General features: G+C 35.7%; 6 protein-coding genes and 1 non-coding gene across 8 annotated transcripts; 4 read left to right on the forward strand and 3 right to left on the reverse strand.

Moving 5' to 3' along the window:
- Positions 1-1,750: 1,750 nt before the first annotated feature.
- On the forward strand, positions 1,751-1,823 carry TRNAR-UCU. The gene has a single exon. It is a non-coding gene; the product is annotated as a tRNA-Arg (tRNA).
- An 18,897-nt stretch (positions 1,824-20,720) lies between these two features.
- Positions 20,721-21,353, forward strand: LOC116112434 (protein RALF-like 34). Its single transcript, XM_031398579.1, has one exon. The coding sequence runs from the start codon at positions 20,894-20,896 to the stop codon at positions 21,293-21,295; it is 402 nt and encodes a 133-aa protein (XP_031254439.1). The 5' UTR covers positions 20,721-20,893; the 3' UTR covers positions 21,296-21,353.
- A 9,617-nt stretch (positions 21,354-30,970) lies between these two features.
- Positions 30,971-34,103, forward strand: LOC116112425 (receptor-like protein kinase THESEUS 1). The gene is made up of 2 exons (XM_031398567.1): positions 30,971-31,148; positions 31,317-34,103. Exon 2 carries the CDS (start codon positions 31,351-31,353, stop codon positions 33,886-33,888), a length of 2,538 nt encoding a protein of 845 aa, XP_031254427.1. The 5' UTR covers positions 30,971-31,148; positions 31,317-31,350; the 3' UTR covers positions 33,889-34,103.
- A 571-nt stretch (positions 34,104-34,674) lies between these two features.
- LOC116112430 lies at positions 34,675-36,204 on the reverse strand. Its single transcript, XM_031398573.1, has 2 exons — positions 35,735-36,204; positions 34,675-35,638 (listed from the first exon to the last, which is right to left on the reverse strand). Exons 1-2 carry the CDS (start codon positions 35,964-35,966, stop codon positions 34,848-34,850), a joined length of 1,023 nt encoding a protein of 340 aa, XP_031254433.1. The 5' UTR covers positions 35,967-36,204; the 3' UTR covers positions 34,675-34,847.
- A 2,030-nt stretch (positions 36,205-38,234) lies between these two features.
- On the reverse strand, positions 38,235-40,422 carry LOC116112459 (disease resistance protein RPM1-like). The gene is made up of 2 exons (XM_031398594.1): positions 38,508-40,422; positions 38,235-38,392 (listed from the first exon to the last, which is right to left on the reverse strand). Exons 1-2 carry the CDS (start codon positions 40,420-40,422, stop codon positions 38,235-38,237), a joined length of 2,073 nt encoding a protein of 690 aa, XP_031254454.1.
- A 7,421-nt stretch (positions 40,423-47,843) lies between these two features.
- Positions 47,844-49,533, forward strand: LOC116112401 (phytohormone-binding protein-like). Of its 2 annotated transcripts, none has more exons than XM_031398534.1 (2): positions 47,844-48,147; positions 49,211-49,533. In XM_031398534.1, the coding sequence occupies exons 1-2, from the start codon at positions 47,868-47,870 to the stop codon at positions 49,390-49,392; spliced, it is 462 nt and encodes a 153-aa protein (XP_031254394.1). In that variant the 5' UTR covers positions 47,844-47,867; the 3' UTR covers positions 49,393-49,533. The 2 variants fall into 2 exon arrangements, with proteins under 2 accessions (XP_031254394.1, XP_031254393.1); XM_031398533.1 differs by lacking the exon at positions 49,211-49,533 and adding an exon at positions 48,300-48,721 and having other exon boundaries at positions 47,858-48,147.
- Positions 49,534-50,287: 754 nt separating this feature from the next.
- On the reverse strand, positions 50,288-51,602 carry LOC116112403. The gene is made up of 2 exons (XM_031398536.1): positions 51,354-51,602; positions 50,288-51,275 (listed from the first exon to the last, which is right to left on the reverse strand). The coding sequence occupies exons 1-2, from the start codon at positions 51,583-51,585 to the stop codon at positions 50,482-50,484; spliced, it is 1,026 nt and encodes a 341-aa protein (XP_031254396.1). The 5' UTR covers positions 51,586-51,602; the 3' UTR covers positions 50,288-50,481.
- Between the last annotated feature and the right edge of the window lie 10,052 nt (positions 51,603-61,654).

Raw genomic sequence — 61,654 nt, forward strand, 5'->3', positions numbered from 1 at the left:
GATTGGGGGCCTACTGGACTGTATTATCCTGGCTTCTGTTATATCCTGATGCTTGGTTTCTTTGCTCCCTTTGGCACACTTTTCAATGTGGATTAGGTAATACAGTAAACCTGACCTTCGTCCAACTTCAATAAGTGCACAGTAAAAGCTGTATTTAATTTTCTACTTCTTGAATAGAATGGAAGCAAAACGTTGTTCATAATTGGTAACTGTCTTTCCCATGCTTAACTTCTTTTCAGTTTGCATCAAATTGTATAACAACTTGGGAAGATAAAACTGAAGCTGAAATGAAGTTCTGCTCCTACTTCAAAAGCCATTTTCGAAAAAGTTCTTGTGTAACAAAATGAGCATAAAAGAACATGTTCCCTTCTAAAGAGATCCATCTAGACTTAATCTGTATCCGCAAGGGAGAGGATTGCCTAAAGTTGAAAGGTTACTTTATTCTCAAGGTTTCACTGATCCTAACTACTGAGAATGCACGCGGAGATATCTGATATTACCCTTACTGAACTGTGGTTTTATGCTTGAACAATATTTAATGAAGAGAGTTTTCCCTTACGTCTGTTTCACATAACCATAATAAACTGAGGACTGTTTCAATATATATTTAAGAAACCAAAATAAGCTGATAATTACATTGCTGATCAGAAGTGGTCCCTTTTTCTTTCTGGATTTCTCTTTATTTAAGCATGATATTCTTCACCCCAATCTATTGGATCATTTAATATTTACTTAAAATTGGATAAGCCAAAAGCGCTGTCTAGAATTGTATCTTTTGATATGTTTAGCTCTAATTTTCTTAAAGCTACTGTACAAAGAACCCAAACCGACCTATCCAAATTCTATTGACTTCTTATTTGAAAAATGATAGCAACAGTTCATAGATATATGAATGCGCGTACTTGGTCGACCCTTCCAATTTAAAACGAGCTTGCTTCAGTGCAATGTATTAGATTAGATAGATGAACATAGATATATGGGTTGAGTTAAACTCATTAAATTGAGATGGGAGTAAGCTAATATGGGACGGTTGTTGTGTTCACAGGGAATGGGAGGAATATGAGACAATAAAAAAAATGGACCACAGACAGATGAGATAATAATGGTCACACTGAGGCATGATTGAATTTTATCAAACCAGTTGTCATGAATGATTTTCTTATGGATGGATTCGATGCTGCTGATAACCATCAATGCCAAGATAATAATGTAATCAAAACCGAGATAAAGTCCACTACGTGTGGGAATCCAGGAACTAAGAAGGCTCAGGGAAAAAGGTCTGCTGCTATTCGTTTATTCAAATGGAACTCATGTATCCCATATAGCAGTTGCTTTAGTCGCATGATCTGTAGTATATATTTGTGAAAAGCTGCTTCTGTATGTATTAAAGTTCCCAAGTACTCAGTTTGTTCAGAAAGAATTTATTCTCTTCTTTAATTCCTTCTTTTGATTCTAAATTAAAAATAGATTTGCCCTCTATAAAATTTGAATAATATACTAACTAATATACTAACCTTTATTAAAATCATATATAGTATCTATACTATGCACATAATACCTATACTATGCTTTAAGTTAGTACACCAGTTTGTAGAATCTATTAGTGCCTATAACATTACCCATAAAATTTTGTAAGTTGGTTCACCATTAATGAATTCTGACCTCTATATTAATGATTCAATGCGGAGCAAATTTCTCAATGATATGAAATATAAATAACATATAATAATTCCAAATAGCCAAACAACAAGCACCCATGGCCTAATGGATAAGGCGTCTGACTTCTAATCAGGCGATTGTGGGTTCGAGTCCCACTGGGTGTGTGTGCTTAAGGAATCTTTTTAATTTCTTCTTCTTTGGTTTTTTACAGTTAGGGCCAACTAAAATCCTAAGAGAGGCCCTTCAGCTAAAATAGCATCGCTCCACTTCTCAATCTATGATAGGCAAGTTTTATGGGCTTTGAAAGTAGAATCCAATGAAAATGGGTGGGCCTCTTCCTACTTTGCAAGTGAGTAGGCTTATTTAAGGCCACTAAATAGTAATAAATATATATTAAGACTGGTTTTTTTTGCCCCATGATTGAACTGAAAATACCATACCTTTTAATAATTTTTACAATTACAAATTTAACCCTGTATGAAATTGTAAACTTACCTTCGATTTTTATTATTTGCATATGCTTTTTGATACTCCACTTTTATATGAGAAACCCTAATTCTTATATACTTAATCAAATAATACTATGACAAAATTGAAATACTTTTTATAACTAAAAAATAGTAATGGAGGAATAATAACAATGGGGCTAAATAGCATACGAGAAGGCAATGACATGCTTCCTCTTTTAAAAGAAAAAATGGCTAGAAGGAGGGATACTTATAGAAGTAATGGGTTTCATAAATAAAAAAAATTAATTTTAAAACTTTTAAATGTGGTATTTTAAGAAAAGGGGTTTATTCAGTTAAAAAAAAAAATGGAGACCAAGAAACTACATTTAAGTGGCTGAGTGATTCGATAAGGACTATTTAATGTATTACTCAAAAGATCATGAGTTTGAATCCCTATTCAGTTGCTACTAGGAATAGTCATGGGAGCTCTTATCCGACCGATAGTTCTAAGATCTCGGAGGGATCAATTGAAATACGTATAAAGTGGCCCAGACAACCTCAGTCATAAAAAAAAAATGGAGACCAAGAGAATCACTCATTTATAAAATGAGTTGAATTAGAATTATTGTTACTTTAGAAGAAAAAAAAAAAATTCAATGGACTTAAATAATACCAATCTTTGCATGCGGCTTACTATTGTCCATTTATGACAAATTGTCAACTTAAAAGGAGTTGTAATGTCGTTGTAACAAGAGTAAACGACTTTTTCCCACCCAAGGTTTGCCTTAATAACATTTTCCACCCAAAAAGTTTTAAAATATCACTTTCTCACCCAAAGGTAATACTCTATTACTATCCAAAGCTGATTCTAGCCGATCAGGCGGCGAAAATTCTCTCCATCACCACTATTTGAACCTCTGGTCTCCATTCTACAAAACTCTTCTCATTCTGATATCTGATTTCTTGTTAATTGTCGGTCACTGCAAAGCTAAGGTTTCATGTTCTTAACTTATTTCTAACTGATTCATCAGTCACCACCATTTGATCCATCGGTCTCCACTTTACAAAACCCCTCTTACCATAGTTCTGATAACTTGTTGAACGCTGGTTAAGAAAGTGAATTGGATTTTGGATGTTAATGGAATATAAACTTTATGTGGGAAAGTGGTATTTAGGAAAGAGAGCTTTTCACATTTCTATAAGTTCATGCGAAGAACTACTCCTTTGGTCTCTGGTTGCTCTCCTCACCTTGTATGGATGCTAGTTTCACGAAGAAACACTCAAGAGTAGTGATCTTTCTTTCTCTAGTCACTTGTCTTTCTTCGACTGGAGATTTTTTTAACTTACTAGTTGGGGGAATGACTGACAGATTAAAATCATTTTCTAAGGTGAATGTTAAATCAAATAGAAATATAACCAATTAAAAAGGGTAGTTTTGGATATGATTTGCAAAACTTAATTTAATTCATAGATCTTACTTAAATTGGGGTTCAAAAAGAGATTTTGTGGGGCATAAGCCTTAAATAACACCACTCTTTTTTCTTTCTTTTTTTCCTTAATGGATAACACTATTTTGCATTGGGAAACATTTTGGCCCCCATTAAGTTTAGAGTAATACTATTCATTTTAAATTTTTGTCCCAAATTTCACAACTCAGACGATGCATCGTTATATAGTCTCTATAATTGTCAAGTACGTAGCCAAAAATAAAATATAGGGTCAAAGTTGAAAGAACAATCACGATTTTAAATTAAAATAAGTACAAGTTTTGTATTTATAGAATTCTTATTAACTAATACATTTATAATTATCCTTGATGTGATATTTTGAAAACATTGTATAATTACTTCATTATGAATTCCAAGAACTCATATTCTCAAAAAAAAAAAAAAAAAAAATACAAAATCGACCAATACATGTTATTGGTCTCAAGGCCAGCTCTAAAATAACTTTAAAAAAAATTATCTTCTCACTTCCTCTAACTTTAATATATCATCACAAACAAAAAAGTGGATATAAGTTGTGGTCTCAACAGAAATTTCATCTTCCTAAATCATAATCTATAATTTAATCTTAAACTTTCAAAATAAAAGATACAAATATAGAATGTATTAGTATTACCTAACAAATTTAAGAAAAAAATGGGCTTGTCGGCTTGATAGGTGAGAGAAAATTGTATTTGTGTGGATAAAGAATTAGATATTTAGGAAAAGAAATTGAAACCTATGTTGTTGAAAGAGTTATAAGGAATAGAGAAATAACAGGTTTGGCAAGGAGAGAAAGAGGGGTTTAATTTTGATGGTCTAAAACGAAAAATGAGAGTTTAACTTATTTGATAGATATAATTTTTTTATAATTTACTTTTTATTTATAGGTAAATTTGTAAAACTTGTCAAAAAAAAATTAGAACTTAAGGAGGGTCGACCCGTGGATAAAGAATTAGATATTTAGGAAAAAAATTGAAACCTAAGTTATTGAAACAATTGTGGGCAATAGAGAAAGAATGGGTCTAACAAGTAAAGAAAGAGGGGTTTAATTTTGACAGCCCAAAAAGAAAAATGATAGTTTAACCTATTCGGTGGATCGAAGTTTTGTTTGTAATTTACTTTTCATTTATAGGGGTAAATTTATAAAACTAGTTAAAAAAAAAAGAGGGTCAACTGAAACAACCCAACCCAGACCATTGTCAGATATATTTTGGGAAGAGTAAAATATTATTATTAATTTTATCGATAGTCCCCATATTTTGTTTTACATGTAAAAGTGTAATCTTATTTTATATTTAATTAAAAAGTAATTTCGTATTTTAAAATCAGGTTATTTATCTTTCATCCTTATGGTTTGACGTACTTACCTCCAGTACAATAGAATATAAACATTTTAGTCCAATAAAGTGAGATTTTTTTAATAAAAAGGTCTATAATACCTCTTGTCTTATCCACATGTTCCACATGTTATTAAAAATAAATAAGATGTGAATTAAGGGTGTTTAGTTCCGGGTAGCTAGCATTTTTTTGAAGGAATTTAAACTGATAGTTTCTTGAAATTTGGAACCAAAACTAGAACTAATGGTTTCGATTCCTAGGTATTCAGAACAGAAACTTATAACAACAGTTCTGATTTTAGGTATTCTGTAAAATTATGTACCACCAAAAGTTTTTAAAATAGCAAAAAACCCTTAAAAATTTACAAATACTCCCCTAACATTTGTTAACAAAAATAAAATTACAAATTACAAACTCCATTAGTTTGTAAAGGTAGATTCTCAAAAGTCAAATCAACTTACTTTAAATGTTATGAAGTATAAATGTAAATGTATTCACATTACTTTTTCTACAAAAGTTTTTATTAACCCCCCTTACTCTTTAATTTTATTTTATATTAGTCTTGCTTCTCTGTTCTAGTTCCAAAAATTTGGAACCAAAACTTACCTGTTGACGATCGGTTCTGGGTAGGAATCGAAACTAAACCCCGGGTACCCACCAATTTCGGTTCCAATTGGTTCTTTTGAACACTTCTAATGTGAATAACACAAAAACTCATCGAAGAAAAAAAATTGAGTTAACAATATAAAACATCCAAATTTTTTATTTTTTATTATATTATATTTTAATAATTTATAAAAATATGTGAATAAGATAACAAGGGTATTATAAACCTTTTATTGAAGAGTCTCACTTAACCTATTAAACTGTTTATTCTCATAGTATTGGAGATAAGTGTAATATATTTCAAAACTTGAGGACGGAATACTCTTTTAAAATCATGTATATATCATTAATCAATAACACTACGGACACCGAAATATTTACACCGAATTTTTGTACCGGCCGACGTGGAACGCGTTCTCCCATTTCTTTATAATTTTTTTCTAGTGAACGGCCGTCCATCAAATTTGGACGGTCGTTCACTCACATGGACGCCCGTCCATGTTATATGGACGAGCGTCCATATGCAAGGGACGGCCGTTCATATAATATGGACGCCCGTCCCTATTAAAATAAAATAAAAAAATTTGTAAAAGTTTAGGGACGGCCGTTCATCCATTATGGACGGCCGTCCATTAATTTTGGACGGGCGTCCACAAATAATGGACGCTCGTCCTTCACCCAAATATGAAAAAAAAAAAATTTCCATTATGGACGGGCCAAAAGTAATTCGTAAAAAAAAAATTAATTTAATTAATTTTAAACACTGGACGGCCGTCCCTAACTTGTGGACGGGCGTCCATACTGAATGGACGCAGGACGGCCATCCAACCATTATGGACGGGCGTCCATAAGTAATGGACCCTTATGGACGGGCGTCCATACTTAATGGACGGGCGTCCATTACTTATGGACGCCCGTCCATAATGTTATTAAAATTAAAAAAAAAAAAAAATTCGCGTTTTAGGTTAAAACATTTGGGGAAGTTTAAAATTTTTTAAAACCCAGGCAACCATTACCATCTTCTTCGTCTTCCATCTGTGTTACTGCATCTTCTTCGTCTTCACGGTGTTTTTCTTCTGGACTCCTGTTCTGCGCTTGTTCTTCGTCTTGGTAATTAAACAGTTTCCTTTTTCAAGTTTTTTTTTTGGATTTTTTTTTTTTTATTTGGTAGGATAAAGTGTTGAATGGAGTTGAGTTGATGAGATAAAATCCAGTCAATTTGGTGGGACTGGTTTGTGTGATTGATGAATAGAAGTGTTCTGCCATTGATAAAGATAAATGTAGTTTATTTTACATGCTGGTTTGTGTGAACTATCGTGAAAGAAAAATTGATTTTAGGCTACGTATAAATTGATTTTAGGCACAATTTATACAAATTTGATTCGAAAACAAGGATAGAATACACAATATGGAAACAAGCCATAGACTTCCAGTATCCGTGCTTGAAGTGTTGATTTCTCATTTCCTTGCTATGAATATAATCAGTAAGATAAGGTGTAGGCACACTTCATTATTGCCCACTTACATATGGCACGTACTATACAAGGTGTACCGGCATTCAAACAATGCACTTACCTCCATCAATTAATTCCAAATATCAAAAAATTATAAATACAATGAAATGCCACAAACAACATCACACAAAAGGGGAATTGCAAGCTGGCAGGATCTTTAGTAAATAAAACAACTTCTGGAAAAAAAAAACTTACCTTTTCTGTTCAATAGCAGCTAAATCTATGTCAAACTGCTCTCATTTGATGCCAAGAGAGATTAGCACTCGTCAGCTTTGAAATGCTTTTTTGCTTTTTGATTAGTCCATCCATAAATTCTGTAGGTCGATTTGTGTATAGGGATACCTTTGTTTGTTTCCTCAAAAATGTGCATTGCATCCCCTTGTATTTCCCTGACTACACCGTCATGATCTGCCGGAGTAAGCAAGGAACTTGAATCAAGTCCCTCAGAAGTCTCAGCCGTCACACCACTCAGCCCCTGTACCCGTTGAATTGGTAGATCCTTCAATTTTCCTTCTTCAACCCTTTCCAAGTCACTCTACCCATCTAAACCCTTTATAAATCTTACCTGTAAATCACTTACTACTGGAAATGAAATCAACCCTTTCGCTCGGCTGCTTCAAATCAACCCTTTTTATTTATGGCAAGAAAAAATAAATATTGGCACGGTTTTACTATATGGCTTAGAAGTACACTATTTCTAGGAGAGAAGTCTTTAAACAGTAAAATCGAATTTAATCTTCAAGTTTGAAACTGCATGCATGTTGAATATGAATTTCTGGCCGCCTGACAAATGAACAAGTTCCTGTAAGAAGAATCGTTACTTCTAAATTTTTGGACTTGTTGAATGATTCTGATACCTTTCTTTGTTAAAGTTATATACTTTTTTATCTGAATACCAAGAAGAAGAAGAAGATAAATGTAATGAGTAGAAGTTGCAAATAAGTAGAAGCCTTCAAATATTCGATTCTCTTTTCAGCTTCAATCCATTATACCAGAGAAGGGATATTAAATTAATTTAATTTGTGTTATACCCCTTGATGACTAATTTTTCTTCTTAGCTTCAATAATTCTGGCTGCCTACTAATATAATGGAATAAAAAAAGCAAAGAGATATGAAAGAATATCTACATATAAAAAATCATCTACACCTATCTAACTGTTTGATATTATAATTGCTCTATTGTTTTATTTTAGCAAGTGGAAATGTTGGTAGCCACTTTTGAGCTGTGTGTTTGACATCACTTACGGTACTATTCAAATTAACAAAAAAATCCGCAGCCAAATTGTAAATGAGTGATATACTGTATTCAATCCTTATCTATTTGCACACAGAATAAGTCGGAGCTAATAAAAAGAATAATTCGGAAGCAAACTGTGTTGTGATTGTTATGATAATTTAAGATTTATCCAGTTGTATTTTCAGATAATCCTGTTCAAAGAACCAAGAAAATTATTTTTAGAATGCTGTACATAATTTATGACTGTTATTTGAACAATACTTTTCATTTCAGTAGTAAGCTTTCTGGCATCATCCACAGGATTTTATTTGAACAACAGGCTTAATTTGGGATGTGTCTTTGGCAGATTATGATGACGATTTTTTTTATGTTACAGGTTTTAGAAGAAGCAGAAAATGGGGAGGGCAAAAAATACAACCCTTCCTCAGGAAGGCACATCCTCATCTGCACTTCAATTCGAGACTGGCGACATAAAAAACAATAGGAGGTGTCGAAAAGAGATATTTGCCTGGAAGAAGTTTGGATTTAGGACTTCTAACAAGTTTAGGTTAGGTGATGAAATCAATGGTGGATTATCATTGAAATGGGACCGTTTAGTCAGTATGATATTATGGATATAGGCATTTGATATATGAGTTTTTTGGTAGTTTGGAAGTTCTAGAGAAGACAGTGATGAGTTTCAGGCGTTATCAAGTTCTTTAAATTAAAGAATCAGAACTTTGTAGTGACAACGCAAGATTTAGCAACCTGGATAGGATTTGATTGTGAAGGTTTGGAAAACGTACCTAGAAACTAGGATTCCAAACAAGCTTGGATGATGTTCCGGAATAGGGACTTACCATCCACATAGGTGTAAATCTACAAAGTTACAGAATCCTTATGAGAGATTTCACAGATACTTGACTTTCACCTTTAATGGTAGGAAAGAGACAAATGGAAATGTGACGGTAGGATTTATTGTTCATGGAAGCAGCAGTAGCAAGGAGGCAAGTTAATTAGCAAAGTTATTGATTAAGAAGTTGGGTGAGATCCCTGAAAGAAAGGAGAAATATAGGGGGATGCTGGTTACGTTAATATGTGAGAAGTTGGATATTGAGATCACCCTAATGATGCAACAAATAAGATTACATTTTCTACAAATGTGTTTGGAGATGTGACATTGAATATAATGGGTTTGATTAAAAAGAATGTGGAGGACCATGGTATCTTATTAGGGGTTAATGAGGGAGAGCAACGGTTCAAGAAGGTGTCAGTATTCCAGAAGGGGTCAGATTCCAGAAGGGGTTCTGAAGGACAGCTATGTGCGCAAAAGAAGAAGAACGGGTACTGAACCTGGACATCTAAGAATGTAGAAGTATGGCTATCGTACTTTACAGGAAATAGAAAGCCGATTTGAGCGGATGGAAAAGTTCAAGAAGAGCGTTTTTTATGTAGTGAGAGGCAAATGCAAGAACTGCAAAGTGATTTCAACACGTTTGCATCAAGAATTGAAGAAACAGTTGACATCATTGGAGACCGCAGACAGATATTTTCAACATGATGAAGAACTTCTCAACAGCTCCTCATCCTCTAGTCAACCTCCACCCTGCACCATGATGAAGAATTTTTCCCTTTTGTTTATAAATAGATTGATTTGAGCGGATGTTGTTAATAAAGATTGTAGTTTGTTTATAAATAAAGTTGTCTTTGTTTATAAATAGATTTGTCTTTTGTTTAACATATGTTACAACTCTTTTCAATGTATACGTATGTAATACTAGACATACCCAAAGACATAAAAATTACATCTGAAAAGAAATGCATATCCAAAATGCATATACTAACGTATTATCATGAATTCACTATCCTACACAATCAATGACGAAAATACAAAAAAAAAAAACAACTGTATAAGCATACAACTCAATTGCATTCGGTAGAAATTAACAAAGCATGAAAAATTTCTACCAAACATATTCTATATGCTTCAACTTGGCAAAAATATCAAACATCCTCAACGAGACATGTTCATCATTTACAAACTCCTGTCCAGTATAGAAACTACTTTGTCCTGCGATTTGGAACCGGACCAGTGGACATCTGTCATTGTTTAACCACCACAATTTAGCACACGGTATAGAAAACTTAAGGCAATTACAATTATACAAGATATAAACACATATTGTGTAGTAACAACATCATTTGACAACACTTGAGTTTCTGCATCGGCCACGGAAGTACATGAAAGAAACTGTTCCTGTTGTCGCTGTGCGCATGATCCTTTTCCTAAAAAGTATCATAACAATTAATAATCAAGTTAATATTATTTAAACTTCAAATAAGTAAATAATGTTTCAAAAAAATTACTGAAATAATATAAGTCATACCAATCTTTGTTTCTGTAATTTTTCTTTTTAACCCGACGTACAATTTCTTCAATCTTTGACTGCTTTCTTCTATAATGGAGGACGACCTTGCTACGAGCTGCTGGGGACTAATGTAGGGTTCCCCTCTTTAGGAGGACTGTCCCCATCTGACTAGTCAAATCGATTCTAGAAGAGATGTTCACGTTGTACCAAGCCCTCCCTCACTTTCTTTTGCTCCAACTGTTTCCTCATGTCAATCATAAACTCTGTCATCATATTATAATCTTACTCATTGTTTGATGCCAGATCGCTATTGCAACATTAATTAGACAATTATCGAAACGTTGTCCTTCAATGTTGGTGCTCTACCTATTATAACTGACCTTAATTTTCGTATAACATCTGTTCACATTCTTCTCCAACGCCGTAAAATGTATTTTCTGGAACGTGTGAAACCCTTTTATGAATCAACACCATAATGGCATGTCGCTAAAATCCCCTGAAATAAAAAAAATGACAAGTACAACGAATATCACACGAACTTTTATCAAAGTATACTATGAGGAAACACGGCGACTATATCTCCAAACCAAACATCTTCCCAAACTTGAAACTCTCGCATGAATCACATTTTTTCAGAAAAGATAAATCACAATAAATCTTCCGGCAATCCATCTTGAAGCTCTTTAAACTTTGCAGTTGTGTATGCACTTTGAAATGTTCTCAATGGGGTAATTAGTTATGCATGGTATCCAAGATTTAAAAGATCTAAAATCAGCCTCCTTTCTTTTTCACTTAGCTCACAATGCATTATCATATTGTTCCACAAATTGTTTCAAAGTGGTTTTGGAATTGACATACCCATCAAAAAATGCATGCATACTTTCAATACGTTGGGTAGTAGACATACCTGCCCAGAAAGTATCTTTAAGAAATGCAAGCACCCATCGTACTCTTTCTTTGTACAATCACATAACTATGCCTTATCGTGAAGGTTGTGCACATAACAAATTGGTTCCACCGCTCTTCGAACTCTTCACGCGTAAAGGAATCATACACAATTTTGCAACTTAAACTTGTAGTTTTATATCCTTATCCCCCTTAACTTTTCAGGCAGTTTCTTCATTTAATGCCACAAACACCACCTATGTCTTGTACCAGGGAAACACATTAATTGCATTTTGCATGGCTTATCTGATCAGTGATTATTCCATTAGGAGCGACATCCAGCATTCAAGCCAAGAACGAAATAGCCATAAATGTCTCAGTGTCCTCATGAAAATAACCCATAACTAACAAGTAATGTCCATGATGATCAACCCCCACAAAAGCAACAAATGGCATGTCATACTTGTTCGCAGATACGTTGTGTCAAAGGTGATAACATCACGAATTCTTTATATGCACCCCTACATCAGCATCAACCCATAAACATTCTGTAATCGACTCTCTCATCTACATCAATCATGTACAAGAAATTGAATTCTCCTTTTGCATTTTCCTAAAATATCAAGTACTGCAGAAGCATCCCAACTCCAAGTCATAACTTTCTCACTTTTTCAATGTAGTTCCTACAATCTTTTTTAGAAATGTCAAATTCTCTACACCTCCGCCTCAACTGAAACAGACTGAAAATTCTTACACAGTCTAATCCCAGCCACATCATTAACTTCAAGTCGCCTTTCACATAAGGTTGGATCGTTTGGTTAACCTTGAAATATCTCATTTTTGTCGGACTTGTAAGATCATGGTTTGTTCAAGTACAACTGATTTAATTTCCCATTTGCATTCACCATTCAAAGCTGCACTAATCCGACTCTTACAATATGTTTTGGCACAAAGTTATTTTTTCAAGGTATTTCTGGACTTACATCTCCCTTTCCAGAACAAGAACATGCCACTGTCACATATCTCATCTCTCCATCTTCGCCTTTCTTTGACGTACGTATCATTGCTCCAATCCTATTTTGTTACCATACCGTTTGTAATACTTCACCAGACTATCAACTGAATCAAATACCATTCCAATATGAGGCTCTACTTCTTCTTCTGACATCCATATCTTCTAATTCATCACGTTCATTTTCCTAATTTAATAGTTTTATAATACTAAATAGAATGTACTAAACAACACATCAAAAGAAATAAACAATACGATACAATAAATTTACCTCAATATCATTGAAATGAGGCAAACTGGACTCTTCCATATTCTGAGGCAAACTGGACTCTTCCATATTCTGAGCCAAACTGGACTCTTCCATATTCTGTAATTTAATGCAAATCCAATACTAGTGTTCACATTCACGTTCACGAAATCTGATTCATAACAATTAGCAACAAATTTTCTGTATCAGTGTTTTTCTATTGAACTATATTCAATCCAAAAATAATACAAAACTAAAAAATAGATAAGTTATATAAAAAAGTACGGTAAAAAACTAAATAAGTGTATAAATTATATAAAAATCGTTATTAACCTGCACAAATCTGCTCTAATCTCTCTTTGCACAAATCTCTGTAATCTCCCTTTCCTGTAAAAAATGGATCTCTCTTTCGACTGTAAAAAATGGCTATGGTTTGATGAAATGAATAGATGATAGCTTTCGTTATTCACACGGTAGCTGGAAAATGAGGAGAAAACGTTTGTTGCGGGAAGAAATGGCTGAGGAATGCAGACGCAACACTGAGACGAAGAACAGACGTCAACGATGAAGCAAAAGGGGACGACAAATTTTGGCGCTGGTTTTCTTTCGCTCGGAGAATTTTAGCGCTTGTTATTGGAGAAGCGTATTGGAGAAGCTAATGTAAACAAAAAACAATTTATTACTAAAACGCGAAAATGTTTTTTTTTTTAATTTTAATAACATTATGGAATGGACGCCCGTCCACAATGAATGGACGGTCGTCCACAAGTTAGGGACGGCCGTCCAGTGTTAAAAATTAATTAAATTAATTTTTTTTTTACGAATTACTTTTGGCCCGTCCACAATAAAAGGACGACCGTCCATAATTTATGGACGGCTGTCCATAATGGAATTTTTTTTTTTTTCATATTTGGGTGAAGGACGAGCGTCCATTATTTGTGGATGCCCGTCCAAAATTAATGGACGGCCGTCCATAATGGATGGACGGCCGTCCCTAAGCTTTTACAAATTTTTTTATTTTATTTTAATGGGGACGGGCGTCCATATTATATGGACGGTCGTCCCTCGCATATGGACGCCCGTCCATATTTGTGGACGCCCGTCCAAAATTAATGGACGGCCATCCATAATGGATAGACGGCCGTCCCTAAACTTTTACAAATTTTTTTATTTTATTTTAATAGGGACCGGCGTCCATATTATATGGACGGCCGTCCCTCGCATATGGACGCCCGTCCATATAACATGTACGGACGTCCATGTGAGTGAACGGCCGTCCAAATTTGATGGACGGCCGTTCACTAGAAAAAAATTATAAAGAAATGGGAGAACGCGTTCCACGTCGGCCGGTACAAAAATTCGGTGCAAATATTTCGGTGTCCGTAGTGTTATTGATCATCAATTAGATAGTATTCTTTAAAAGATAATATAATATAAATTAAATATAATATAATAAAGGGAATATTTATTTTAAGTTATTTTTTAAAATAGTACCGGCGGAGCGAACTTTGGCGTTGGCTCAGAAATTTTTTTAAACAATATATAGAAAAATATCAGTTTTACTTCTATATATTCAGTTTTTCTTAACGGTCTCCCCAATTTTTTAACTTTTCTTTTGCCCGTTTGGATCGGGGTAAATAAAATAACAAGGATAATTTTCGTTTATTTTATAAAATTCATGTATTTGATTTACAAGTAATAAAATATTACGAGAATCTTTTATTGCAAATAGAGGGCGTTTGGATCATATAACGGAAAAAAATCACCTTAAAATTACTGGGAATGTATAGAAAATGTGTTTAGTTGGTTCGAATAAATTGGTGAATAATATGTTTGGTTGGGAGGATAAATGGGTGGGTATGTTATATAAATTATTAAATTACCCTCCTTTTTAAATATTAATATAATAGTATTTTTTATTATTAATAGAGGTGGAAAATTAACCTGCCCGGCTCGGCCCATGGCAGGGTAGAGCAAATTGTGAGCCGAGCCTAACTCGACCCGCTTCTTTGGCCAGAATGGTTGGCCCAACCCTAACCTGATGGGTTTTTGTGCGAGTCGGGCTGGAATTTTTTTTCTTTTGTGTAATTTTTTTTAGCTAACTTTTTAAATATCAATTCAATTAAATTAATTTTTTTTTTTTTGTTACAATTTCAAATATTAATTCAATTTTAAGACAATTAAATTGTAATATAAGAAAAATTGGATTTATTCATTTATCAAAAAATAAAATAAAAAATAAAAAATTAGAACAATTATTGCTTATTAAAAACCTTACCAAGAAAAACCCGATTGAGTCAAAAACTTGATAAGGAAAAAAGAGTGCAATAATTGACAGTTAATTTACAAATTACAAAGTTACAATTTACAATTTACAAAACAACTAATTTAAGGGTTGACTACGACCTCCCTCATATGTATCATCTAAATTACAAAATTGAAATGATTTTATTAAAGTATCGTTGACAACCTCGTATTGATCCTGATGGCATGACCGTTCCCAATCTCGAAGACATGGGAGGACTTCAATCCATTTTGATGAAAGTTTAGTCCTCCTGTCATTTAAAATTCTTCCACTTGCACTAAGTGTTTGTTCAAATAAGACAGTTTAGACAGGAACAGAGAAAATATCCAGGGCAAGTCTTGATAATACCAGAAAAATACATATTCTAGTTTTCCAATATTCTAAGACATCAAAGTTGGCTCTTTGTTGTGGATTTGCTAGTAGCACGTCAGGGGTTCCTAAATATTAGTGAAGCTCACTGTAGCTAGATGGAGGACTGTATATTCATTGTTGATGCTTCTGAAGAGGAGGTTATGCTTCGAGTTTGGGTACGCTTCGGCCTATTAAGTGCACTTTAGGAGTCAAAGTCTTCATTTGTGTTTCTTGATGCCACTTCCTTGGGTATTTTGCCTCTTCGCTGGTTCTCATACCTGCTTTCATATTGCAAATATACCTTTGCAAAATGCTGTCTTATCTCTCTTAGTTGATTAAAATATCCTTCATCTCGTAAATTTTCACTTAACGTGTTTAAACCATTTTCTAAACCCGCTAATTGAATTCTAAGATCAAATATGGTAGCTAAACAAAAAAGAAAAGGAATGAGTTTCCATTTTAATTCCATTGCCTTTATTGGTCCTGTTAAAATTTCATTGTTCCTATTTTTCTTAAATAAATCTGAAATTTTTAAAATTGTATGTATTACCAACGGATTAGTATGATAATACACACTAGAAAGTTGTAAAGTGGATTGATAAAAAATTTTAAGAAAAGAATGAAATTTTTGAGCTATATGTCAATCACTGTCTACCAACCTTATTATTTGCTACAAAATAACTAATTGAATTTGCATAAGGTAAACATGAATCAAGCATTAAATAAGTGCTATTCTTTCTAACAGGCATGTCTAATATAAAAGTTTTAAGAGACATATTTAATTTTATACAAGCATCTTGAAATTCAGCATTTCTTGTATTACTAGTAGCAATACAAGCTAAAGAATCCCTAATTTTATCAATATTATTTCTAATTTTTTTCATACCACTTTTCACAATTAAATTAATAATATGTGACATGCATAACATTGGTGAAAAAACTTCAAATTGTCATAAAAAATAAAATTACTTCTAAAAAAATATATAACTCTACTATTATCACTTGTATTATTTAAAGTTAAACTTATCACTTTGTGAACAATATCATAATCTTCTAAAACTTCAACAATTTTATTATAAATTTGTTGACCACGATGATCCACATCCATTAATCTAAATCCCAATAAAGATTTATTTAATTTATATTTGTTATCAAAGTAATGACTAGTCACACAAATATAATTTTTTTTAACTCTACCACTCCAAATATCGGCAGTTAGAGCCACACTAACATGGCAATGTATTTTATTTCTTGATTCTAATTTCATTTTCCCAAACAATTTTATTAAATCATTTCTAGTTGCAGTTTTAGAATAACTTTTAAATCCTTAAAAAAATGAATTTTTAATAAATCTTTCAAAATATTTATCTTTAGCCATATTAATAGGTTGATCAACAACAATATATAAAACTAATTGCTCCCTATATACATCAGAATTATAACGCCAAGTAATACTCATATTAGTTATTTGAGTTTGATTGGTTTCTCTATTTCCATGTTGATTCATATGTTTACTAGCATATCTTTTTAAAGTACTAGTATAATTACTTGCATCAACTTTATAAATATTTCCACAATACTTGCATTTTGCTTTCTTCACTTGAACTTCATTTGCTGTGTCGTAAAACTTTTCAAAATGCATCCAAACGTTTGATGTATGTCTGTCGTCGGTTCTGACTGTAATTGATGAACCGGCTTCTGCTTGAGATGGAGTTAGACGAGGACAACTTTTAGAACCACTAGGAGCTGTACCAGCATGGGGAGGAAGTGGGGGAATATTGTGAGGTGTATCGGATTCTGAGAATAAGAAAGCGGGACTGTTTGAATCTACTGCATTTATGTTAGTAAATTCAGGGGGACTAGAATAATTTTCTTCATCATCGAAATTGATGGGATGGAAATATCTATCCATTATAGTTTTAAAAAAAAAAATGGATATAAAAGAATTAAAGAATTAAAGAAGGAGAATTGGAATTTGGAAATATGAATTGAAAATTGCAAAAACTAATAAAAATTAAAATGAGAGCAAATTGACAACAAAGAGATTGAGAGATTTCAATAGAGAGAATGAGAGAATTTGGGAAGTGAGGAAATATGAGAGTTTAGGCCCTATTTATTAAAAAAAAAAGAATGGGAAAAGAAAATGACCAAAAAGACCCCTTCAACTACTATAAAATGACGATATTTTAATGGTAAAATGGGTTTTTGCGAAAAAAAAATATATATTTAATTTTTTTTGTCCAACCTGCCAAGTGCCCACTGCAAGCACACCCGGAAAGGTTGGACGGGTTTAAAAAAAAAAAAAAAAAAAAAAAAAAAAAAAAAAAAAACTCACCAGGTTGGCCTATGAAGGCCCAGACCGCCCGACGGGGTATGCCCGTGTCGGGTTAGGGTTGACTTGCCTAACCCGGCCCATTTGTTCCATCTCTAATTATTATTTTTGATTTTTTTTTTTAACCCTGTACATTTCAAATTTTGCTAAAACACCTTAGCCATATAAAACTTTAATTTGTAGCGAAATCATCCTCTCTCACCCTAAGCCACTACCGACAGCCAGCCACCACTGCGGGCAGTCGATGGAATGGTGCACAACTGGCTGTATATGGCCGGCCATGCGCTGGTAAAGCCGAAAATGGCCATGGATCACAAATCCATAGCCAGAAAACGACTAGATTTATGACCATTTCATGGCCAAAGATCACAGCCATAGATCTGGCCATGAAAAGGCTAGATCTTTGACCGTGCCATTTCATGGCCAGATCTACGTCGTGAAACAACCATAGAAACGCCAGATCTGGCCGTTTTCGGCCATGGAACTATGATCCATGGCTGGAAAAAGCCTTACTGACGCACAACTAGTCAGATCTCGCTAGTCGTGCACCATTACGATGACTGATGCCGGTGGTTGACGATTGTGAGTCACGGTCGGCGATGGTCTTGGGTGGTTAGGGATATTTTGTTAACTTTTAAACTTTTTTGTGACTATAGTGTTTTAGCTCATTTCTCAAATGTAGGGGGGCTGGGTAATTGTTATTTGGTAGACATTTGAGGGTGTTCGAAATGGTTTTTAATTAAGGGCAAAATGGGTAGAAAAATCATATTACCCTGGTAATGAATAACACCCCCTAACAAGGTAATAAGATTACCCCCTACGTTACCAATAGTAAACACTATTTACAATAAAAGATTACGCAATAAAAGATTACCGTAATATTTTATTACTTGCAAACCAAACATAGGAATCTTGCAAAATAAACGAAGATTACCCCCATTATCTCATTTACCCCTGATCCAAATTGCCCTATAGTGTTTACTGTTGATAATGTAGGGGGTAATCTTATTACCTTGTTAGGGGGTGTTATTAAAACATTACCGGGGTAGATTTTTCTATCCATTTTCCCCTTAATTAAAAAGCATTTCGGACACAACTGCCCTCAAATGTCTACCAAATAATAATTATCTAGCCCCCATACATTTGAGAAAATAGCTAAAACACCCAAACCACAAAAAAGTTTAAAAGTTAGCAAAATACCCCCAACCACCCAAGACCACCGTCGGCCGTGACTCACTACCGCCGGCCGTGACTCACCATCGTCGACCGTCGGCGTCAGTCATTGTAATAGTGCACGACTAACGAGATCTGGCCAGTCGTGCATCGGTAAGGCCTTTTTTGGTCATAGATCTGAAACGATTAGATCTGGCGTTTCTATGGTCGTTTCAAGGCCAAATATGTGGTCGTGAAATAGCCACAGATCTAGCCGTGAAATGGCTATAAATCTGGTCGTTTTTCAGACATGGATTTGTGATTCATGGCCATTTCCGACTTTGCCAGCACAGGCTGGCCATATATGGCCAATCGTGCGGCATTCCGTCAACCACCGGCAGTGTCTTGGGGTGGGTGGGAGTGATTTTGCTATAAATTAAAGTTTTATATAGAAAATTTTAAATGTAGAGAATTAAAAGAAATGATTCAAAAAATAATAATAAAAAATATTATTATATTAGTATTTAAAAAAGAGGGTAATTTAGTCATCTATATAACATACCCGCCCATTTATCTTTCCAACTAAACATATTATTCAACAATTTATTAGAACCAACCAAACACATTTTTTAAACATTCTCAGTAATCTTTAAGGTAATCTTTATTTCCGTACCCCTATAATAAAATATTATATGATCCAAACGCCCCCTATAAAGTAGCTTTCTTATTCTGGCCCTCTAATTCATTAAAAATTACATATCGGCCCCAAGAAAAAAAATTCTGGCTCTACCCCTGGATTATATTAAATATATTTATTCACTATGGATTTTTCTTTTATTCATTGAAATATTGCAAATGATTCATGACAAAAGTTTTATCTAATTATTCATTACGAGAGGATAATAAAATGTTTGAATGCATTGATATTTATAGAAATAAAATTTTAATTAAAAAAGTCATTTGTAGGCTATATAAAAGTGAAAAAAGGAATTAATAGTAGGATATTCAATAGACCCTGAAGATTAGTTGAAGTGCACACAAATTGATCCGAACACTCCGATTATCCCAAAAAAAAAAAAAAAAAAAAAAAAAAAAAAAAAAAAAAAAAAAAAAAAAAAAAAAAAAAAAAAAAAAAAAAAAAAAAGGTGAAGAAGGGATTGTTATAATAAACTTTGGGATAAGATTATAAACTAAAACATGATTTATTGATGAAAATAATTGATCTGATCATTTAAAGGGAAAGTGTATTTAATAATGGAGACTACCGATCAATTAGGTGGGGGTTGCAAATCGCTTCCCTTTCAAAAATTTAGATTAAGGGTCTACCTTGAAAACTTTTGAAGTCTTCACATTTTTATTTATTACGATGTTTTTTATTTAAAATTTTAAATAAAAAATATATATTATTTTTAATTAATTGAAAATTTGTCTCGCTCTTACTTGAGTGATGTAGTCTAATTTAACCTCCACACAAACAAGTAATTTTAGCGTAAAACTAGCATGTGTTATTGAGCGGCCCAGTACCCGACCGGCCGCGTCTTTAATGCCATGCACAGTGTCTTATTTACTGACCACCGGCAATAATAACAGCATCAAATGTCGCCCAAATCCCCCTTTTATTTCCTTAAATTACTCTCATCTAATCAATTCACACACAAATATCATACATCTATCCAATCAACAAATTATCCAATGATCGTACGAACCATGATTCCAGAACAAAATTATCCCCAATATCCTAACACACCCGATCAAAAAAAAAAGGAGGTGATCAATAATCGAGGCACACTTTAATGGTCATTGCTGAAGTCCAGCTGTAACCCAATCACTATCAACTTCACCTCCAGCTTCATCATGTGATTATCTGTCTCGTTGTACCAATGCGGCAATGCTTCTGAAACCAAACATAGCCCACTTAAAAACCTGCCCCCTTCTATTTTTAATTGGGTTTTTACTCTGCAAGAATTTCCATGGCTTCCTCACCATCACCGGTCAAGCTTCTTATTTTCGGTTTAATGATATACATTTCTTTGAGTCCAAAGGTTCAAGCTCAGGTTGATGAGGCAAACTTGAAGCTTATGACAGAGACGATTGAATGGCCGTTATCAATGCCTCATGTGTACGAAGAGAGTTTGGATGAGAATGAAGAGGAAGATAGTTTAGAGGATGATGAGGAAGGTGAGTTTGGTCGTAGATCACTGTTCTGGCATACAATGAAGTACTACATTTCGTATGGAGCTCTAGCTGCTAATCGAATTCCATGTCCGCCTCGCTCTGGAAGGTCTTACTACACTCACAACTGTTACAAGGCTCGAGGTCCGGCGCACCCTTACACTAGAGGTTGCTCTTCCATCACTCGTTGCAGGAGATGAGAATTAAGATCGAATGTATGTTCGATTGTGTGTGTGTGTTTTATATTTAGTTTGTACTCATAAGCACATGTTTGTTTTGCTTTAAAATGTTGAAGATTTGATGAGTAATACTTGGACGAGTTCTGGGTATTAGTGTAGTTTGGAAAGTTTCATGCTGTATTAGTACGTGCTTAAACAACTTGTTCTAAACTAATACTGGTTTTTGCTGATTAATTAATGCGGTTCTTTACTTTATTTAATGTAATCCGTATGCTTTCCATTGGTCAGACAGAGCTTATTTTTGTAATGCATTTGATTTGATTGTTGCTTTTGATAATCTGATCTTTATAATATAAGCTGATTAACCCAATTCAGGTTTCTCCATCTTTCTCCGCGAGGGTGAACCAAATCTTTCATAATCTTACTTGCTAATAATGTGTATCAGTAACCAATAGCCAGTAGCCTTGTGGACGACAAAGCTTTAGGTATTTGGGTGGATTGTGGTTATCTTATCTACCACATTTGTGGGTTACTGTAGTGTATTTAATTTGTGGGTTACATTGGGTTAGTAGTGGGTTTAATTTCTTGAGACACGCACAAACTAATCCCACAACATTTGTGACTTACATTGGGCATAAGCCAGCCAGAAAATAATGTTTATCAGTTTTTGAGGGGAAACTTAATTATATGTAGATAGATAAATCAATCTGTACCATAGAATCATAATTCTAGTTCTAAATTCAATTAAATAATTAATGATTATTACAAGAAATCTGTAATTGTAGGGTTCCTCGTTAATATCCCATCTACCTTTCCGGAAATTATTTTGTTGTAGAGATATCTTTTATGAGAGTATTAATTAGTGTAGGTGTCAAGTGTCCCCAGGGCCTTTATATATGTTGTAGGAGTAAGCGAGATGTTTTTACCTGAGGTTTGGTGAAATCCTAACCAGATATCCCCAGTTACTTTTATTCTAGATTTTCACCTTTAAATTAATTCTGTTTTCTTTATTTTAACAATGGAAGGCTAAAATAGTATTTACCTTATTTTGATATTAAAAAGACAAAATAGCCCTAAAAAACCTTAAATCTCAAATTTCTCTCCACCTCCACCTTCACCTTTTCATCTTCCGCTTTCTCTCATCTTTGTCGACGTCGTTGCCGACCATTTTCTGGTCCTTTCCGATAATGAAGCCCAGATCTAGCGGTGACTATCCATCTCCCTCTTACATTTCTCCATTTTTTTCTTCTCCACTATGCGATTTTGCCTTTCCCATGAGTGCAGCACCCAACCGCCTGATTTCGACGTTGTCGAAGACCCCCATCACTTCCCCTTAACCAGCACACCAAAACCCCCCCTCTCACCCTCATCCAAGAGAACCCCTTAATCGCCGACCATCACAAATCTAGGGTTTGCGTGATTTTTCCATTTTCCCATCGATTCCGACAACAGAAATCCCTCCCGTCACCGCCATTCACTTCACCGGCCTCCCTTCTCGAAAACCCCTTCCATTCCTAACGGTTGTTTGGTCACCGGTCGTCGTCCATCACTTCCCTATCTCTTTGCGCGACAGCTAAGTTTGGGTTGAATTGGAGCCTTTGTTTTAAGTTTGATTTGCTGCGTTTTTGTTGTGTTTTTGAGTGAATTTAATTTGTTGATTGGTTGTGGGTTTTTTTTTGGTTGTTTTCCTTGCTGCTGCTGATTTTTCTTGCCATTGCCGTTGCCCACCACCTGTGTTTTAGAGTGAATTTGATTTGTTGATTGATTGTAAGGTGGGTCGATTGCGATGGTGGTTTGGAATGGGGGTGGTTTGGCATGTTGTGGTGGCGGTTTAGGATGGGTGGCTTAGAATGGACTGTGGTTTGGAATGGGTGAATAACAGTTTCGTAATAGCTTGTCATATAACTAAACCGTCACTAACAACGTTTATTTAAGGGTAGAGATTTGGAATAAATGGAACCGAGGCTAACTGCTTGGGATTTCACCAAACCTCGATGGGAATACGTTGTTTACTCTATGTTGTAGTGGCTAGATGGTTGGTAGGTTGTTGCAGGTGTTTGAATTTCGTAAAGGGTACATAGCCCTAAAGTTTTTCATTGATTTTTTAAATTAATGGCATCTGTCCTAACTCTAGGATTTGTACGTGTAGGCAATTAAAGTAGCTTGATGAGAAGTCAGATATTGAGTCGGCCATGCCGTCGTGGGCGTTGGTTAGAAATCACTACAAGTAAAAGAAAGAGCAAACGACATGTTCCCACCCAAAGATTGGCGAAATAACATGTTTCCACCCTGGTTTCATTTATTTCGATATCCAACCCTTAAAGTAACAGAAAATCGTGTTATCTAACGGTTAACGGTTAAAATGGTAATTCCAAAACCCCTATGATTTCCAACCCATTGCGCCGTTCAACAGGCTCCTCACCGGTTTTGACCACCAAATTCGACAAGACTTAGCTCCCTATCACCAATTGCCGCCCGACGCCTCCCTCTGCCGCCGCAAGTCAGTCACTTCTTCTCCCATTGACTTTTAGACAATTGTTTTGGTTATCTTCAGGTTTGTTCTGGGGTTTTTTCAAATGGGTGTTTGGTGTTTTTTTCGTTAGACAAGTGTTTTGTTTGATTTTAATTCATTAATCATGATTTGTAAGCTTGTAGTTTTTTAATGGTCTTCATGTTGTTTTGAAGAATCTGAAGTCCAGATTTGCTTTTGTGTTGAAGGATGTGAACGTGAGTTTAGTTTTTTGTTAGACTTCCTCCGAACAGTTGGCGTGCCAACTTTCGAAGTTGCAGAAAAGTTGTAGATGGGGAGCACCGGCAACAGGTAATCAATCACACAGATGCACACACAACAAAATTACTTCCACAATCAAAATCCAATCCAAACAGCCATCAAAAACTCGAAAATCGCAAACCCCAAGTCTTCCAAATGGCGAAATCCTAAATGGTGGGGGCGATGACCAGCGGGCAATTGGTGTCAGGGAGGATAGGGCTTTTGGAGGTGGGAGGTCGGTGAGATGATTGGTGATCGTGGGAAAAGGGCAAAGATCGTGCAACTAGGTGGTGGTGGCAGTGACAGTGGCTGGTATGAAGAAGAAGATGATGAAAGGATAATTTAGTAATAACACCATCAGCAACCGTGTCAATACTTAACTCTCACTAACGCGTTATTTTGAGGGTGGGAATTTGGAATAAATGAAACCAGGGTGTACAGTTTTAGCTAATCTTTGAATGGGAGCAGCGTTTACTCTAAAAGAAATGCAGGTGACATTTCACGCGTATCATTAATTCATAAGTACTACTTCTAGTAGGAATGCTTAAGAAAGTTTGGGAGTATCTACCGAATCGATTAACGGCTTCAAGTACAAACGGTGGCATCATCAGATTCATCAAAAATCTCTTTCTATACATCGCTCAAATTTCTGTTATTAAATAGCTAATGAAGACCTCACTTCTGGATTATTACCTTAGTATTGTGTAGCCTTGAAAGCGTTCAATCCTTATTCATCCGTAAATGGTAATGGGGACACTGCATTAGCCTGCCTACCAAAAGCTAAATCTGGTAACTGGCTTTTATAGAGCAAGAATTCCTCGTTGGTCAGTGAAACAGAAGGAATCTCATCGCCTTATCTGGGCTAATTTTAGTTTCTCATTCTATGCAATTCGCAACTACATGACCTGGGTACAAAGAAAGATGCAATACATTTGTTTAATTAATGAAGGAGAAGGCATTTGGGTAATCATTGGCTAAGAATAGAATGGTCTAGACCCAAAAGGGGTCTGCTAGGGTTGAATTAAGAAGAAGCCCAACTGAAGAAATCCAGCCCAATTCAGAAAGAGCCTATATGGCTGACATGGTAAAGATAGCTAACAAAAAGCATGGATATGATATGATATGTAACTAACATTTCTAATATTTTGAATATAGAAGGGATAGCTGACATGTGATTTGTACATTTCTCCATTGGTATTAATAAAAAGGAATAGGAAGGCCTTTTGAAAGGTGAAAAAAGTACTTCATTGGTACAGAGAATACAGCCCCTAACGCTAAGGCCTTTCCCCACCATTTACAGTGCCCTTCATGAAACACGGTTTGCTCCCCAACAAGATTAATTCCATGTTCTTCATGGAAATTAATATCTGATTCTTGTTTGCGTCGCAACCGCTATCATCATATCTCATTACACAAACAGATTTTATCTTTTACACTTTTACCATCACTCTTCCTCCAAACTTTCTCATAATTGTCCACTGCTTGGCTTCTCTAATATGATAGATTTATTATGTTTTTTCAAAAAAAAAAAAAATTCTTATTATATGATTTTACACTTATTTGAATAGGTAGTTTGGGTTTATTCAATCCCAAGAGGTTGAGCTAGTGATCACAAAGGTTTACTCTCTTCATTGATTTTTCTCGGTTTAAACCACTTTGGGGTCTACCAAATTTATGACTTACCTTACTAATTGGGTTTGTATGCTATTCAATGAGCTCCGATGATTAGTTAAGGTGCACGCAAACTAGCTCAGACGCTCCAATTACCCAAAAAAAAAAAAAAAAGTTCCGATTATTCTTTAGAACGACTAGATGTAGGGGTGGGTTGGGCTTAATTTGTGATAAATATTGATTTAGATGACAACTTGGGTGGGCTTCAGTCCAATAGGATGGGCTGACTCAATCCGTGCGCAAACTTGTGGCTTACCACCTTGGGGCCTACCAAATTTGTGATTTACCTGACTCATTGACTTTGTATGATGTTCAATGAGCTTCGATAATTAGTTAAGATGCGTGCAAACTTGCTCGGACACCCAATTACCAAAAAAAAAAAAGTTCCGGTTATTCTTTAGAACGACTAGATGTACGGGTTGGATTGGGCTTAATTTGTGATACAAATTGATTTAGGTGACAACTTGGGCGGGCTTCAGTCCAATAGGATGGGCTCACTCAATCCGGGCGTTTGGACACAGCTTGCGATTCTTAAAGTAGAATGAATTGCTTTAATCCGATAATAATTCATTGGTGAAGCAATTGCTTTAATTAGTAGTGGTTAAGTATTGTTAATCGTCTGTAACGGATGGTCGATCTTTTTAGTACAAATTTTGTCCCAGTCTTAACTAACTGTGTTAGTTGGAAAGTAGAATGCCGAACATTGACAATTTCTCCTGTAACTAACTTCTAACAAACATATATGTAACTAATTTGCATAAATAGTGCATTTTAACTATAGGTCACACTTGCAATTGCCTTCAATTGTAACAAAAAACTGTCTGAATATAAATTGTGAAAGAGATGAAATCTGTATGAACCAAAATCAAATTTTCGTTATTTGGATTTGTAAGATGTTTAACGGACTCTGATGATTAATTAAGGTGCATGTAAGTTGGTGCAGACACCCTAATTACAAAAATAAAATAAAATAAAATATTCTATGAAAATCATAATTCATAATTTTTTTAAAAATTTTCCAATTGAAATAGCTTTCGTAAAAATTTTCCAATTGAAATAGCTTTCGTGTTAAATAAGAGATTAAAGTTAGGAGGTAATAATAATAGAGAGTTCATTATAAATCATGGTTGATATTAGATTTGAAATAATATTTTGTAAAATAATCAAACAAATGGTGAGTTGACAAAAAATGATGTGAAATGTGAAAGTGGAATTGCTAGTGTCACAAAATAATACATCAGCGCTTACGCCCATAAACGCCTAATCGTAAACTCGTGGACACTATCAAAATTGACGGTGAGTCAGAAAACATTGATATGCATCCAGAATGGGAAAAACAGTAAACAAAAAACCATTTGACCCAAATTTCATCCATACCCAATTTTGCTTCCTGGAAACTCTCTTGTATTTTTGGTCAACTCCCATTAACATTATATTTACTTGAGCGAGCGTTGAAACTTGACAAAATTCGTATTGTCAACATTTCTGAACCTTCTAAACGTGCCCAAAAGTGAAATTACCTTGTTCTTTCGCTACTCTGAACGGTCTTTTGGAGTTTATCTTTGGGTTGAAGTTTAGCCATAAACAGCTGCCCTACAACAATTTAGATAGTCATTTTGATTCTTTCTTCAATATATAAAAAAATCTCACCGAACAAGCACCGATGCCCCATGATGGTTGGATCAAATCTATTAGATGAACCCGAATCGGCCTCTGGCCCCATTTCTGCAATCTTATCAAATCTTAACCAAAACCCCCCACCTTATAAAATTGCAAGAGAAAACAACCAAGCAAGCCTTGCTAAGCAACATTAAATATTTAACGGAAGAATGGTTCACAAAGGGTCAAATCAAACATGGCTGGCTAGTGGGTCAAGCACTTGATGAATTAGAATTTGAAGCGCTCACATGAGCCATAGCCCCGTGTGTTGGGACCCATAAACAAATGGCTGCGTGCAAATATAGTTGCAAATTGACCGTTGATGCACCAGTGGCCGCATTTGGTGCATTGCATGGTGTGTTTTGTTTTTGACTTTGGTGGCCGCTACTTGCTATTTGCTAATCAGTTGGATTTGAATTCCTATATTTAATAAACATGATATGGACCTGGACGGTCAAGTTCACATTTTACATGAATTGACTAATAATATTCACAAGCCGAACCGAAACGTCCGCTTCTCCAAAGGGTGTTATTGATAAGAACCGACAAAATCCCAACTTTTCACCTTTCTTTTCCTTGGGAATTTGACGCTATGACGGCAAATCACCAGATTTTTTGGGTGCAACTTACACCTAAATGTAAATAAATCTTTATCGAAAATTCTAACCATAATAACGTAGTCATTAAGAGTTAGTAGATTAACTATGGTAACTTTATAGTAAAAGAGTAAAAAATTTTTTTTTATAAATTCTTGAGTTTGAGTTTTCTCAAATATTAATAAAGGTGGTTATTGGAGTTTTTACCTAACGATAATTTAGGAATTCTGGAGGATTAGTTGAAATATGCGTAAATTGACCCAAACACCTTCCATGATTAAAAAAAAAAAAAANATGCTTAAAAGCGATTCCTACGTCTGCTGTGGTTGTTTATATGAGTGTTATTTTCTAATTGTTACACAAGTTTACAAAGGTCGCGATTTGCAATTACAAGTGTTTGTGCACAAAATGTTAAGATAGTCTCTTTTAGGGGCAGATCTAGAAATTTCTGTTAGGGTCTGCCAAAATAAAAACTAATTACACATTAATATTTTGTTCATTAACATTTCTGTTAAAGTGGGCCAAAATCCAGAAATTGCAAATAGTTATGTTTTTTTAGAAAAATTTGAACTAGCGTAGCATCCACCCCTGGTCTCTTTCTAATAGTGTGTTTGTTATTTGTTTTGTATAATTTGTGTGTATCTAACATCTATTTTTTGAGGGGGAACTACCTTTTTATACCCGTTTTGCTCAAGATAAAGAGTGGTTTTTGCAAGTGGTCTAATGTCGTGTTGATTCTTCCTGCATTCCCATTCCAAGTATATTCTTAATTAAATAGGGCTTGGACAGATGTGCGAACCAAATTCACTCATGATTATTCTTGAGGTTGTTTGGGTTTTGACAATTAATATTCTTATTATCTTTGGGTGCGTGTTGAATTTTGATTGATACAGAAATATGCTAAATCCTGATTGACGGAGATGACATCAGCGAATGTAGGCCCTTATTTATAATAATAACAAACTTTGACATAACAAAAAGCTCAGGAAATCAGAAGAAAGGTCTTTTTTTATTTTTCAATTTTCAGACTTTAACAAGTTTTTATGAGGGGAAATATTAATTTATGGTGGCAAATATATGGTGAAATTCTTTTAAAAAAAAAAGAAAAAAGAAAAGAAATTAAAAGTAAAGATCACACGTATGTTCCACTAGCAACAGCTTTAGATGAGTTGAGTCATTCGTAGGCAGACAAGTTAATTAGTTGACTGATGTTGCTCACGACACCGCCGCTCGGCTGTATCCACGGACCCAAACGTGATTAGCGGTGTCTTCTAATCTTTTGACAAAATTAAATAATAAATTAATACACGTAACCAACCTAACACATGCAAATCCCTCACCCACTCTTTCTCAAAATTGCTCATCACCATACAATAATAACAAGAAAATTCCAAATTTTTAATATGATAATTGACAAATGGCACGAATAATTGGCCCTTGTGAAAAATCATGTCTCGCTTTTCCCTCATTGAGTGACCGATTAATATGAATAGGATCCCTCCAGCTTAATCTCCATCATATATATGAATTAACAATTAATAGAACTGGAAACTGATGGGGACGTCTGTGTTCGTGGCCATGTGCGGCGGTTCTTTAAAAAAATGGTTTAAATTACTCACTGTCTCTCACACATATTGACGTCAGTTATAACGGTCTTTTCTTTTACTGTCTAGATTCTTTCTCGAGGTTCCTTTTTATCCATAATTATGTCACTATTTTTTTTTTTTTTTTTTGATAAAGATCTGTTAACGTCGTTATGATTACGTACTTTCCATTTGATGCTATGCTTTACAATTATTATTCTAAATGGTCTTTTTATTTTTAAATAAATATTTCTTTCAAAAACAAAAAATATTTTTTAAAAAAAGTTTTCACTTTAAACATGTTAATGTTTGGTATATTACTTAAAAAATAATTTAAAAGTTAAAATCTATATCTTTAATTACTTATTCGAAACTTTAATTAAAGGAAGGTACTTTATGTTTATGATCTTTACAGTTTCTAATTCATATGCATATCTAATATTTTGACGACATAATTTTTAAATTAAATAAATGTACGGTGTCTGTTTACGCAAATGCATGTAACATTATAAGTATTTGGGTGAAATTCAAACACTCATCTCGATTAATTTAACTGTTTTAAGGAAAAACTCATCTATAAATGAATAGTATTTTTAGTTTGAATTATTTAAATGTAGATTTTGAAGTAATTTAATTAAAATTACTAGGAAGATGGTTCTTAGTTCTTACCATAATAAAATGTATTTAAAATTATTTTGCTTTTAATGAAACTAAATAAAGAGACAGGATTTAAAATATCAGATTTTCATAAAACTATCAACGTCAACGTCAAAAACGACATCCTGAAACGCCACAAACGACAAACACAGTCACGCGATCCGACCACCGTCCCAATCGGTCGTTATGAGCTGTAACACCGTTTACTTCACACCGTCAACTCTGCTTCTTCTCAATGAAAAAGCCGCGTAAAAGCGGGTCCCAATTCATAGTTGGTCCAGATTTCCCAGCTCACTTCTCTAGCATTTATTCATGCATTTATATTTCAATATTTATTTTTACTATTTTCATAAATACATTAATATTTCTGAACCACAGACACAGCTATAATATTACTATAATTGGGATTACTTTATAAATTATCATGTTAATGGTATAATTATGGATGTTAAGTAGAATTTAAAGCAACATGAGGTTCAGAATTCAGAATAAGGATGATAATATAAATAAAAACTGACAACAATGTAACGCTTGGTTGCAGAACTTTCATGGCATCTTCGTGTTAAAATATTCCAATGTATGCAATATCAGAATCGACCCTACAGGCCTACAACAAAATCCTTAAATTAACAGCTGGGATTGGATTTAATGGGAAGTCATGTTTATCCCTGTATGGCTGTATCTACGTATATGTTTATTGTGAGTGCGACTTTGAATGAAATTGTTCTAGTGGGGTCCTCTCATTTCCTCTCTGTAGTGACAGCCTAATCAACAGCCTGGAAAGGGTTGTTATTGTATGTAGTTACACTAAAAAAGCTTTTCTTCTTCAACTTTGATTGCGGCAGTCTTGTTTCTTCAACTGGGTTTTTCCCTGTCTATCTTACCCAGTTCAGCTTCTACTTCGTTCTAACCATTTTAGCTCTCTTCCTGTTCCTGAGGTGAGTGTATTCTTAAAGCTTTCATCCTTATTCTTAAAGAAGTTGTAGTGCTTTTTGTTTTTTTTTTTCACATTGTTTCTGAAAGTTTTTAGAGAGGTTAGTTGGATTGGCATTGGTTGGATAGATCTGGAGATTTGAAGATATAGTTTGTGAATTTGTGCTTTTCAGATCTCATTATATTAGAAGCTAGGCTGTATTGCCAATGGTGAAGATGAAATCGGGGAAGTGGGTGCCTATAGTTCTAGCTATTTTTCTCTTTGAGTTGGTATGTCGAAGTTCATATGCCTCATACAGTCCAGCTGATAACTACCTAATTTCTTGTGGTTCTTCACAAAATGTTACCTATCTAGGTAGAACTTTTCTTCCTGATTCTGCACAATCTTCTCGTGTGTTGAAAAGTGCCAATTCTGTTGTTGCTAGCTCCAATTCTAGTGTTCCATCTCCTGTATACCAATCTGCTAGAATCTTTTCAGCCACATCTTCTTACAAGTTTGAAATTGAGCAAAAAGGTCGGCATTGGGTCCGGCTTTATTTCTGTCCTCTTTCAAACTCCGGAAACAACCTGAATTCTGCTTCATTCACTGTAGCCACTGACCAATTTGTGCTCTTGAGCAATTTCACTTTCAAGAACTATAATGGTTCTTCTATGTTCAAGGAGTATGCAATCAATGTGACTTCTGATACCTTTACGCTTTACTTCGTTCCCTCAAACAATTCAGTTGCCTTTGTTAATGCAATTGAAGTTGTCTCCATCCCAGATGCACTCTTCCCTGACCAGGCATTGGCTCTACATCCATCTGCCCCTTTTAGTGGTCTTTCTGATCTTGGCTTTGAAACCATTTATCGGTTAAACATGGGGGGTCCGTGGATCTCTGCTCAAAATGATACCCTTGGAAGAACTTGGGAGAATGACGAGAAATACCTTCATGTAGACGGCTCTGCTGTGAGAGTTTCTGTTAGTCCTTCCTCCATTCAATACCCAGCTTCTGTCACAAGTGAAACAGCTCCGAATTGGGTTTATGCCACTGCTGTAGCCATGGGGGATGCAAATGTTGCTGGTACGAACTACAACATAACCTGGGTCTTCCCTGTTGATCCAAACTTCAGGTACTTTGTTCGGGTACATTTCTGTGATATCGTGAGTGAGTCTCTGAACAATCTAGTGTTTAATTTATACATCAACGATTATATTGCTATGGGAAGTGTTGACCTCTCAAGCTTGACCAGTGGCCTGAAGGTACCCTACTACAAAGACTTTGTCTCCAACTCATCCACAGATTCCCATACTTTGAATGTTAGTGTTGGTCCAGATATTGCAGCAGATATTACTAACGCAACTATGAACGGGTTGGAGATTATGAAGATCAGTAATGAAGCTAAAAGTTTGGATGGGCTCTCTTCTGTTGAGGGTCTCCTTCCTAAGAAACCCTCTAATAACAACAAACTTCGAATTATAATTGGCTCGGTTGGTGGAGCTGTAGCTGCATTGGTGCTAGTTGTTGTCTGTTATTGTTGCTTAGTAGCCCGCAAATCAAAGACTCCTCACCAGGGGCATCCATGGTTGCCTTTGCCCTTGTATGGAAACTCTCTGACCTTGACGAAGATGTCCACAACTTCCCAAAAGAGTGGGACAGCGAGCTGCATTTCCTTAGCTTCCTCCAATCTTGGCCGCTTCTTCACGATCCAAGAAATCCTAGATGCAACCAATAAATTTGATGAGAGCCTGCTTCTTGGGGTTGGAGGTTTTGGCAGGGTATACAAGGGAACACTGGAAGAGGGGACTAAAGTTGCTGTCAAAAGAGGAAATCCTAGATCCGAACAAGGTCTCGCTGAATTCCGAACTGAAATTGAAATGTTATCTAAGCTCCGCCATCGCCACCTTGTCTCTCTTATTGGTTACTGTGATGAGCGTTCAGAAATGATTCTTGTTTATGAATATATGGCCAATGGCCCCCTAAGGAGCCACCTGTATGGAACAGATCTACCACCTCTATCATGGAAGCAACGACTTGAAATATGCATTGGGGCTGCTAGAGGACTTCATTATCTTCACACTGGTGCAGCTCAAAGCATTATTCACCGAGATGTGAAGACTACGAACATTCTCTTGGATGAGAATTTTGTAGCGAAAGTTGCTGATTTTGGCCTCTCAAAAACAGGTCCTTCTCTTGATCAGACCCATGTCAGCACTGCTGTTAAGGGTAGTTTTGGTTATCTTGATCCTGAATACTTCAGAAGGCAGCAGCTTACGGAGAAATCAGATGTGTATTCATTTGGAGTAGTTTTGATGGAAGTTCTTTGCACTAGACCAGCTTTAAATCCTGTTTTGCCAAGGGAGCAGGTTAATATAGCAGAATGGGCAATGACCTGGCAAAAGAAGGGTATGTTGGATCAAATCATGGATCCTAACCTCGTGGGCAAGGTGAATCTAGCTTCTCTTAAGAAGTTTGGGGAGACAGCTGAGAAGTGCCTAGCCGAACACGGGGTTGACAGGCCATCAATGGGAGATGTCTTGTGGAACCTTGAATATGCTTTCCAGCTCGAGGAGACCTCTTCTGCTCTCATGGAACCTGAAGATAACAGCACAAATCATATCCCTGGTATTCAGTTGACACCACTTGAGCCATTTGACAACAGTGTAAGTATGATTGATGGGGGGAACTCTCGCGCTGATGATGATGGCGAAGATGTTGCCACAAGTGCTGTATTTTCACAGCTTGTAAATCCTCGTGGAAGATGAGAAGACGACTCCCATGCAGCAGTGATCTCGGCCACCCTTCCTAATGAAAATTTGAGTCATGGCCTTGAGCATTTTTTGAAATATCCCAAGTGAACAATTGAAGGTTAATTATCACATTTACTCTGTTCTTTTACCTCAATTTTTTGCCCATACAATATTCAGTTTGTATTATAGTTGAATGATGGGTGCCAATTAATCCATCAGATATTGCATGTAAGGTGTTTTCTGTTTGTCTTGATTTAAAATTTAGCTGGATTTCAGTTGTCCATATTTTTTCTTTACACAATTACCAGATGATGAAAAATGTATTGCCTTATTTATCTTTTTATTCACTGAAGTAGTACAGAATATAAAGCATTCCTTACTATCTTGTGATTTCATTGACTTGTGTAGATATATTGTCTTTATATTTTTCTTTGATTAGCACAAAGAGTAGACATTTTAGCCAGCCTTTCTGACAATAGTCCCTCTACATTTTAAGTTCTGCAATGCAAAAATTTGTAAGTATTCGCGCTGGGCAAATACTGAAAGAACCAGCTTAACATTTTTGTGTACATCACTACATCCATCTACATCAAGAGGATTGCCAAAGAGAAATTCTTGGCTTCAGAAATCAGAATGTTACAGATACTAAAAACTAACACTTTTTGTCAATTATATTACAGTGTTTTGACCAAGCTCTTTTGAGAAGTTTTTAAGTACAAAAGTATATAAAAATACATGAGATTTTGATTAGAAAGATGTTTCTATCATGTGTCGGATTTGGAAGCAGTAATATAAGTCTTACGTTTAAGCAATGAAAATTTCAATTACAGATATAAAAGTTAACGAAAGTTGAACAACAAAATACTATTATTCATAACAGAGCAAAGTCCATTTCGTTTCTATTGGCCAATCTTCAAATATTTTTTAGGAACAGTAGATTGAATTGTTCTGTAAGCATTTTACAGTTCTCATTCTCATTTCCTGCAAACTATTCCATTTCCACTGGTGGCACTACCAGTACAATCCAGTGTGCTGTAATCCATCAGCAATGCATTCTTTTGGTCAAAAGCTCCAGCTGGGTTGAAGAGGCAAGAATTACAATTTGAAGAGAGAAGTGATGAAGTTCTGTACTTGTCTTCACCTCCCGCAACCGGCATTGCCACTCCTGGCTTTGCAGGATTCTGGAAATCTGGCCGGTAAGTCCTGCCAAGTACTCCTTCAACTTTTGAGGATAGGCCACTGAATCTGAATTGTATCTCCAAGTGAGCAAAACAATTATCAGAAGGTATCTGGTAGTTATGAATTCTATCATCTTCCTTTGTCACAGGTACCACATTAACTGAAATTTCAGCAACTTCCGGGAGAGTGATCAAGACGCTGTTCTTGTTTGAAGTTCTCTCAACTCTCAGGTTGCCTTCTTGAGATTCCCAAGAAGAGAGATGGCCTTCAAGTATGACAAATTCTTTTCCATTGTAAGTGAATATCAGATGGTCAACGTCATCATTCCATGTGGCTGCTTGAGTAGCCTCGAGAGAGAAGGTGTGGGAATCAAAGAGGAAACCAAGGGCTTGAATCCAAGTATAGTCCCTACTTCTGCCTGCTGGCCTGAGGCCAGTGAAACGAGCATTGATTTGAAGGTTAAAATCGGATACTAAGCTGAAATGCTCATCTCTCTTTCCATGGAAATAGAACACAATTCCGTCTCCACCAATGAAGCGGGGGTCCAAGCAGGCTGCTCCAGGGCTATTGCAGTTTGGTTTACGATCTGCAATTACCAAAGCATTAAGTGGTTAGTTTTAAAGCTCATTACATCAATAATTATTTGCGAAGAACATAATAGTTGGAATACTAATGATCTTACTTCTGCACTCAGCCTTGCATATGGGAGAATTACAATTGATATAGCAAACTTTCGCCTTAGGATCACTTGGTGTTGTCGTTGGGCATTCGTATGGGCAAGTAATCTTCTTAAGAAAGCACGGGCTTTTTCTCGTGCTACAGGTCAAACTCTGTGGTGCTGCATTGATTCCTACCGCAACGGAAACTGCAATTAAAAGAATGATCAAGAAACTATTGCTGCTTGAGACCTTCATGCTTGAAGATATCAAAGACCAACCAATTAGATGTTAAAACTCAACTGCACAAGTACTAACTTTCTTAATTGCTCATTTTATAAAAGTCAACAAGTGGGATTATTTATTCTTAAAGAATCTGGAAATTTGTTGGTTACTTAAATTCTTTTGCCAGATAGTTAATCTTGGTCAATGCTTTGGAGCTTGTAGTTCTGATTCGAAATTGGCAAGTTGACATGTTGCCTTTAGGCCCATAAGAAGGCAGATTGTTTATCTCCGCGAAGAGTCTTGCTTATAGCTACTTAGATTCAACGCGTATAACAAGACTTTACAACGTTCAACGTTTTCTGGGGCTACAATATGCGAGACTGGTTTCTTTTATTGAGAAAGTGAAGGCAATAAGCCATCTACAAGCACATGTAGGGGCATAATATTCAGTGCCACAAAAAATGCTTAGTCCATGTGATAAAAACACGGTTTCCAGCTCTGCAAAACTTATGCACATATTGTGTTGTTTCCTGTTGCACCCTAATATCACGGTTCTTTGTTGTGAATATAATCATTCTTCAACTTGTTCTGCAGTTTCAATATCCGTTCATTATTATTTGCAAAGAAACAACCAGCCATTTTCTAAATTGCTGTTCTGTCTCAGCATTTTGATTATAAAGATTGTAAGTTTCTGCAACATGGTTTACTCATTAGAGAAATAATGGTGATACAATTATTCATCTGCATATATGAATATAAGACATTGTTCATTACTCCACTCTAACAAATCTCATATTTTACAACAAATATTTTAAATCGAAGCTGTGAAAACAGGATCTTCATACAATATATATTGAGATAAAGACATTGTTTATATAAATTTTTGTCAGTACTTATTTGCAAGGTTGAACCCAGTTTGAATTAAATCTTATTGTTTAGTGTATTAAGACGATCAATCATGAACCTTAGGATGTTATTTCATTATTGGGTTGTCAAATAATCACATATGTACTCTTGAAGATGAAGCGGCCCCATAAGTATGAGAGTTGAAGAAAAAAGATAATGGAGAAATGGAAGAAACTAATTGAGAAAGATTTGAGACAAAGGTAGTGAAGGTTGATTGAATAAGTGAAATATCATAAGAGAATTGCAAGATGCATTCTAGGGAAATACATAGGTTTACTGCAACTACATCTAAATATTAGAGTCCTTCCTCGGTTGTTAATAAGGATAATCACTGGAGTTCTTAATTAATCGATAGTTTCAAAATCTCGAACGATTAGTTGAAGTACACGTAAGCTTTCCGAACATCACAAGTCACTTTTCAGTCTCATCATCAACAACACTTTAATTGAATGGGGATCAATCATTCAAAGATATTAAACATAGTAATAAACACTCAGTCATGAAAATAGTACATGGAATTATTCAAATAACATAAATCGTATCTTCATAACATAGGCTACATCGTAGTCCTAGTAAAATAATTTAGTTCATGCTATAGAAGTTAACAAACATAATAGAATCAGAAAACATTCTGAAAAGCAAACAAGAAACGAAATTCTTCTCTCTCTTTGTGTTGCTTGACTTGCTCTCCCAAGTAGCCGCTTCCAAGAGTGAATTTCCGAACCCTCAATTCTTCTTAGCTTTTCGTAGTTTCCAAATTGAGATCATTCTAAGTTTTAGAGCTCAAGTTATGTTACTTACGCTCAAAACTGACATTTAAACCTACAAAGCATAGTTATCTTATTAAATACCATAGTCAAACCAAAATGAACGAAAAGTAACGTAAATCTTATTAAAAGTCAATGTAAAAACGTGATTAAAAATAGGATTATCAAGTAGAAGAAATTACCAAGCCATCAAAGATAACTGCTTCTGCATTAGCCTTTATTAAGTGCCTAGACAGTTATCTGTTGAATGGTGCTTCCTAGATTTTCTTTAAATGTAAATGCTACTCATAAGTCTAAAAGCCTCGATCCTCCTGCTTTGTACACCGGCACATCACATGTATAGATGCATATATAGTGTTGCTTTCATGTTGCTTATTACAGTTCCTGTATTGAAGAATATAATCATTCTTTAACTTGTTCTGTGACTTCCATACTAGTTGTTTTATTTTTATTTTTTGTGCAACGAACGAAACGAAACGGCTAATGATCTTACAAGTTGTATTATATCTTAACATTTTTAATTATTTAGTAATCTGTCAAATGACGAACCTAATTAAACAGAAACCAATAAAGGATGAATTTTACTTCCTAAAAAATATCAAACAGTTAATGACCCATACTACCTCATTTACCCGTTCCTGACTGTGTGATCCTTTTCCACAGTTATTAATTCGGCATAGCCAATCTTCTTACGTATGGCACAGATGAGGTCAATAGGATCGAATTGATCTCCAATTGCCACCAATCTGTCTTTTTCTTCCCCTTCAAGTGCCACCAATGTTACACCTATTTAACAAACGTAAGAAACTCGATATTAATTTAGGAAAGTGAAAATATTGTTCCCTTTAGTGCCCAGTATCTCGTATGCAGAACAAAGTTATATATAAATATTACTATTTACCATCAACTGCTGCGGCAATCTCCATGGCTTCGTATCTGCGATTGTCGGAATGAAGCGCCACCTTGAGGACTATCTTCAGTAAATACTTTCCCATCACAGTTGAGCTCAACTTGTAGATAGATTTGAAACCCTCAAGGTTTCCCAGATGCTCAATTCCGGTTATATTATCCTTCAACAATGGGGATGGGCCAATCTCCAAATGTCTGAGATCAGGTATTGCACCTTTGTCTATTGTCACCAATTCCAGTCCTCTAAAGATGAGGAGACTCAACTGTTGGAGTTTCGGGAACCAACCATCTTTGAAATGCAGGTGCTTATCATGGTATGTATCTTTGAGCCTAAGCTCAAATAAATTAGGCAGGGAGTGAAGGATGCTGATGGGATCTTCACTTAATCCCGATAAATCTAAATCTATTCTGTTTACATCTTCAAGCTCACGAATCCAGATTGGCATTTTCTTCACAGTCCCTGTTAAGCAGAGGCGTTTAAGATATCGAGGAGGAGAAGACATGCATTCTATGTCAATAACCTCTTTTCTACTTGTTGAATCTACAATCAGAGATTCAAGATGTTCCATTTTTGCGATGAAATCACATAGATACTTCCCACTTCCATTTGTTAAAGTAATGCCAAATTTCCTCAATTTCCTCAGCATCATGAGCTCTTTTAGTACTTCTGTGTCTGCTCGCACAAAATATAGCTTCTGCAGATCCGTTAAAGTCCCAAAACCCTTCTGTATTGTAATTCCTCTTCCAGTTCCGATAACATCACCGATAATGTGCAAGTTGTATACCCTTAGATACCGCAATTTTTTCAGGTTTTTTATCTCAGCTGGAAGGTTTTTCACGCGAGACATCTTCAAATCCAAAGTCTCTAAGTTGACAAGCTTACCTATGGACTTGGGAAGTATTTCTACTCCTGTATTTCTCCGATTTAAGTAATGTAAATGGAAAAGTTTTCCTACTGCTTGAGGAAGATAACTTAGAGAAGAATTTTGAAAATCGAGTACCTTTAAAAGCTTGAAATCCCCAACAAATGTACTCATGAAACTATCAGGCAGATTATCAAAAATTAAAACAGCACGGATCTTTGAGCCCTTTATAATCTCTGTAACGTGATCAATACTTTTGTGTATTGAAATGCGCTGCGTTGTACTACTGTGGAGACTTGAATTCTCTTCTCGCTCTTCTTTCAGGACTCGACAAAAATCCAATCCTTTCGTCTTTTGGAGGATGATCTCATACATTAGACCATGGACTTTGTAGCTTCTGATTCTTCCAGAAATATCCCTGTTCACAAACTGAACCAAGCTTCTGTCAATGAGCTCAATCAAATATTTTTCTGCAACTTCCTCAAGTGTTTGGTTGTCGTCGTATTCGACAAGACCCTCGGCTATCCATAGGCGCATTAGTCTTCCACATGAAATTGAGTAGTTATATGGAAACAAGCTGAAGTACAAAACACATGATTTGATGTGGAGAGGAAGATCATAATAACTATTAGATAAAATATTAGTACAACTGATTTTTAGATAGGGATCGTTTCCTAATTTTGAGCTCAGGCTATCTAAAAACTTTCTCCATTCATACTCAGTCTTGTCTTTGTTTGACAGAAGACCACCTACAACAACAATTGCTAGTGGTAGTTTTCCACATTTTTCAACTATCCTTTTAGATAGTTTCTCCAACCTTGGAGGACAGCACGCATCAACGCCAAATGTGTTTTTACAAAAAAGTTCCATTGCCTCTTGCAAAGATAGAGCTTCAAGCTCGTGGATTATTGAGAATGGTATTACCTTAGCAATCATCATCTTCAGCGTCGTGATCATTATCCGGCTCCCTACGTTGTGATCAGGTAGAGCTTGCTGTACATACTGCCAAAATCGAATTGGCCACACGTCATCAAACACAACCATCTAACGCTTGTTCTCCAAGTGTTTGTCCAACGTGCTGATCAGCTCATCTTCTTGCATTTCTTTAATCTCTCTTTTTGTTGGACAATGAAATTTCTGTACGATTGACCTCAGCAGATTTATCTTGCTGGATTCTTTCCCAACGGTGATCCAGACCCGGTAATATTCGAAGTGCTTTACCACGGTGCGGTCGTCATAAATTCTTCCAGCTAGAGTGGTCTTGCCTAGTCCTTCGCCCACCACCGCAATCACCGAGCGTTGCAGTTTTCCTTTCACCAAGAGATCAGTCAGTTTTTTTCTTGTAGAAACAAAGCCCACAACATGATGGTCTTTGATGAATCGGTAACAAACTCGGTAGTCATGTTGACCATAAGTGGTTCCACTGTTTGATCCTTGACCCATGGACCTCCACTGCTGATAGCTTTCTGCTCTTTGTTTTATTTGAGCAAGTGATGATTTGATATTCTGGATCTCCTTGACGAATTCACGCCGCAACTTTTGTTTCTTGAGGGAAAGATTGATTTTATAAATTGTAGACAATAAAATCTACGGTCATGAATACAGGGTCGAATCTAGTAGTACGGCCACTGGCAGCCTAATGGACCTATGAGGGAAGTAGCAAAGGTCATGGAGCTTGTGACGGAATGATGCTATGGTTTTAGAGCAGAATGCTAGGGCTTCAGGAGATCCCCCATGAGAGGGTTTGCCTCTGTTTATATAGTGAACCTTGAGTGTTCCCATCCTGAAAGGATCCTGAGTCTTGTCTTTGGAGGAGTTCTCTTCCTGGAAGAGATATGATTCCTTGCCTTTATCGGATTAGACTCACCAATTTCGACAAGAATCTAGGTCTTACTAGAAGAGGATTCTCTGTTTATTGGACTATTGTGAGCTGATGGGCCGGAGCCCAGCCAAGCTTAATTTGCAGGGTAGCCCAACTCGTGGAGAGAGCAGTTCGCAAATTAGATTTAAGCATGGGCCTAACTAATTGGGCTAAGGTCTTGGGCCGTAACATGTTTATTTTGTTATTGGGCCTTGTCAGGCCCAATACAATTTTTGGCCCATACACGAATGACAGCAATAGGGCCACTGCCACGCTGAAATTGTGCCACAGTGAAAGAGAACTCATAAATGGCATTTTCAATGTGAAAACCTACTTCCCTCACTTGTTTTACCCTAATTAAGTGACCTTCATTGCTTTCTCCTCCTTTTTCTTCAATTGCTGCTCTTGCGTCCACATCTTTGAGGGAAGCTTTGATGCTTTCCAATTCCCCTTCCATGTCTTCAGCTTCTTGTTTTGCACTTCCGAGCAACTTGATCTCTTGTGTTAGCAAGGAACCCAAGGTTTTTATAACGAAGTGCACTACAGCCTTTGCCATATCTCACTTTTTCTTACTCACTTCAATGACTCAAACCAGATGTATATGATCACTATATGTAGATTTTAAGTTTTTGAAATATGTAGTTCTCCTTTGTTTACTTGCCTCTCTTTACCGATTGAGGAGAATGGCTGTGGCATAGACCGAGGATTGTTGGGATCTAGGTATTGACCGATTGAGGAGAAGGGATATGGCATGAAGAAGCTGACGACTAGGTGCGATTTTGAGGGCGGAGGATTTTGGGGCAGTAGGGGTGGGGAAGAAAGGTATAAGGGTTTGAATTTAGGGTTGCTATTTTTTTTCTAAGTTTATATATAAGGGATAAAATGATATAATTACCACCATTCTGACCTTATCTTAATGGTAGGTGAAAAATGTCGTTTTAAAACAATTTCCGTTTCGGCCAAACCTTAGGTGGGTGGGGGAAATTGTCATTCTCCCTTTTTCCGGAGATACAACCACTACGATACTGCACCTTCTGCTTTCTTTCCTCGTCTTCTTGACGTTTTGAGAAAAGTTGGAATACAAAGAGCCAAGGATAACACGTGTGAAACTCATTAAAACTTTTATTTAATGTTATAACAGGAACCAAGGATTACCCCGAACTTTTGCTTAGTAATCAAATTCATAGCAATTACAGTAAAACCTCTCTATAGTCATAATGTTGGGATCAAACTAATTTATTACTATAAGGAGGTTATAACTTAATAGATGTGTAGTTACAAAAAAACTATTTTGATTTCTTATTTTATAATTCATGTTTTAGTAATATATATGTATTAGAACTTCAATTAATTGTTTTAGTAGTATTAAGATTTCTTATTTACTTTTAATATTACTTGTTTCTTATTTTATAATTTATGTTTTGGTAGTATTAGGATTTCAATTCATATTTTAGTAGTATTATGATTTCAATTTATTTTTTTGGTAGTATTAGGATTTCCTATTTACTTTTAATATTACTTGATTTCCTATTTTAAAATTCATGTTTTGGTAGCACTAGGATTTCAATTCATGTTTTAGTATTAGTAGGATTTCAATTCATTGTTTTAGTAGTAGTATTAGGATTTCTTATTTACTTATCCTAGTAGAATTATGATTAGCCTACTATAAATAGGGTTGTTATGTTTCAACTTATTCAATCAAGTTTTCAATAAAATCTTCCACCAATTCAAGTGATACCTTTCTTCTCCCTCTAGCAAATCAATCATGCCACCCAAAGTTAATACACGAACTCAATTGACCGAATGTATTCGTGTTGAGTTGTGCAAAATGAAAGAATCAAACCCTAGTTGGAAGCAGAAAGATCTTGTGAAGTGGTTAGAAGATATTCATGGTCTTAAGGTATCATAAGCAACAATATCTAAGACACTCAAACGATCAGTTGACCTCCTTTAAGAAGAAGGATTGTTGAACCCAAACACAAAACATTCAAAGATGTTGTAGTACCCAGCAATGGAGTCTGCCCTCTATGAATGGTTTGTATGTCATCAAGAGCATGTCAATATGAATGGTGAATTGTTAAAAGAGAAGGGAAATATTTTTCTAAAGAACTCTATCCCGAAGCTACCTCGTTTGAATTTTCAAATGGATGGTTGGAAACGTTCAAGCAACGACATGCAATTCATTCCTTTCGTCATTTTGGGGAAAGTGGTTCAGTTAATATGGAGAAAATTAAAGCTAGTTTGCCATCAATAAGAGAGGAATTAGACAAATGGGCTTGGAAGGACATTTATAATATGGATGATTATTTTATCGAATGCAAGTCGATAACTCTCTTGCAACAAAGCAGTTGGAGGGCCAAAAACAAAACAAAGAGAGGATTAAAATTGTTATTTGTTGCAATGGCGATGACTCTGACAAACTTCCGCTTTGGGTCATTGGTAAGTTTCTTAATCCAAGATGCTTTAATAATGTTAACCGTGATGATCTCAATTGCAAGTGTCGAGCGAATTCAAATGCATTGATGACATCTTTGTTTTTTATAGAATGGCTTAAGTGGTTTGATAGCCGTTTGGATAGATATGTCTTGCTTATATTAGATAATTGTACCGCACATGGTAAAAAGGAGAATCTACCCCCACTTCATCACACAATTGTTCTGTTCCTACCACCAGCTAGCACTTCCAAAATCCAGCCATGTGATGCAAGCATTGTTAGAAATTTCAAAGGTTATTATCAGTTGTGCTTTAATCGTTTACTTTTGAAATGGATAGAAGATCATGTATTAGAACCAGAAAAGATAAGTATCCTTGATGAATTTGTAAATGCAATTGCTACATGGTTAATTGATATGAAGCCACAGACAATTATCAATTATTTTAAGCACTGCAAAATTAGGGCCCCCTATGTCAATGAATTGCAAGTTACAAATGAAGTGGATGCGGAGAATAGAAGAGTCATTGTAGAATTGAGTGATCAGATTCGACAAGTTCACTACACTAATCGAATGGATATTAATGTATTCCTCGATCATCCAAATAAGCAACAAGTTGTATATGTTTTAACTGAAGAAGAAATCATTGCTGCAATTAGACAAGAAGAGAAATGAAATAATCCTGAGGATGATAGTACGGAAATGTAAAAAGTTTTGTGCCATGAAGCTCTAAACATGCTTGAGAAGTTAGAAATATTTTGGCTTTAACAAGAAGGTGTCCATACTAGCGAGTTATTATATACCCGCAAGATAGAAGAGTTGGTAACAACTCTAAAGCATAAATCATTGTCCCAAACAACTTTAGATAAATATTTTATTTCATCATAAACCTTTAATGTAACATAATATTTTTTTTTTGTAATATATAAATAATTATTACTACGTGGAGGCAACTTTCCTTAAGACAGGAATTAATAAAATTATAACTTATTATAATGTGAAGTTTATTCTTATTTATAACTATCCCAAATTGGGAATATAATTTTTTATGACTATGTAGAGTTTATTCCTATAAAGAGTATCACTATAAAGAAGTTTTACTGTATATGACAAATCATCAAAAGCTACCTCGTGTTCTAACACATCAAATAACTCTTCTTCTCCAAGTATTCTCTCAGTGTGGTGATCAGTTCATTTCGTTCATTTTGTCTATGTCTCCTGGTGTTGGAAAATTAACCCCCTTTTGTTTAACTTTTCAAATTCTATTTTATTCTACTATCATATTCTAAACAGTGAAAAACATGTTTGTTTTAATATTGACTAGTCAATTTAAAATCCAATCATATTCAATTCAATTCAAAACATTTAACAATTACTTTTTGCAATAAAAATTTATAAATTAATAAAAACACCCCTACCCACCCAAGCCACAGTTGCCCGCCAACAACCATCGTCGGTTGCCAACTGTTGTAGCTGCCACCGCTGGAGCCAAAATGACACACGATCGACCAGATTTGGCCAATTGTGTGTTGATTTGGTCGTTGACGACGACCAATTTATGCCCATAGATCTACTCGTTTTCGGCCACATATATGGTGAATTTGGTCGAAAAAGGCCAGATCGACATTGACCAAATCTAGCGAGTCATACGCTATTTTGGCGATTGCCAACCACCATCCAATGGTGGCCAATTGCCGACAGTCGATTGGATAAGTGGAAGTGTTTTTGTTAATTTATATATTTTTATTGTGAAAATGTTAGCTAAATTAACAAATATAAGGAGTTAAAAAATATTTTCAGAAAATATTTAAAAAAATATATCAAACACATTCTCAAATCTTAAAATATTTTAAAAAATATACCAAACACATTCTCAAATCTTATCATATTGATTAAATCCTATCCTATCCCAGGAATAATATACCAAGCCTAAAATTTTTGTATGATTTTCGTCGGCAGATGTATCTTTATCAAATTCTTTCTCCACAGTGATCCAAGCCCGGCAATTGAACTGAGATTTCACAACCTGAAAAGTGGTCTTGCCTCCTCTTAGCTTCACTACCACAATTACTGAGCGTTGCTCGCCGTCACCAACAAATCAATTATAGATTCAATATCCACAACTTGCGATTCTTTAATAAAAGAAGAATCAACTCGAGAGTCGTGTGCTATAATATTTCTGTTTTCACTGCTTGATCTTGTTAAACAATCCAAAGAAAATAATAAAAAAGAGGAGGCTAGGGTTTCATTGATATTGCACAATTCAATTGAATACAAAAAGTATGATTTAACCTAAATACAAAGATATATATATATAGGCTAAACAAAGGAAATAATGAAAAGACAAATCTATCCTTAATAAACAATAAAACAAAATAACTCATATTTCTTAACAGATCTATGATATGTGGAGCTGAATTTATATTTGTCAGCTCTTCCTATCATGTAATCAAGTTATAATCTGATATCTTGGATTTCATTACCAATTTCACACCGCAGTTTCAGTTTCTTTGAGTGATTTTATGGAGGACACCCATAAGGCCGCCGCCATTGGGAAATCGTGCCACGGTGAAAGAGAACTCGTCAATGACATCTTCATTCTTCAATACGATATGCTTCTTCCCTCGCTTCACCCAAGTTCAGACACCTTCACTGTTTTCTCCTTTCTCTTCAACTGCTGCTCTTGCGTCGGCATCTTTGAGGAAAGCTCTGATGCTCTTTAATTCCCCTTGCATGATTTTAACTTCTTGTTTTGCACTACCAAGCAACTTGATTTCGTGGTTAAGAAGGAACCCCAAGGTTTCTATAGCGAAGTTAACTACAGCCTCTGCCATACCTCACTTTTTCTTACTCACTTTACTCACTTTAACGATATCAAACCAGCAGAATGTGATTTTTTTTTAAAGATATACAATAAGTTACAGCGCTAGTATGAATGAATAACTGCTGATAGTCAATTAAATGAAGCTTTCGTCTTTTGATCAAGTAGCAGAGTGATGATCACATAAGCAATTTTTGGTTGACTAGGGCATAACGCTCCCCAGTTGGCCACTGCCTCAGTGTTGCATCTTGTAAGCAAGCTTTATGATTAATAGAACAGAAAAAGCCTTATATACTAATTTTAATTAGTTAATTATTGGGATTTTGTAGTTATAACATCTTATATGGTACAAATGGTAGATGTGTCTGTCAAATATGAGTTACCAGAACCTTGGGATTTCTGCATATAAAACAACTTTCCAGCTGACAGCAATTGGAGATAGAACAGGAGAATTTGATTGTGGCATGTGTCTGAAGAACAAGAGAGTGCCAAGCCATCAAAGACAACACCTTCTGAAAGGGTATGGTTAACCATGGAATAATAGAGCAAAATTAGTCTCCCTGCAGGTTGACTATTGAGTGATGGATTAAAAAGGGCATTGATTATCACAAATTAGATGAATTTTGAAAATATAAAGGGTGATAGTTGGCACAGATTACATGGATTTTGAAAATATAAAGGATGTTGTTTAAAAAGGACATAGTTGGGACAATTTTGATAATGACATTTTCCCACCCAAGGTTTACCTTTCAAACCCTTTCCCACCCAAAAAGTTTCAAAATACCACTTTCCTACCCGAAGTTTATATTCCGTTAATACCCAAAGCCGATTTCGGCCAATTCTGATGGCAAAAATTCTCTCCGTTATCATCATTTGAACTTTTGATCTCTTCTCTATAAAACTCCTCTTAGTTTGATACCTAATTTCTCGCTGATTGTCAATCGTCGCAAAGCTAAAGTTTCTAGTTCTTAGTTAATTTTCGACTGATTCCAACGGTAAATATTCAATCGATCACCATCATTCAATCCTCTAGCCTCTATTATACAAAACCCCTCTTACTCTGGCTCTTGATAACTTGCTGAATGCCGGTTGAGAAAGTGAAGTATATTTTGGGTATTAACGGAATATAAACTTTGGCTGGAAAAGTGGTATTTTGAAACCTTTTAGGTGGGAAAATGATATTTTGAAATTAAAGCAAACGTTGGGTAGGAAAAAGTCTCCCTAGAATAATTGTTTAAAATGAAAATACGTATTATATAAAGTAAGGATTTAGAGACAGCAAATGACGAAATTGGAATCTATTAATGTCACTTTAATGCCTTTGTCCTACATAGAGAAAGATATACCCTGGTGCCTTTAATTGCTCATTCTAATTATGTGCAACTTCCTATATATGATTCTATCAGTCGACCCACCCTGTAAACTTATGTTGATTTCTGTAAAACCACTTCTCACAAACTCGCACTGCAGCGGCATGATGAAGGAAGTTAAATCCCAAGTCAAGGCTGGTGTTGAGATTGGAACATTCTGGAAAGCTCTGACTAAAGATATGAGATTTATCATTCCAAAGATTGTCCCAAATTTAGTGAAGGAAGTGGAACTTGTTGAAGGAGATGGTGGCCTCGGTTCAGTCCTGCTCTTCAAGTTTGGCTCTGGTGAGTCTGTCCACCTTCATTCTTAGTTATTTATATTTCAGTTACATAGAATATTTAATAATGGTAGTGGGTTTTATGTTTAATTCATCTGTTAATTCTAATTGATCAATTGTGGTGATTTTTCCTGCTATTCTCTATGGTAAAAACACTAGATGTGTCAAATATGAGTTACCAGAAGGAGAAAATTGTTGAGCTTGATGAGTGTCTGCATATAATCTCACTGCAAGTGGTTGAAGGAGGCCACCTGAATCTTGGTTTTTCTGTATATAAAACAACTTTCCAGTTGACTTCAATAGGAGAACATGAGACTTCGATCGATGTCATTGTGGCATATGAGTCGGAAGTTGAAGAGAGTAGCAAGCCATCAAAGACAACTGCTTCTGCATTAGCTTTTATCAAATGCCTAGAAAGTTATCTGCTTAATGGTGCTTCCTAAATTTTCTTTAATTGTGAACTACTCCATGATCTATCCATAACTGGTCTTCCATAATCTCTAAAAGCTTGATACATGTAATAGAAAAAACATGTTGCTTATAGCAGTTTTAGTATTGTCGAATACAATCACTCTTCAACCTGTTCTGCAATTCCAATAGTAGTCTATTTAATAATCCAATTTGATCCTGTCATTAGGTCCATAGAGATTATGTGCTGCTAAGCATTATGTCTCTGTCAACGGATTACCCATTCTGGTTCTAGACAAAGTCGTTTAAGATTCAGGAGTTTTTCACTTCACTGGATGAAGTGTTCATTTTTATGACACCAGCATCATATTTGATGTGGCTTCTTCAAATTGAGTTTATTATAATAACAAGTTTATGATAATAGAACAGATAAGTTTTGTGTAAATTTGTTAGTTTTTGGGTTAATAAAATGTAAAAGAGTTTTTCAGTATTAATTTATTAAAAGAGTGATTTTGTAAAGGACACACAAAAGGCGATTGCTGTGGGGAAGTTATGCCACGGTGAAAGAGAACTCACCAATGACATCTTCAATCCGATAAGCTTCTTCCCTCACTGGTTTTACCAAGTTAAGACACCTTCATTGCTTTCTTTTTCTTCTTCAGCTGCTGCTCTTGCGTTCGCATCTTTGAGGAAAGGTCTGATTGTCTCCAATTCCTTTTGCATGCTTTTAAATCCTTGTTTTGCGCTTCTAAATAACTTATTCTTGGATAAGGAAGGAAGTCAGGAACCCACGGTTTCTACAGCAAAGTTCACCGCAGCCTCTGCTATATCTCACTTTCACTGACATCAAACCTTCAGATCCAATTTTATGATGCATAGGCTCATGTGAGCATATGTTTTATGATTGATTCTATGTTTGACGATTGCGTAGACTTTTTAGTTTGATGGATGAGAAAATATGTGATAATCCGTTGTTTGGAATAGATAAGAGAATGTCTTCTACAGTTCTACTGCATGTTGATTCTTCTATAAAAATTATACTACACTGTAACTTCTTCCTTTGTTTTTTATTAGCTTATCCGGAATTCTCTCCTATACGAGCAGCGAGTTTCTATCTGAACTTCTAAAGATTTGTGATTAGTCCAATTAAAAGCTTTCAGTAATTTAGAATGTCAGGCAAAAATGAGCCTTTCAGGAATATTAATTGAAAGAAGGCTGTGTCTTTTACGACAATTTTTACAATTGAGGAGAACCTGAAGTCTAAAGATTCATTGTATCATTGAGTAGGACCAGCAGGTGTAGGTAAGTCCTTGGCGATTGCAAACAAGGCAACAAGTTTTTTTTTTTTTTCTTTTTTTTAATGACCAGACTGTCCAAGCCAGACTGCATGCACCTTAACTATTTTTCGAGATCCATTGAACACCTTACAAGCCCAATAATTAAGGTAAGTCACAATGTGGTAGGTGGTTTAAGGTTTAAACCCAAAAAGTCAATGAAGGGAGCAAACCTTATTGATCGCCAAGCCAACCCTTTAGGGTTTGAAAGTCATCCATTGAATAGTGCTTCCTAGTTTTGCTTTATTTTAAACAGTTGCCTATCATAACTGATACTCCACAATGTCTTAAATGTCTTCACCATTTGAGTTTTCAATGTTAATCTTTGGTAAATAAAAGATTTTGTGTTGTCATTGAACGTTGATTGTAATGGGAAATTGTATAAGACTCCACGATCCCTACAGCTTCAACAAATATACTTGACTTGCACTAATTGAAACCAACATTACACCATAAGAACATAACAAGACTGTTACTTAGCACAATAAACGATAGTACCCAACATTACAAAATGCCATATCTTTTGGCAATCTGTAGCAATTATTCCAGTAACGAAGCTACTCTTATTCAGTTGGATAGCAAGCAACTTTTTTCAGCTTTCATTTCTTGCAAACAATTCCGTATCCTGCAGAGGACCTGCGGGTGCAGTCCAGGGTGTCATACTCTATCACTTCTGTGATCACTTGGTCTGCACCGTCACTTTCTGTTGAGAACACACAAGCACCGCATTCTGTGGAGAGAAGGGTATCGGTTTTATACTTCTCTTCGCCTCCCAAAACCGCCATTGCCACACCAGGTTTAGCTGGGTTCTCGAAATCAGGCCTGTAAGTCCTGCCAAGAACTCCATCAACCTTTGCGGACAGATTAAAAAACCTAAATTGAACCTCCAAGTGAGCAAAGCAGTCATCAGCTGGAGTATGGTACTTGTGGATTCTGTCGTCTTCTTTGGTTATTGGCACCACATTGACCAAAATTTCAGCTGTATCCTTCAGGGAGACAATGGCACTATTCTTGCTTGAAACTCTCTCCACTTTAATTTCTTTTCCTTCAGAGTGCCAGACGGATAGTGGACCTTCTGGGATGTCTAAGTCCTGGCCATTGCAAGCGAACTTAAGATGGTCAACTTCACTGTCCCATTCAGCAGCCTTGGTGGCCTCAAGAGAGAATTTGTGAGATTTGAAAAGGATTCCCAAGGCCTGAATCCAGGTAAAGTCCCTGGTGCGGCCGGCTGGGCGGTGGCCAATGAAACGGCCATTGACTTGCATATTGGGGTCAGAAACTAGGCTAAAGTGTTCATTGCTCTTGCCATGGAAGTAGAAGACAATGCCATCGCCACCAATGAAACGAGGATCATAGCATGCGGATCCAGGGCTGTCACAGTTAGCTTTCTTGTCTGCAGAAAACAAAACAAAAAATTAATACCAAAACAATATTTCCAAACTCCATTATGTTCAGTTAATTGTTAACTTACGTTTGCACTGAGCCTGGCAAACGGGTGAATAACAATTTACATAGCAAACTTTTGCGTTGTGGTCTGAGGAGGAAGTGTAGGGGCATTCATATGGGCACTCTATTTTCTTGCCATAGCATGGACTTGTTGGGTATGTGCAGGTAAAAGTACCCACGGCCTCTGAAACTTGAGCTACACCTGAAACCAAAACTATTGCAACGATTACTAAGAAGCTAACTTTTACGGTCTCCATGGTTTTCAATGCTGTAAAGAAAGACTAGAAGGAGGTTGAGAGATGCCACAGCTCAGTTTCTGCAACGCTATTTATAGGATCTAACAACCAGGTGGTTGTTTTCTTTCATTAATCTTTTCTAAGAAGGTTATGATCTTTACTCAAAGCAGTAACATGGGATTTGTCGGTTATATAATTTCAGAGAGCTTAATGGTGAAACAAAAAAACACATGCCGTTCCTTTATTCAGAAGGCTACAGAGTACTCTCATGGTGATTATTGATGCCTTGACACAGCAAAATTTGCCTCCCTCCCGGACGACTGTCAAAAGATTAGGAAATTGAATATTTAAATGTAAACGTAACTTGGATAAAGCTAATGTTGCAATTTGCAGAAGAATCTCTGATAGGAATCACGTCACCCAATAGAAAAAAATCCATAAATTTAAGTCAAATAGATAATTGAGTTGTTACATGGGCTAGTGTTTAACTGTATCCTGGAATTGTACTAAAAATAATTCAACTCAATCTGGCATTATTTTTTGAGATGAAGAGAATTGGAAGAGCAAGTTTGGCTTCATTCAATCTTCTTCTTCAATCTTAATTTCCCAAAGAAACGTTGGACGACTTTCTTAATATATCTATTTATCTATACATACATGTGTAATAACCCTGAATAATCTCAGTAATATTTTGTGGAGTAGCTTTTGTGATCCTTTTTGTTGATGCTTGATTTTGACACCAACTAATCACACGTGGAAAATATTGAGCTGACTCAGAAAACATACGTGTATATGGGGGTATTGAATTGATTAAGAGATGAAGAACAATGTTTAAAGTGGTTCGGATGCTTAAACAAGCGAATCCTACATCTACTGATATTGTATTAATATATGAAATCAAGTCACGTTCAGCGAGCTGATTTATAGTTTAGAGAATACAAGTGAATACACGAGAGAGAGAGAGAGAGAGAGAGAGAGAGAGAGAGAGAGAGAGAGAGAGAGAGAGAGAGAATGTATGCTATTTCAGAGAAAAATTAGCTAATCTCACAAACGGGAGAGGAACCCATTATTTACAGTGGGATGAATTGAGGTAATGATTATTAAATATGTGAGTGGGTCAGATTGCCGTGCAAATCCTTCTTTATGTCCCGTTGCTCACCTGCTCGAGTGATTTCCTCTTGCGCAGGGATTGGACACGTGGAACGTTTCCAGCCTTTCGTCATTCTGGCGTATACCCACTACACTGGTAGGACCATGCTACTCACGTCAGCATGCGACGTGGCTGCGTTTGAACGGTTGCATAACCTACCTAAGCTCTGACTGCCCACGCTGACAAGGCTTGGCGTCAACCCTACTTTTTCAGGCATAACACTTTTATTCTTTCATTTGGGGAACTTAACAAATCAGAAACATGAAAAGTCGATCAATTTTTTTTTCCTATATTTTGATAATGTTGAGATTTCTTGAATATTTCCAAAATATTATGTAATCTCTTAATTTTTTCACTTTTAGGATACTCATAATATTTTTGATATCTTGTAATCTCCTAATTATGTTGGTATATTGTAATTGACATAATTATGAGATTATGTAGATTGTATCTCCCCTATATAAAGCTTGTAACTATCAGTGTAAATATCAATGAAGTGAAATATCCAATTTTTCACATGATATCAGAGCCAGGTTCTGATCTAAAAAATTGCCTTTAGAGCAACCACTAGGAAATTCATTGGCGAGAAATAGTACCATCAGCCATCATCAATCCAAAAAAGGAGAAAACGCGACAATCCAAATTCTAAAACCACCAACCCAACCACCAATTGGCCGCTGCAAACCACAAAACACCCAAAAAAAAAAAAAAAAAGAAAAAAAAATCCCAATCCAAAACAAATCAACAACTCGGCAAGCCCAACAACAACAAGAAGAGAAGGTCTATGGCTGCTGTTTGGGAAAAGGAAGAAGATGCCAAACAACCTTCATCATTTGTAGCTACAGTTGGAAATGATGGTAAGTCTTTACATATGTGTACATTTGTTTCTCATAGTGCATGGATAATTGATTCTGGTGTTACTGATCATATGACATTTGATTCTAGGCATGTTTCTAATCTTAAGTCATCCTCACAAAACTTTGTTTCTACAACCAATGGTGAATCTAACTGGGTCATTGGGGGAAGGATCATTAACCCTTAAAAACTCCATACACTTAGATTTTGTCTTAGTTGTCCCATCCTTAAATTATAACTTGTGTCAGTCTTTAAAATAACCAAAGCCTTATCTTGTGTGGTGATTTTTTGAGTTTAAGAGCATTCAAACAAAATAGACTATTTGTCATGGTATTAGACGAGGGCAATTGTATTACTTAGATTTAGAGTCAAAAAACTCTTCCATGTCATAGCAGGCTTTAATAGGAGATTACTCTAAAAGGGATAAACAAAAATTTAATGCCCAGCATGGGGGTACATGATTTAATTTATGTTTTTATAGCCCTTAGTTAATTTTTGTTAAAGTAATTTTAAGAGAATGTGAAAAAATGCCTTAAACTTGCATTAAGGGTAAAATGGTATTTTCGCTCAAAATTAGTTGAAAAAGTGGGGAGTGAAAAGAGATAGAATTTCATAGAGAATGCATTAAAAATGAGGGCATTATGGTAATTGACTAAGGGACATAGATGAAATTTTTAAGAAAGAGTAAGGGCAAAATGGGAAAGTGTGTTTATAAACTAAAGTGTTAAGGGTTTGAAACCCTTATTTTCTTCATTCACCGCCACACTCCTCGCCCATTTTCTCTCAAATTTCCATTTAATCCTCCAAGGATTTTGAGGGCTTTCGAGTGGTTTTTCATAGGGTTTTGATTTTAGGCTTCAAGAGATAAGGATTCTTGCTCCTTATCTATGTTTTATTTGTGTAAAAGTTGAGTTCTTATGGAGTTTATGCTTAAAGTTAAGAGAAGATTTGAATCCAATAAGAGTAGAGAGCTTAGTAGAGACTACTCAAGCATAAGGTATGTAAATTCCACTCAAATTCCAACTCAAGTTAAAGTTTAAGAAAATCAAGTGAGTATTTCTTTTAAATATGCATATGTTATGATTATTGAGAAATTAAGATGAGATGGATGATTAGTTATGCTTGTTGTTAGATATACTTGAATACGAGGAGTGTATGTGATAGTTTGATGATGGGTTGAAATTGGAAGAATTGGAGAAACTTTTGGGAGTGTTTTTGCCGTGTAGGTATGGTGATGTTACAAGAGAGTTTTTCTCTCAATTTGGATGGTTTAAGTAACAAATAGAATGATAATTACATTAGAGTTTGTTTATGCACAAGTGTTGTTTGATGAAATGCCTAAGAGAAGTATAAGTTGAGTAGAAACCTTAATTTTATGCAACATTGCATATGTGCATTTCATAGGTGCATTTAAGTAAGAAATTGTTAGAGTCATGAAAGTGACTCTATTTTGGTGATAAAAATACCCCATGTGTGATTTAATTGAAGTATATTGAGATAATTAAAGAATTTATGAATTTATTCACGAAAATCGCTTCCTAATATGTTTCTTATGAATTTAACGTGTTTGGAATGATTTTGGAAAGTATATGAGTTGATATTAGGTTGTGGTTTATGGATTAAGGGTGATTTTGTCTCATTTATGCTGTTTAGGGGGTAAAATGTCATGTTTTAAGGGGCTGATTTTGTCACTTTTCAATTATGTAGGGACTAAACAATATTTTACAAATTATTCTATAAAAGAAAAGTGCAGATTGCGTTTTCCAGGGAGGCTGTTCACCCAGTTTTCCAGCGACCCTTCGTCTCCCTCCGGCGATGATTCATCTCCCCATGCATCGATCCGTCATCAACCACCGCAAACCACCAAGAAACGCCACACAACACCGCGACGCTTCGCCTTCCACCACCGCGTCGTTTCGTCTTCCCGGCCAGTTTTGGCCGTTTTTCAATGACGTTCTAGCTTCCCAAGGGTAGATCTTCATTCCCCACGGCCGGATCTACACTTCCCTAGCTTCAGTCGCCGCGAAAACCGTCGGAATCCGCGATTTAGCCGCCGCGACTCTTCATCTTCCAGGCCAGATCCTGCTCATTTCCGGTGACTTCTCACCTCCCCAGGACCTGATCTGAACTCCCCATCATCAGAGCTTTCCATCGGTACCTTCGGATCCCATTTCTGCCACCGTTTTTCAGAAGACCCGCCGAAAAATTAACGTTTTCCAGCGAAGAGCGGCTATTCGTATTCCGGCTATCCGTTGGTCATTTTTGGCCCTTCTTCGCATCATATCGCTGTCGGTTACCTCCTCTCCACCATGATCAGGTCTGTTTCCACCGTTTTGGCCTCCGTTATCACTACCATGAGCGGCTAAGCTCCCGGTTGTCCGTTACGGTGTAGGCGAGATCGAGATTGACTCCACTGATCCCCTCATCAGCTCTTGACTAGTTGGATGAGCCCGAATGTTGGATATTTGGTTAAGTTTCTTGTATTCAGATTATATTTGTTTTCGTTTCAGTTTGTTTGCGATACTTTAATATTATTCTGATGCTCGACGTGTTGAATTGATAATGTCCATTGAGAACGTTTATTGATATATAACTTTTCTCATAATTGAATGTCGGTTTGAGATTATTGAATGTTGATTATTACTTTAAATTGTTTTTTTACTGATTTCAATCAAGTTGTAGTAGCGTTTAATATCATTTCTACTAGGAATGCATTTATTGTGTAATTAGTTGATTGGATGATACAGGTTCGTATGCTGTACTTGTTTACATTGTACCAACTAGTGGTGTTTAAGGGTTTAGCATTTTTCGGTTAGTCAATGATAATCTTTAACCAATCGATCTGTAACTAAGACGACGAGGAGACAGGATAGATTATGCCTAGATTTCCGGGAGATATTTCTATTGATTTGCCTAGCCTTGTAGGATTAGGAAATTGAAGAGCGAGGAGAGGAATTGTGAGAGTTGGTCTTGAGTCAAACCGAACCCGTAGCGACAACGCTTTTAATATTGTGTTTTAGTTAGCAATTTATTTAATGCTTTTAATTTCCTGCAAGTAATTAGTTTCCTTTGTTTTAATCAATCATTTTGCCAATTTCTCTTTCGTTAACTCAAATATACAGTAGGTCGTTAGTCTTGCTCTTTGTGGATTCGACCCTGCTTACCGCTAACTACGGTACTTAGGTTTAATTTTGTGACCGTGATGACCGGTCTAACAGAAATTTTAAGCATGAGCCATCCATATGCATATAATTGTGTATGTGTAGAAACTTAAGAAAGAATAAAGAATAAAGAATAAAGAAAGAAAGAATAAAACATTCTGAGAATAAAGAGAAAGAAAGAATAAGCATTAAAGAATTAAAGAAAGAAAAAGAGTTAAAGAAGAGAAAAGAATAGGTTGGTGTGATGGGGAACCGTGAGTGTTAAGAAGAAATTCCCACATACACGTCACCTTAATTGAGTGGCATAAGAAAAAGAAGAATTGTATGACCCATAAGAGTGTATGTGGATGAGGGTTGTACCAAGAAGAATTCCTATATGCACGTCATCTTAATTGAGTGGCCTAAGAAGAAAGAAGAATTTGTATAGTCCGCAAGAGTGCATGTAGATGAGGACTGTACTCACTCACACGGCTAGGTTCCGAATCCATACATCAACCAAGTCCGATCGACAAAGAATAAAAAAAGAAGGAATAAAAAAAGAAAAGAATAAGAAAAGAAAGAATAAGAAAGAATGAGAAAGCTTGAACAAGCAAAGAAAAGAAAAGAAAAGAAAAAAGAAAGAAAAGAGAAGCTTGGGCAAGCAAGACAAGAAGAGAAAAGAAAAGCATAGAAAGAAAAAGAAAAGAATAGAGAAGAAAAGAATAGAAAAGAAAAGAATAGAAATAGAAAGAAGAAATAAAATGCATTTTTATGCATTATTACATATGCATTTCATTTATGCATATTCCCATGAATTTTATTATGGTTAGAAAGAATAGAAGAGTAGCAAGAAGAGAAAGAATAGAAAGAGTAAGAAAGAAAGAACATAAAGAAAGAAAGAAACAGAGAGAATTAGAAAGAAAGAAAAGAACAGTGAGAATTAGAAACAGAGAAAGAAAGAAGAAGAGAATTAAGTAAGGAAAGAATCAAAGAAGAAGAAAAGTTAAGAGATTTACTTACGGAGCTTTTTTATGCTCACCTCGTTGTTTTTCCATGTTTTTGTAGGAAATAGGTGAGCAACGGTCGGAAGGACGTCGACAAGCAGAGAGAATTGGCATTACTGTCCACCGTTGCTAAATTTTTGTACTTGTTATTTTGATATATGTAAAGAATTATATTTTGTATGTAAAGAAAAATTTGGACCCAACTATTTTAATATGCTAATTATGTATGTTTTCATAGTATATGTTATAAAATATACTATTAGAAAGAAGTTATTACAAAAAATGTGACATCTGGTTATGGCATCGGCGCCTCGGACATGCTTCGTTAAGTTATCTGAAGAAACTTTTTCCAAGTTTGTTTGAAAAAAATGATATCAGTAACTTCCACTGTGATGTTTGTGAACTATCAAAAAGTCATCGAGTCCTATTCCCAATAAAATTAAACAAAAGTCCAAGTCCTTTTATGCTTATACATTCAGATGTTTGGGGGCCATCACAAGTTACTACTTTAGGTGGATCTCGTTGGTTTGTTACTTTTATTGATGATTGTATAAGGACGACTTAGGTATGTTTAATGAAATCCAAAGGGGAGGTTAATTTGCTCTTTCAGAAATTTCACAAAATGGTTCATACGTAGTATAATGCACAGATTTAGGTCCTCCGAAGTGATAATGGAGGAGAATATCAAAGTTTAGATCTTCAATAGTACTTGACAACATATGATATCATTCATCAGACTAGTTGTCCCAACACACCCCAACAAAATAGTGTTGCTGAGCGAAAAAATCGGTACTTATTGGAGGTCGTTCATGCCTCATTAATAGTAGCTCACATGCCGTTATCTTTTTAAAGAGAAACACTTACTTCTGTAGCCTACCTAATCAATCGGGCGCCCTTTAGTTCTATTGAGTTCCATACACCTTTTTAGGCTCTTGGTAAAATAGCAAATGCTCCAACGGTCCTGAACTTACCACCTAACGTTTTTGGTTGTATCGCCTTTGTTCACCTCCATAAACATCAACGCAATAAGTTCTCCCCTCGTGCATTGAAATGTGTTTTTGTTGGGTATGGTGTTCATCAAAATGGGTAGCAATGTTATCATCCTCCAACTCAACAAATGTTTGTGACGATGGATGTTGTTTTCCATGAAAAATTGATGTGTTTTTCCTCTAAGTCTGAACTTTAGGGGGAGTATTGTGAGGAAGAAATTCAGACTCTTGACTATGATGTTCAAGATGTTGTTCAAGATATATGAGACTATGAGTCACAAACTAGACCTGTTGTTCAACAAGAAGATGAAGTGGATGATGAAAATGTAGAGGTGGTATCAAACCCGTCTGTAGAAACTTCTCAGTCCAAGTCTCTCATTCCTGGTATGTCACAACCACCATCTGTTGAGAATATTCCTAATTTAGAGTTTGAACCAATTGAGTCTGAACCAATTAGGAAATAGTTACCACCACGTAGTACTAGAGGAATTCCTAAACCAACATACAAACTTAAGCTATCTAGTAAGGTGAAATACCCCATGAGTCATTATGTGTCCAACCTTTGTTTGTCAAAATCAAAATTTTCATTTGTGAATCAATTATTTGCTGTATCTATTTCTAACAGTGTGCAGGAAGCATTATCTGATCCAAAATGAAAAGCTGCCATGAATGAAGAGATGAAATCATTACAGAAGAATGAGATTTGGGAACTTGTTGATCGTCCACCAGGAAAGAAGACTGTTGGATGTCGATGGGTTTACACTGTGAAGTATAAAACTGATGGTACGATTAAATGATTTAAAGCAAAACTAGTAGCAAAGGGGTACACCCAAACTCATGGGATAGACTATATAGAGACATTTGCACCTATAGCCAAAATCAACACAGTATGTCTCTTGTTATCTTTGGTTGCAAACCTAGATTGGTCATTACAACAGTTCGATGTGAAGAATACTTTCTTACATGGAGAATTGTCTGAAGAGATCTATATGGATCCTCCACCAGGGTGTATTCTTCCAGGGAGGCATAGCCAAAAGGTTTGTAAGTTAAAAAGTCATTTTATGGGTTAAAACAATCTCCGAGGGCATGGTTTGGGAGGTTCACCAAAGCTATGAAGTTTTTTGGCTACCATCAGAGTAATTCAGATCACACACTATTTCTTAAAAAATAGCAAGGAAAGATCACTGCACTTATCGTGTATGTGGATGATATGGTGGTTACAGGAAATGATTCAGAAGAAAGGAAGGCTCTACAAAAGTACTTTTAAGAAGAATTCGAGATGAAGGACTTGGGTTCTTTGAAATATTTTCTCGAAATCGAAGTGTCTCGATCTAACAGAGGTATCTTTCTATCACAAAGAAAGTATGCCTTGGATGTACTGCAGGAAACTAGTATGTTAGCATGTCAACTAGCTGATACATCAATCGAAGAAGGTTTGAAATTAGGAGTCGAGACTGATCAAATACCAATTGACAAAGGGAGATACTAGAGACTCGTGGGAAGATTGATGTACTTGTCTCACACTAGGCCAGATCTTGCTTATGCATTGAGTATAGTCAGTCAGTTCATGTATAATCCTGGAGAGCAGCATATGAACGCAGTTATGCGTATCTTGAGATATTTAAAAATGCTCCTGGAAAGGGAATCTTATTTTCTAAAAACAAGGACTACCAAAATGTGAATGCATATACTGATGTTGATTGGGCTGGAGCAGTGGATGATAGACGATCTACTTCTGGTTATTTCACTGTAAAACCCCCCTCTAGTCAGGTATCCTCTGAATATCCCTCAATGAGAATCCTGAGGATACATGTCCGGAGAACGAGTTGTATTTAGAAAAAATCTGTGTAAGGATAATAATAATAATATCCAAAACATGCATATAAAANCAAAAGAAAGGAAGGCTCTACAAAAGTACTTATCAGAAGAATTCGAGATGAAGGACTTAGGTTCTTTGAAATACTTTCTTGGAATCGAAGTGTCTCGATCTCACAAAGGTATCTTTCTATCACAAAGAAAGTATGCCTTGGATGTACTGCAAGAAACTGGTATGTCATCATGTCAACCAGTTGATACACCAATCGAAGAAGGTCTGAAATTAGGAGTCGAGACTAATCAAGTACCAATTGACAAAGGGAGATACTATAGACTTGTGGGAAGATTGATGTATTCGTCTCACACTAGGCCAGATCTTGCTTATGCATTGAGTATAGTTAGTCAGTTCATGCATAATCCTGGAGAGCCGCATATGAACGCAATTATATGTATCTTGAGATATTTAAAACATGCTCCCAGAAAGGGAATCTTATTTTCTAAAAACAAGGACTACCAAAATGTGAATGCATATACTGATGCTGATTGGGTTGGAGCAGTGGATGACTGATGATCTACTTCTAGTTATTTCACTTTTGTAGGAGGTAATCTAGTCACGTGGAGAAGCAAGAAATAGAATGGTGTGGCAAGCTCCAGCACTGAAGCAGAATTTAGAGGAATGACACTTGGGATTTGTGAAGCTTTGTGGCTAAGATTTCTGCTGCAAGATTTGGGCTACCAACCTAATCAACCAATACAGTTATATTATGACAATGAAGCAGCATGTGATATTACTCACAATCTAGTTCAACATGATGGTACGAAGCATGTTGAAGTAGATAGATTTTTCATCAAAGAAAAATTGGATGAAAAGATTATTGAATTGCCCGAGATTCAATCAGAGGATCAATTGGCCGATATTCTTACCAAGGCTATCTCCAAACGTATTTTCTTACAAGTTTTAGACAAGTTGGGCATGTGTGACATCTACGCACCAACTTGAGGGTTTCCTGAATATTTCTAAAATATTATGTAATCTCTTAATTTTGTCAGTTTTGGGATACTCATAACATTTTTGATATCCTGTAACCTCCTANGATATTCTTACCAAGGCTATCTCCAAACGTATTTTCTTACAAG

Source organism: Pistacia vera, unplaced genomic scaffold (genome assembly GCF_008641045.1).
Source record: "Pistacia vera cultivar Batoury unplaced genomic scaffold, PisVer_v2 Contig661, whole genome shotgun sequence".
NCBI classification, from domain to species: domain Eukaryota; kingdom Viridiplantae; phylum Streptophyta; class Magnoliopsida; order Sapindales; family Anacardiaceae; genus Pistacia; species Pistacia vera.

Coding starts and splice junctions, on each gene's coding strand:
- LOC116112434 (XM_031398579.1), top strand. CDS start 20,894: ATGGCTTCCTCACCATCACCGGTCAAGCTTCTTATTTTCGGTTTAATG.
- LOC116112425 (XM_031398567.1), top strand. CDS start 31,351: ATGGTGAAGATGAAATCGGGGAAGTGGGTGCCTATAGTTCTAGCTATT.
- LOC116112430 (XM_031398573.1), bottom strand. CDS start 35,966: ATGAAGGTCTCAAGCAGCAATAGTTTCTTGATCATTCTTTTAATTGCA. Junction 35,639..35,734: donor ATGCAAGGCTGAGTGCAGAA/GTAAGATCATTA, acceptor TGGTAATTGCAG/ATCGTAAACCAAACTGCAAT.
- LOC116112459 (XM_031398594.1), bottom strand. CDS start 40,422: ATGGTTGTGTTTGATGACGTGTGGCCAATTCGATTTTGGCAGTATGTA. Junction 38,393..38,507: donor GATTGCCGCAGCAGTTGATG/GTAAATAGTAAT, acceptor TTTGTTAAATAG/GTGTAACATTGGTGGCACTT.
- LOC116112401 (XM_031398533.1), top strand. CDS start 47,868: ATGTGCAACTTCCTATATATGATTCTATCAGTCGACCCACCCTGTAAA. Junction 48,148..48,299: donor GCTCTTCAAGTTTGGCTCTG/GTGAGTCTGTCC, acceptor TAAAAACACTAG/ATGTGTCAAATATGAGTTAC.
- LOC116112403 (XM_031398536.1), bottom strand. CDS start 51,585: ATGGAGACCGTAAAAGTTAGCTTCTTAGTAATCGTTGCAATAGTTTTG. Junction 51,276..51,353: donor TTGCCAGGCTCAGTGCAAAC/GTAAGTTAACAA, acceptor TGTTTTCTGCAG/ACAAGAAAGCTAACTGTGAC.